This window comes from Lagenorhynchus albirostris, chromosome 2 (assembly GCF_949774975.1).
Source record: "Lagenorhynchus albirostris chromosome 2, mLagAlb1.1, whole genome shotgun sequence".
In the NCBI taxonomy this organism is placed as follows: domain Eukaryota; kingdom Metazoa; phylum Chordata; class Mammalia; order Artiodactyla; family Delphinidae; genus Lagenorhynchus; species Lagenorhynchus albirostris.
The window spans coordinates 115,241,790-115,313,878 of NC_083096.1; positions in this window are offsets into that span (position 1 = coordinate 115,241,790).

Below are 72,089 nucleotides of genomic sequence, written 5' to 3' on the forward strand. Positions count from 1 at the left end.
GAAGAAATGGACAAATTCTTAGAAAAGTACAACCTTCCAAGACTGAACGAGGAAGAAATAGAAAATATGAATAGACCAATCACAAGCACTGAAGTTGAAACTGTGATTAAAAATCTTCCAAAAAATGAAAGCCCAGGACCAGATGGCTTCACAGGTGAATTCCATCAAACATTTAGAGAAGAGCTAACACCTATCTTTCTCAAACTCTTTCAAAGTATAGCAGAGGGAGGAACACTCTCAAACTCATTCTACAAGGCCACCATCACCCTGATACCAAAACCAGACAAAGACGTCACAAAAAAAGAAAACTATAGGCCAATATCACTGATGAACATAGATGCAAAAATCCTCAACAAAATAATAGCAAACAGAATCTAGCGGCATATTAAAAGGATCATACACCATGATCAAGCAGGGTTTATCCCAAGTGGAGAAAAGGCAGTCTCTTCAATAAGTGGTGCTGGGAAAACTGGACAGCTACATGTAAAAGATTGAAATTAGAACACTCCCTAACACCATACACAAAAATAAACTCAAAATGGATTAGAGACCTAAATGTAAGACTGGACACTATAAAACTCTTAGAGGAAAACATAGGAAGAACACTCTTTGACATAAATCACAGCAAGGTCTTTATTGACCCACCTCCTAGAATAATGGAAATAAAAACAAAAATAAACAAATGGGATGAATGAATGAAACTTAAAAGCTTTTGCACAGCAAAGGAAACCATAAACAAGCCAAAAAGACAACCCTCAGAATGGGAGAAAATATTTGCAAACGAATCAATGGACAAAGGATTAATCTCCAAAATATATAAACAGCTCATGTAGCTCAATATTAAAAAAACAAACCATCCAATCCAAAAATGGGCAGAAGATCTAAATAGACATTTCTCCAAAGAAGATATACAGATGGCCAACAAACACAAGAAAGGATGCTCAACATCACTAATCATTAGAGAAATGCAAATCAAAACCGCAATGAGGTACCACCACACACTGGTCAGAATGACCATCATCAAAAAATCTACAAACAGGGCTTCCCTGGTGGCGCAGTGGTTAGGAATCCGCCTGTCAATACAGGGGACACAGGTTCGAGCCCTGTTCGGGGAAGATCCCACATGCTGCGGAGCAACTAAGCCCGTGTGCCACAACTACTGAGCCTGCGCTCTAGAGCCCGTGAGCCACAACTATTGAGCCCGTGCGCCTAGAGCCCGTGCTCCACAACAAGAGAAGTCACTGCAATGAGAAGCCTGCACACCACAACAAAGAGTAGCCCCTGCTCGCCACAACTAGAGAAAGCCTGCACGCAGCAACAAAGACCCAATTCAGCCAAAAATAAATAAATAAATAATTTAAAAAAATCTACAAACAATAAATGCTGGAGAGGGTGTGGAGAAAAGGGGACCCTCTTGCACTGTTGGTGTGGATGCAAATTGATACAGCCACTATGGAGAACAGTATGGAGGTTCCTTAAAAAACTAAAAACAGAACTACCATATGCCCCAGCAATCCCACTACTGGGCATATACCCTGAGAAAACCATAATTCAAAAAGAGTCATGTACCAAAATGTTCATTGCAGCACTATTTACAATAGCCAGGACATGGAAGCAACCTAAGTGTCCATCGACAGATGAATGGATAAAGAAGATGTGGCACATATATACAATGGAATATTAGCCACAAAAAGAAATGAAACTGAAGTATTTGTAGTGAGGTGGATGGACCTAGAGTCTGTCATACAGAGTGAAGTAAGTCAGAAAGAGAAAAGCAAATACCGTATGCTAACACACATATATGGAATCTAAAAAAAAAAAAAAAAAAAAAAATGGTTCTGAAGAACCTAGGGGCAGGACAGGAATAAAGACCCAGACGTAGAGAATGGATTTCAGGACATGGGGAGGGGGAAGGGTAAGCTGGGACAAAGTGAGAGAGTAGCACTGACATATATACACTACCAAACGTAAAATAGATGGCTAGTGGGAAGCAGCTGCATAGCACAGGGAGATCAGCTCCGTGCTTTGTGACCACCTAGAAGGGTGGGATGGGGAGGGTGGGAGGGAGACGCAAGAGGGAGGGGATATGGGGATATATGTGTACGTACAGCTGATTCACTTTGTTATAAAGCAGAAACTAACACACCATTGTAAAGCAATTATATATACTCCAATAAAGATGTTAAAAAGAAAATACACGAAGGACATAAAAATAAAAGAAATAGTGTTACTGTGAGTTCCAATTAATATATGTATTAAGGCACAGATATATGTATTCAAGGGAGATACTCCACAAATTTAAAAACAGTAATTTGAAAACAGAATAAAAACAGTGCAAGAGATTTGATATTTTTTGTGTTTAACAAGTATTTTTCAAAAATAAAGGAGTTCTTTGTATTTAAAATGCACAGCGATCTTTTTATGGATAATTATCCTTAATTCATACAGTATTAGCCTGCTGGGAAGTTTATGTTTTCACAGAATGACAGTTTCATAAGTATGTTTTGATTTAAGGACCAAATATATTTATGCAGTGCCTAGCTCAGTGTCTGGCATACAGTAGGCTCTCACTAAACGTTTGGCTATAATGGTGAATGATTATATTCCTGAACGGTGTACGATTGTATTGGCTCCCGTTTTATCAGTATATTGTGTTTATAGACCAGACCAATTAAAATATTCTAATGAAAGAACTCAAATAATTTTATCTATAAGTCTGATTGTGTCCATTATAAAAACAAAGCAACAACCACAAGAAACAAAGGAAGAACTGAAAAAAACTGGGATCACGGTAATCAAGTGAGTTTCTAAGAGTCAGAGAAAATTCTGCAGATAAAGATGAGAATAGAAGTTAAGGCTGATGATTCCCCATTTCAATGCTTTGTTTTACCTGACCACACTTCCTCCCTCCTTAGAGAAAATCGATGCACAATGAAATTATCTGTACTCATCTCTGGTAAATAAATAGCAGAAATCTTTCTTGTTTCAAGACATCAATGTGAAACAATTGTTCATATGAAGAATTTGGTTTGTTTTTCTCCACGGCTCTTCAATTTTTCGTTTTGCCAATTAAAAAAAAAGTAAAATGTTTTCATAATGTGAGCAAACAGCAACTACAGAGAGGATACACAAAATTTAAAAATTATTTAGAGGAAATTTCACTCAAATATATATTTGACACACATTATTCAGAAACAAAAAATGTTTGTACGTTTAGTCAAACTTGTAATTTCAAAAGGAATTGGAAGGAATTTAAAATGTAAAGGAGATGAGCAGAAAAGATAGCAATTTTCAGGTGGATACCTGTATTTAGCAGCTAAATGTATCACCCTTAAATTGCATGTCTGAGATCCACATTTTTACATCTGTGCACATATCAAATTTAGGTAAATATATGTGCAGTTCAGAAATTTTACAAATTATATCTGAAAGTACACTTAGAATACGCACGATGACATTTTTACATGTGTAGAATGTTAGGCTTTTTCAGGGTGTTTTATACCCTGCCTCTCTAATTTGTATTTAGATTTCAAACCTGCTTTGCAGGAACCGTATCTAATTCAGTGTTCTCTGCACCATCGGGCATACTACTTGTACTAAATAACTGTTTATCATCGAGTGCCTGAAAGTAAACACAACACAATTTCATCTGCCAAAATTCTGCTATGCATTTATATGTTGCTTTTAAAATCACATAACCCCAAGTAAATCACTTAAACATGGTCTACTGTACAATTTTGGTCTCCTGTCTGTTTCTTCTCTCATTATTCTTCCAATGTTACTTTTATTTCTATATCCCCTTCATCTTTATTTTTAGATCAAACCATTTTTACTATAAATTCAATTCTTTGAAAAGATAAGAAGTTTTTGGTCTCTGATAAACCTTTACCATTCAGAGAAAATGCTGAAAGAAAGAGAAAAAGCTGAAAGAAAGAGAAAAGAAAAAAGAAAGGAACTCACACACACACTCAACATACACACAATAAAGAAGGGTCATATCATTCCAGAGCGAAATTCCAAAGATAGAGGCTTTCAATTATGGAATGGTTAACAACAGAACTGTAATCTGAAAAAGATTGGAAAACAAAAGAGATATTTAAAATATTTTAAAATCACTCTCACATATTCCTGTGTTGATTTCTTTCACTTCTTTCAAAGAAACTTGACAGCTCTTGGAAAACAAAACCCTTCAAATCTTCTTGAAGCTTACTGTCTCAGTCCTCAGAAAAGAACCCTTTCTATGTTGTACACACTTAGAGCAGACATGGACTAAAGTGCTAAACAACAGTTCAGTAGCAGCCATCTCAAATCACTGAGATTCATCCAGAAATGCCAAAAAGCACAGAACCAGCAAGCCCACAATCAATGGGATAAAGAAAGAAGGGTGAGATGAAAAGGAAAGCTTCATAAATGTATGCTTTTGTCATCAAAATTAAAAAATCACAATTTTCAGCCAGTATCTGAATTAATAAAGACTTTTTAAAAATAACTTGCATTTATTTCTGTAACCTTTGAAAAAACTTTAAAGAATAGCTGCATTTTTCTGCTCTTACCAGACACTGAAGATTCTCAGGCATAAGCCATGTAAAGTGTCTCCAAGATGGGAGGGACATGATTCTTAGAATCTCAGATTTACAGAAGTGGGGCCAGTGGGGTATAGTCAGAAACTCACTAAGTCAAGAATTAAAAGACTTTGCTAAGCATCTGCCTCAAACACTAACTAAGTTTAATTTGGATAAAGTATTTCGTCTCTAAGCCTCAGTTCCCTTATCTGAAAAATGGGAATAGTATTATTTGTCTTAGCTCAAAGTTGCTGTGTAGATCAAATGAGATAATGTATGTGAAAGAGCTTTGATGATGGTAAAGCGTGCTGCAGCTAAAAAGTATTATCTTCTAATACAGTTCTAATGGGCAGATAAGGTAAATGAAGCCCATTGTAATGGCCAGCAGGACCAGAAGTAGAACTTTGGTTTACCATAGTCTGTAAAAGGAGATTCTCTTCAGATTTTCGTGGTGAGGTTTTGCATGAAACACGCCTAATCTGAAAGTGGCCCCATGTGTACCCCCTCTTTTCTGAATTCACGTGATGATTTTCTCTTATGCTAGGAAGGAGTCAAGACTCGAATAAGCAGTAATATTCTGCCTACTGACTGTGAAATTCCTGAAACAATAATTCCCAGCTGGTGTTCCTTAGACTCCGAGGATGAAATTAGGGTGGGAGGAGGGATTGGACATGGAGTTGTTCCCAGAAGAATGTACACCAACCTCTGTACTAAAATATTCTATACACATTTGTATTGCTTTGCTTCCAATGTATGTAGCTGCTATTAAGATTATTCAGATAAAATCCATCTGAAAGCATTATGGAATTCAGAGTTGCTTTTGGTATTTTGTAATTTTTAAAATGAAAAGATATTTAAGTATACATACAACTACTAGAAAAAGGACTTCTCAGACTTTAAAAATTTGGGAAATTTTGCCTAATCCATTTCTTCCAATTCTGAAGTGATATAATGAGTAGGTAAGGTGGGAAACAAATTCAGTATAACATATTTAAGGGCAAAAATATGTAAGAGCCCCTTTCCCCTCAAAAATATGTAAGAGTTAACTTTTCTTTAAAAGATAATTATGGGGCTTCCCTGCTGGCGCAGTGGTTGAGAGTCCGCCTGCTGATGCAGAGGACGCAGGCTCGTGCCCGGTCTGGGAAGATCCCACATGCCGCGGAGGGGCTGGGCCCGTGAGCCATGGCCGCTGAGCCTGTGCGTCCGGAGCCTGTGCTCCGCAACGGGAGAGGCCACAACAGTGAGAGGCCCACATACCGCAAAAAAAAAAAAAAAAAAAAAAAAAAAAAAAAAAAGATAATTATGAAAATAATAAAATTCTAATCACACTTTACTTGGTGATTGTTACAATACAAATTATGCTTTTATTTATTGATTTTCATTGCTTTTTGGGGGTTTCCAGATAATAAGGATGACCACTAAATTATTTTCTGAATTTGGTTTTTTGTTCAGCCAGAAAAAATTCCTTGGAATAATTTGGTGAGAAGGTAATCTCTTCAGGAAAAATCGTTATTCATAAAACTTTAGTACTCAGTTTTACACTTATACTCAATGGATGCTGAGATTGTAGAAATTTTTAAAAAGAAAAGGTATGTTCTGAATTTGGTATGTAACTCTTGCAAATCAGCATCTCCAGGAATTCTAACATGATAACTTGAAAAGTAAAGGAAAAGTTATGATAGCCTTATTTAATGGGCTTCTGAATACTTATAACAAAATATCAGTTATATATAATATTTTAAATATAAAAAGGGAAAAATGAGTACCAGAATCACTGGACTAATTAGTGATAATAATGCACATTTAAGCTTTTAATAATCCTGAAGTGTAGTTATTATTATTTCCATTCATAGATGAGGAAATTGAAAATAGTGGACTAAAGCCATGGAGCTTGTAAGCGTCGTAACTGGAATTCAGTTCTCACTCAACTCGAAGTCTAGGATACAAACTTCAGTTATCTGGCATGATGAAATGGCAACAGGAAAATTCAAATATTTTTTTTGTTCCAGCTGGAGCTAATGTACGGCTAGTGGTTCAGAGGTGTGTCCAGGTTTTGTGGGGTCTGAAACATAAAAATTTAAGAAATTAAAAAAAAAATTGATAATAAGGCCCATGCAGGTGAGGGGTCCATTGACCTTCTGGGTAAATAAATCCATCTTGGATGTGGTTTCAGGAATCCAGCCAATACCTATCCCAGGTCCTCCATTGTAAACATGATTCTAGCCCTAACCTTAAATCAAGAATACCACTAGGCATTTGTGCTAGTACGTGCGTGTTTCCTGCTCTAACTTATTAAAAGATATTACAAAATCCCTTCCATAAAAATTGTTCATTAAGACATGGATTCCTAGCGGTAAATGTCATTGCTCTGAGCTGAGACCCATAGCTTCAGGATATGAGAGTTTGATTTTCTTCTTAAAATGAACATATTAGTTATTCAACGCTCTAATTATTTATTGCCTGCCTACTATTTGTTTAGTATGCTGCTAGTTTCTGGAGTACAGCAGAGAACCAGAGAAGTAATTCCTAGCGTAACAAAGCTTCTAATTCTTGGAATTTCTATCAGTTACGTCACCTCTGTCAAATGCACAGCTTCAAAAACTTGGTGTAGGCCATGACTTTTTTCTCTCCTTCTCCACATATCCAATCTATTATGTTGATATTTTCCTGTGACATATCTTTTGATTCATTTATAATTCCCCTTTTCTATTAACATGAGTCCTTTCTGCCTCAAACTTGAATTATTAGGATACCTTCTTTGAAGTTTCTTTCTTCTTTCAACAAATATTTATTGCATAACAGGTATACATCAGATAGAGCGCTAGGTACTTATCTTTCTAAACTCTGTTCTTTTTCCTCTCCAGTCTATCACGTGTACTAAAAATATTACTTTCCTCATGTCACACAGAGCCTCTAGGGGTTTTGTGCCACAGTAATAAGATGGAACACGATGAAACTGAGTGTGATGAAGAAGATCACAGATACGTTTTGAGTCGGTGCCCTCCTGAGAAAAGAGCAGTTTGAATTGCTCTGGAATAAGGTGCTTCAGGGAACTCTACTCAATACTCTGCATTGGCCTCTATGGGAAAAGAATCTAAAAAAGAGTGACTATATGTATAACTGATTCACTTTGCTGTACAACTGAAACTAACACAACATTGTAAATCGACTATACTGCAATAAAAATTAAAAAAAAAAATGAGGTGCTTGCCTGGATAGACTGCATTCTAGGTCTGTACTGGTATGAGGACTGAGCTGACACCTGGTAAATGGGAGAGGAGGGTTCATTCATCCTGAATTCCAGGGCTTGCCACTACTGGAAAATGATTGGTGATCAATAAATTTATTAACGGATTGATTCCAGTATGTATTGAGTCACAACTCTGTTTCAGGCGTTCAGCCCAGTAGCCATCATCAGGCCCAGATTACACCTTCAATGCTTTCCCCTTCATCACTCACTCTCATGCAATAGTCAGGCTGACCTCTCCGATGTCCTGGGCACATTATATCATTCCTTTCTGTGTAGTTGCTTATACAACTTCTCTTGTAAGCCCTATCTCTCTTCTTCCTGCTCTAAAACAAAATTCATGATACCACAGGTGTTGTTCCTCAATAACATTTAGTCTTATGTCATCCATTAATAACTTACATATATGTAAGTCATGTATGGTCTAGTGGTGAAACTGCAGGCTTGGGGATCAGACTGGTGGGATTTTATTCCTGAATCTATTCACTGGCCTTGTTACACTGGGTCAGTTAGTTAACCAACATAACACCAAAGTTTCTGTGTAAGTAAACTGGACACAAACTGTAGTACTGGCCTCATAAATTTGTTGTGAGGATTAAATAAGACAGTCTGTTTAATGTACCTGGGACATTCTGTGTGCTCAATACACATTGCTCTTAATATTCTTAATATTCATCTTAATCAGTATCTTGAGGGTATCTATGGTATTGACTTACTTCCTCTCTATTTCCCATAGCACTTAGCACAGACTGGACAAAGATAAGGATTCAATGCATACTTAATTGTGCCCAATATATATTGGACAGTTCATTGTAACAAACAATGCAATTATTCTCAGAAGAACGCCACAAGGCCCATCTGAAACATGCTGTTTATTCTTGTGACAATCCATTATTAGCACAAACTTTATCCCATTCTCCTGACCCCTCATCTTCATTCTTCATATTAAAAGTCACTAAATGCTCTGGATTCTTAATTTAGCATCTCTCCCAAATCTGTTCCTCCCTTGTTTCCACTGCCTTTCACCTCTACACCAGCTGCTTTGCTGCATATTGACCTCCCCTTGTGGGGCTGCAGCTCAAACTTCCTTCCTTGGAATGTATCCCCCCACTGCACTGCCAGGTTAACTACCTGATACAGCATTTTTCATCATGCCTTTCCTCCACTGCTCATTTACTTACCTAATAAAGTCCACACTCCTCCACTTGGTTTTTAAGGCTCATCATAAATCTCTTTTCACCTTTCCTGGTAACATTTAGATTTTACTTTTGGCTTTATGTGCTCTTAGTTTTGGTCTGGAAACCTTATTCATTGTCCTCTTAAAACACTCTTCTCATTTCCTCTCCAGAGTTGGGCTTCTGCTATTTTTTCCACTTACTATATCTTTTCCTATTCTACTTATCAATAAAAATCCTGCCCATTCTTCAAGATGTTGTTAAAATTCTATTTTATTCATAAGGTTTTCCTTCTATATCAGCTAACAATAAACTACTGAGCCTCTAATTCTGCAACAGACATTGACTGAGTGCTCACTTTATACCAGGCACTATACTAGGTGTTTAGATTACCAGTATGAATAAGGGTTGTTTTCTATTCCAAAGAATTTAATTTGTCCCCTTTCTAATTCCTATAGCATTCATCGGATCACTTATTGTGGCACCCAACACATATTGCTTATCATATCCAACGGACACCACTTTGAGATGAGGAAACTGAGATTTAGGGAAGCTAATATGACTTACTCAAGTTCATACAGCTGATAAATGATCTGCACTGTTTCTGAAGTTGCTAAATGGAGATAGATTCACGTAGGCACTTTTTATTTATTTATTTATTTTTTGGTGATGTCAACAGTACCCAACAGATTAAATGCTCAATCTGAATTTACTGAATAAAGATATTCTGATTTTCATATATTGATTTTATGTTTTCCTTTTGCAATTTTTATAGCTAGAGGTAATTTAAAAAGGTCATTGGCTTTTGATTTTTTTTTTTTTTTCTGGTATGCGGGCCTCTCACTGTTGTGGCCTCTCCCGTTGCGGAGCACAGGCTCCGGACGCGCAGGCTCAGCGGCCATGGCTCACTGGCCCAGCCCCTCCACAGCATGTGGGATGTTCCTGGACCGGGGCATGAACCCGTGTTCCCTGCATCGGCAGGCGGACTCTCAACCACTGTGCCACCAGGGAAGCCCGGCCTTTGATTTTTAATACCACCAAAATATATCCATTAACCTGATAGCCAGAGAAATGTCGAAGCCAGAGGTGTCTCAAAATGGTCAATACAACACTTTCAAATAAAGTAAATATGTGCATTACAGTGATACAAGTAGGTGTGCCTGTGTTAGCTCTGTCCTTGGGCAAACTTAAGCTAGCATTTTAATAATAAATAGACAAAAATATCTGATTTAATTTTTATTTCCCAAATATGGAGAGTTTGTATATCTGAAATAGACTTCCCTTTGGGCAATACTGACACAGGTAATGTCAAGCAGAGTGTATTTACATAAGCAGGAGCTGTTTTTGAAGGAGGGAAAATACAAACACTCCTGAAAAAAAAAATCTTGAACATATACTCACTTTAGAGAAAATCCTCTATAGAAGGGAGCCTAACTGGGGCTTATAAAAGTTTAACGCAGAATGATGTTAAAAATTACATTTTTTTGCGCATTCAAAGTAATTTTCCTTTGAAGATGCATATAACATTCTGTGTTTTCTTTCATCATATTTATTAATAAAAGGTTAAATTTATATAATGGCCATACATGTATATATAAGCAGTTTGCTACTTATAAAGCTATTATACCTAGATGAACTTGTTGTGCAACTTCCATGTGAAGGGGGGTACACCTATAAGGAAACAATCTACAGAACATAGTTAAAGTGCAAAATAACTGACCAGGGTTTTTATTATCATAACTTGACCACTGTCACTAGACATTAATTCCCATAGGGTCAAAAGTTATTCTGCATTCCTGTGTGTTGCAAAGTTGTTCTCAATTATTAATAAAACAAGCAAATATTAAATGAGATGCACTAAATGATACAAAGAAACAAAATAAGCTTGCAAATCTGCTTAATTCTATTTATCCAGCTTTTCCGTAACTGTCTAAAAATGAGACAGAAAATTCTCTGTACTTTTAAACTGGGAAGATAACAGTGAGTGGCATCTCCATGTTCTCCTTCCTTTCAATAGGTGCCACTGATTGTGCATCAAGATGAGGATATATTTTTAATTGTTAGCACTCCACATGCATTATGCTTATCCTCCTTTACCGTGCACCTCTCATCAACTTCACTGTCATTTAATGTCAACCCATGTTTTAGGAAAAAAATGTCAAGTAATTTGAAAGTCTCAAAGAAAATCATGGTAAGAGAATATTTGAGCCAGTGCTGTGCTGCGGAATGTCTAACCACTGGCTCTCCTCCTCCCCAACTCTAATTAAACCCTGATTTGTAGTATTTGCAAATTTCCTTGGGGTAAATACTCCCACCAGTATTTCAAGCTACCAATGCAATGTCACTGAATGTCGAGTTGGGAAGATATTTTACAAACTATCAGAAAGTACATTCAGGTTGTCCATTTTGACATTTTTACATGTGCAGAATGTTAGGCTCTTCTTGGGTGGTTTTTTTCACCCTGCCTCTCTGATTTGTATTTAGATTTCAAGCCTGCTTGTTTAAAGGGAGCTGGTTTCAACATGCCACTGAGCCACTCTCCCTTTAATTAGAAAATAGGTGTCTGAAACTAATCATGCTTATAGGATACCACTGTTATTTACAAACTAAGATGCTTAAAGTTTGTTGTATTTCAATTTATTCTTTGAATATTAATACACTCAAAATATTCTAATTTAAAAGATACAAAAGGTGTGAGAAGTTTCTATCACCCCTGTATCCTAGCCACCAAGTTTTCTTCCCTGGAGATAAACAACTTTGTCAGTTTCCTGTGTATACATACAAAAATATTCTATGCAAATGTGTATATCCCATCCCCTCCTTTTAAAAACATAAATGGTAGCATACTTTACGAACTGTTTTATGTCTTTTTTGTTTGTCTTAAAATATATTGACAAATGTTTTATAGTGTTGATGTGGATCTATTTAGGTTACTTTCTGTCTTTTGCTTTTACATACACAGACACACACAAAGCTCCTATTATGGCATTACATGTAGGTGTGGTTTTGCACATGTATATGTATAGTCCTAGAAGTGTAATTTCTTTTTCAAAAGTTTTTTATGTTTGTATGCTTTCTTTTCTTTTCTTTGCTTTGCTTTTGCTTTTGCCAAATTGCCTTCCATCGAAGTGGAGAGATTCAGTTTCTTCACACTTTCATCAATGCAGTGTATTATCACCTTTCAGATCTTTGTCAATCATACACATGAAAACAAAAATCTCTAGATGATACTGATTTATATTTCCCAGATTATGAGTGAGACTGACCACCTTTTGTTTATTTAAAAGTATTTGCTTTTCTTTGAGATTTTTGTAGATTTCCTTCACCCGTGTTTTATTGGATAATTTTTTATCTTGATATATGTTGTGGATAGTTTATGGATCCAAATTTTTTTTTTCCACATGATCATCTTACTTTTTCAATGTTTTTTATTAACTAATTAATGTCTTTTCTACATATTTGCTATGTCGTCTTCACATACTAAATTCTCCTATGCTTTTGGAATTTCTGGACTTTTAAAACTATTCTATTTATGTTTGTGCATGTTTGTGTGTATGTACGTACATGCATGCATGCCGATATTATATGGTTTTAAATACTGAAGCTTTATAAGACGTTTTAATAACTGGAAGGTCTAGTTTACCCCTCATGACTTTTCTCACTAAGATTTTCATGGCTCTATTTGATTGTTTATTTTTTCGTATGAATTTTAGCATCAGCTTATCTGTTTCCAAATATACTTGGATTGATATTTTACATAGGATCACACAATTTTTATAGGTGAACTTAGGATAACGGACAACTTTATGACGTGTGTCTTCTTGTTCATGAACATTGTTTCTATCTATTCAAGTTATTTCTGTTCTATAGTAGCTTTTCAGATTTCTTCATATAGTGTTTGTTCACTTTTTTGGTTAAATTTATTTCCAGATTTTTTTTTCTGTTGGTATTAGAAAGCCAAACTTTTATTGTACTTCAATTTCTACTGAACCTTTGAATGTAAATAAATTACTAGAAATAAGCCATAGACTTCTTGTTGAATAAGAATAAGGTTTGTATATTGGACTGGAAAATGGATACAAACCAAACCAGAGTTAGCTTTATCATTCTTTTATATGATAAAGATAGCTCTCTATCAATTAAGAGGTAAAATATAGATTTTATCTATTTTAACATAATTACATATTAGTTCATTGGCTTAAATCATTTCAAATGTTAAGTTTTTGTTCTTTTTTCCCTTAAAAAGTCAGCAAACAAGTAAATATAAAAACTGGCAATAAGTACAGCTTAAACTACATACACCTATAATTTTTGAAGATATACATCACAGGACAATCCTAGGATTCTATTCCTCTTTGACATGTGCTACTGGCCACTCATTCTACCACTTAAGCAACCTCTGCACATGCCCTTACTGAACGGTGATGAAGCTCTCTTGAACTGACATCTTATATTCATAATGTTCCTCCAATAACATTTCTTCCTACCTCCTATCTCAACATACAACTTAATCACAATGAACCAGCAACTCTTTTCCCAGATTTCTTGGTCCTTACCATTTCACCAGTTCTTAGCATTGATTTTATTAAATCAGTACATAATTTATTTTAAACAAAGTATGTATCTCGTTTGAATGACGGTGATAATGTCTTCTCAACACTGCCCACAGCAGACAGAGGTTAATACACACAGGGGAAGGACTACTAAATCATGCTGTGTGTTTTGTACACGCAGCCAAAAGAAAAGCAGAATTTAATTCCTCCACATCATTTTTTCCCGTGTCTCAGTAGAATGACACCTTCCTCAATCACCTAACTAATGTGCGGAAAGAATGAAAACTCTTTGAGAAATCAGTGACTCAGAAAGTTACAAACCAAAAATTATGAAGCATCAAATGACATGCTATTTATCATTTTTCTTCTTCATAAAATCCACCACTTATAGACTCTGCTAGTGGCTATATATATAAAGCTTCTCTGACTGCGTGGTTTAAAAACAGTAGATATATATGTGTAAGATATTTTTATCATAAAATTATTATTTGCTTATTCAAAAAGTCTTTAAAAATAGAGAAATGTAGGAACAAATCCTTGATTCATTCATGTTCCTAAATTCAATTACATCCTCTCGTTCAAATCTTTTGAAAGCATAATTTTACCCATGCCTATCTATATACAATTTTATCCTGTATAACATAGTAAAAGCATTTTACTTTTTACAGTATATTTAAATTGTGAAAGAGTTTAAAGATAAAGTATAGAAAATAACACAACAGATTTCTCCCATCATTATATAATTTAATTAACTACTAGAGACAGTGGAATACAGCAGGAAGTACATGGCTTTGGAGTCAGATAGATGTGGGTTCATCTACTCTCTGTGTCTTCCTCTATATGTTCTTCACTTTTTCCCTACCAACTGAATTGCTGATTTTCAGCTCAGTGGCTGACCTCCCAGAACGAAAGTAACATTTCCTTGCCTTCTTGCAGCTAGCAGTTCTATCCAATGTGATGTGGGTGAAATGGTGTATGAAACCTCCTAGCCTGAACTTAAAAGTGGAGGAATATTCTCTTCCTCACCCCTTTCTCCTTTCTGCTAGCTGGAATGCATGTATGAAGGCTGGAGTTCAAGCAACCGTCTTGATCTCAGCAACAAGAGCACATTTCTGGAGCAATGGAAACCTGAAAAAGTTTTGGTCTCTGAGGACTTTGTGGAATGCCGTATTTGCCCCAGACTACCTATCATGGGCTTTTACGAGACAGACTTTTATCCGTGTTTAAGTCTTAGTTATGTTGGAGAAATTCTAAATCGCTCACAGCTTTATCTAATTCCAATTAATACAATTGCTTTCAGTACCAAATAATAGATGAACAGTGGTTTACACCAAAAGGATGTGTATTGTTTCCATAAAAAAACAAACAAATAGGACTTCCCTGGTGGCGCAGTGGTTGGGAGTCCGCCTGCCAATGCAGGGGACACGGGTTCGTGCCCCGGTCTGGGAAGAGCCCACATGCCGTGGAGCGGCTGGGCCCGTGAGCCATGGCCGCTGGGCCTGCGCATCCGGAGCCTGTGCTCCGCGGCGGGAGAGGCCACAACGGTGAGAGGCCCGTGTGCCGCATAAACAAAACAAAACAAAACAAACAAACAAACAAAAACCTTCAAAGGCTGGCAATCCCAGGGTGGCTTGGCAGTTTGCTGCAATTTTCATGTACCTAGATTATTTTTCTTGTTTACTTCATCATTCTCATTATTTTACTCTTATCCCTTCATGATCCCCAAATGGCTGCTTCAGCCTCCAGCATCATCTACTTACATAAAAATGTTCAAAGGCAAGAAGAAAGGTTGCAGAAAAAGAAAGGAAAAGGAAAAAAAAGGTTGGAGGAAGCTATTTAAAGAAGCCCCCAGCAAGTTATTCTTAAGTCTTGTTGACCAGAATTATACTGCATGCCCATCCATGGATTTAACTACTTACAAAGGAGATTGGGACTACTCTAATCAGCTTAGACTATTCTCAGTTCATCTCGTGGGGCTATTTACTTTTCTTCTCAAGCAAAATCAGGGCTCCATTAGCAATAAAGATTCAAGAATGGCCAAAGGATGAATCATGTGGTTACACCAGCCATATGACCTTGGTTTTGTGTCATTACCTATGTAATGGGGTGAAAATGGTGCCCAACTCTTAGGAAATCAAAAGAGATGTTATTTGAAAGGAGCTAATAAATGTAGTGTTTATACCGAATGCTCAATATATGGTAGTTATTATGACTATCATTATTTCTTTGAATTGATGTATCTTAGTTTACATAACTGATCCCATCTCAAAGATATTAGGTTATTTTTTGCTTTTTTTTGGCTATTGTATATAACTCTAAAGTTAATATCCTTCTCTATACAACTTTTTTTTTCCCCTCTCTCTGTTTAGGATTCTTTTCTTGGGTATACTCCTAAAAGTATAATTACTGGGTCATTCAATATTATTGGAATAGATTGTGGCCCTTCTGGGATAGTATGAAATTACATAGAAATCAGGAAGTCAAACACTCCTTATACCTTCCTAGGAAAGTATACTGGGCTGCACATAAAGGAAGACTCAACTTTGGGGGATCATGAATATAAACAAACAGAATTAAACCTGAGATATGTTCATTTTGCCATGGTTCCAAACGTTTCTCTTCTGAATAGAAATCAGTGTGGCCTAATAGAAAGTTCATTAAACTTGTCTTGAGATTTCTGGGTTGAAATTTCTGCCTTGTCACTCTCTGTGTGACCTTGGGTATGACTCTCTGACTCCATTCCCTCATCTGTAAAATGGGGATTATAAACATGGCCTACCTACCTGAAACAAGTAAATAGATAGGGGAACACTTTGGAAATTGTAAAAGACTGTAGAGATATAGATGATTATTAGTATCTAATGAAAAGATCTGAGATAGAAAAAAAGGGAATGCTTTCAGTTCAATATAACAAATATTTCTGTGTTCCAGGCATAGTTCTTAAATTATATTACCTCATTTAATCTTCCCAGTAAACTGAGGAGATAAATACCATTAGTATGGCCATTTTACAGATGAATAAACTGAGGCACAGAGAAGTTAAATACCTTGCCCACAGTCATTGTGGATTTGAACCCAGGAAGTTTGGTTCCAAAATGCTGAGGCTGAACCACAATGCTATATAGTCTGTGTTGTGTTAAAAATGTTCAGATGAATGCCCCTTTCCTAACACTTTAATAAAGCAGAAGACTTCCACCTGAGTGGCAGCCTGTGTAGCCAACATTCCCTATTCCTCTGGATAGTGGGTCCTCAGTGTAGCCACACTGGGCTTCACACAGTGTGAAACTTGAAGCAGGATCTAACAGACATAGGTTGGGCTTTTTTTGTGGTTTCATGTGTTGAGATGTGTATCAATAGAAAGGTCTATGTGTGATCAGACATTTTCGCTAGTATTGAGCTCTAAAGAGAACATAGCAAGCAAGCTATTCCTAGGACAAATTGTGAAGAAGGTGACATCGTTTCCGATCTGCTTACCTACTGCTTTACAACAGCTCCTACCCCCTCTCAGTGTCTTCATGTTGCCCTTCTGCTCTTCATTTCCTCTCAGCCATTTCTATCCCTGCCTGGTTAGTACCTGTTGCTCAGGATTAAGCTCTCTATCCTCCCTAGCTAAAAACCTACTTTCAATTAACTTCCCCTTTAAAGGGACCTAATCAACGAACTTATTATTTAATAAGTTAATAACAGAAATGAAGCAATGTGCTAGCTTTCTTTCCAAAGATAAATGCATTTTAACACAAAGGGGGTGGTGGCTTAGTTTGCTGATAAAATTTTAGGCATTAACAGAAACTGGTGGTGAGGAAGAATTTTGGGGTGGGATTTGCAGCACTCTTCAACTCATGCCAACTGAGTCTAGTCTGTCTCAGACAGGAAGCAAGTAGGAGAAAGAGGTATGGTAAGAGAAGGGAAAAGGCATCTTTGGCAGGTAGACAATTATTCTGGTTTTCTTTAGGAAAGCAAGTGCCAGCTCTCCCAACCTCCCTTGCAGTGAGAAGTGGCAATGACCAATGAGATAGTCACTGTCTATGCTGAATTCCTCACGTGGGTGCTTTACCTCTCTTCTGGTCACTTTCTCCTTCTTCTTTTCTGAAATGAAGACAAAGACTGAGGCAGCAACAGCAGCTGTATGTTGATGGATGGAGGGGAAAGGCTAGGTTAATCCCAAGCAGCTTGATTCTGACATCTTTATGCCACTAATCAACACCAAAAGGGCACACCTCTGGGTGTGGCATTATGTAGGGATAAAAAATGTCCCTTATTTGTTTAAATTACTCTTTTTTGGTTACTTGTAGCAGAACACAATTCTTAATCAATATGACCTCTGGCTGAAATGGGCTAAAGGCATTTAAAATGGCCTTCAATGAGTACCTTGAAACTTTCTTATCTAAATATCTCTGAAGTATTTACTATTTATTAAGCACCCACTGCACCACTGGCTATTTATACAATCGCATGAAGATGATTATTATCAGTGTCTGACAGAGGACACTGAAGCTCAGACAGTCTGAGCCATTTGCTTAAAGTCGCACAGTGAATGAATGAAGGATTTGGTATAAACACTGGGTCTTTTGCTGAAGGGTATATATACATATATATTTCCACTCAGTTCTCCTGTCTTGTCTCCTAAGCAAGAACAGAGATTATGCTCCACATGGAAGTTGGTCAATGCTGAATTTATAAGAATTTTCATTTACTGAAAATATTTCTTAAATATTATTTTATCAAGCTATTAGGGTTTATTATAAAAATGATCTGTATACATGGAAAATACATGGGGCTCATGGGTAGTCTTAAAATAGACCTTAAAATTCAGGTAATACTTTAGAGGGGTGATAAGGGTCTTGAATAAGATGCAGAAAAATAACAATGCAGGAAGAAAATAGAGGAATCTAAATATCAAAAAGAAGTGTTGGAATAACACGTGGGCTTAACCCCTTTGGACACTTCAGCCTACTTTTCTTTCATGGTCACTACCACATATATATCCCTAACCTTTCAGCCCTTTTGCAAAGGTGGGTGATTGGTCCTGACAAGGATCAGATAAGTCATGGAGACAGAGCCATACGTCCATTGTCATTTTGAAAGGAAAAAAAAAATGTAAAGTGCACGCTATTTTTGTAAATATGATTCAAAAGCCTAACGTTTTGACTAATCATTTCAGTTCTGGACACTTACCCTAAGGAAATAATTATTGACATGGGCAAAGAATTAAAGGAAAGATATTTGCAGTATTGTTTATGTAGACAATATACTGGGAACAACCTGAAAATTAAAAGTTCGAATTTATAAATTTGAATGGTTATATTGGAGCATTTGGATGATTAAATACTTCATTCCAACAGTAGAACGCCATGCAGCCATTTAAAATATAGCATAATCTTCTGTTGCTCTGTACTGCCAGTGAATAAGGTAGTATGTGCTGCATGATATCATTTTTTTGTAAAAAGTATAATGCATGCTTTTTTTTTTTTTTTTTTTTTTTTTTTGCGGTACGCGGGCCTCTCACTGTTGTGGCCTCTCCCGTTGCGGAGCACAGGCTCCGGACACGCAGGCTCAGCGGCCATGGCTCACGGGCCCAGCCGCTCCGCTCCACGTGGGATCTTCCCGGACCGGGGCACGAACCCGTGTCCCCTGCATGGGCAGGCGGACTCTCAACCACTGCGCCACCAGGGAAGCCCTGCATGCATTTTTATGTATAGAACATACAATGGAGGGACATAGATATGACAAATGTAAATGACAGTTATGTTTGGGAAGAGGGGTTTCGGGAATTTTTAATTTTCTCCTGGTTACATACATTTTCTTATTTTACTACATTGAAATATTATTTTTCTACATATCATTTTTGCTCTAAAGAAGAAACATTGAAAATAAAAATAGTGAAAACTATAAAAGAGGCTACATGTGCAAATCATACAACAAAGTAAATGGCCCACTCCTACACTGTCTGTAGACATTGCCATAAACAAATGCCAGAAGACTGTTAGTTATTTTGTGCTAACAGAAAACATTTTTTTTTCTTGAGGTGCTTGGCTCCTTAGAAATACAATGCCTCTGTCTGAACAGATTCTGGTTGGAAGGCACCATTGTTGTGTTCTAAGCAGAGGCAGAACCATATTATTAGCCATGAATAAAGGGAAGTATTCATTTTATAGCCCCTTAAAACAGCATTAACAGTAACAAATGAAGATTCTCTTATACTACCTTCCCTAAGACACTAATGCTGCAGTTTAAATTATTTATTTTCACTCTTTCCTGTCCTTCTCTTGGTGTTATCTGTTTGCACACGGGCAGGAGATGAAGAGCTCAAGTGCCAATCAGAGACTGAACTGAGATTGTTGAAGGATGGAAAAAAAATTAGATATAGGCTGTCACTGAACATATCTTTTGCATTAAATTATAAACAATATACTGTTAACATTTATATCAGGAAGGAGTACCAGAATTAAAAAAAAAAATGACCCTGCTTCTTTTCACTGTCCCATTTTCTCTTCACCATGTAAATGTCAAAAGTACATATCTAAGTATTCCATATTGCCAGGAATACGCATATATGCATGTACACAACATTGAAGAGATGGCAAGACAAATGCTTTATTAAATTTTATGCCTGATGCAGAATTTTAAGTTTGTTGTTTTCAACCCAAATTTAATATCTTGGGGTTTTGGTACATATAAGCTTGACAAATCAACTTTCTGTTCTTGAGTTAAAGGAAAATAAAAAGCATTCAGAAAATTTCATGAACTTCAAATGTCAGTTGCAACACAAGATTCTCATACAACTCTAAGTAAATCTGAAACATGTGGATTGAATTTTCCTAGCAATATTCTAGTGTTTGGAAGGAAAATCTGTGCAAAAATGTGTTGCCGGTTTTCTGAAACCCCAAAGTTGAAAAAACATTTTGATTTATTTAGATTTAGAAATGGGATAACCATTTTGCACCCCGGGAAACCTAATTAAGTACCAAATTAAGTTCAGCACTGCATACACAGGGACCTGAATGAGTGAATCCCCCTTTTTAGTTGTATTAAAATGTTTGAATACATTGTAAGTGTGGAATCTAATCAGTTAAGGAGCCAAGAGGTTTCTAACTACCCTATATAATCTCCATCAGCTTCCCCTCAAGTCACCTCCGATAAACATGCAATAAATAAACAGTAAGCAAACACAATATGTAAACCCAAACAACCATACAACCTAAGTAAAAATTGTGAGGTTGCTATACAAACTAACCTCCAGACAAGTTTTCCCATCCTCCAGAAATTCTTGTGTTTCTACTAGTTAAGTATATGTAGAAACACTGATGGACCTCCCTGATCTTGTTTTGTTATTTTTGGCTCTTATTGCACACCTTTGTCCTTTAGTTTGATTTGACTGGACTACTTCCCAACCCTCATTCAAGTTCCATTCAGGAACCCCTGTTCCAGCAGTTCACACCTGTCTTTTACTCTGCTGGATTGGAGATTTACAGAAGATGACAGGAAGGAGGAGAAAATGGGCTAAAATACCTTTAGAGGAAGATTTCATTGCTATGGGCTACTATACCCTTATCAGACTATGGTTGCTAACTATTGGGTTGTCCCTCAAAAACACTGATTTGCAACTGCATTTTAGGAACATTTCCTCTTCCAGGTTAGGAGTTTCTTCCAAATTAGAGATTAAATAAATGGAATTGGTTTAGTACTTCCTCTTCTTGCCTTTCTAAAAATGTAAAATCATTATACAGAAACACAGAAATAAAAAAGTGTAAGCTTTCTATTCAGGCAGTCTTTGAATTACTTTTTGGTTACTGGTTATAAAAACTGGAGTAAGTACTTTAAATTCTGGAACTCATTTTCCTCTTTTGTAAATGTGGAGATACTAGTACCTCCCTCATTGTGCCATGTCAAGAATTAGTGAAATAGAATAAACAGTTTAACTGGCAAAGTGTTTTGTACATACTAAAAATTCAATTAATGCTACTTTCTCCTCCTCATTTCTTCTAACATCCTAATAACTACACTGCTTGGTATTTTGGTTCAAATCATCAAAGTATCAAAAACAAATAAAATAAAAATAAATTTTCAAAACCAGAACCCATTGTCTGTTATAAAATTCTCTAATTTTTGATGTCCAGGAATACAGAGATATTACGAAGCATCCCCTTCAAAACCATGACCAATTGTTTACGTTCATCCTCAACAAATTAAGAAAGTGTCAGGGAATATTTAGAAAATGAACAATCTCTCTCTTTCCCTTTCTAAAATCAATAAGTATTAAAAAGAGAAAAAATCATATAAATACAATTAGAAAACATTAAGGAACACAGATATCTTAATTTTTCACTCACTATATATAAAAAGTACATTTTTTCCAAGACCACAAAGACATTACAAAATTTAAAGATTCGTGCTTTTTTCTCTATCAGGTATTAAACACTGATTTGAAAGATATATGCTATTAGCAGGCATTGGAGACTAGGTAAAAAAAAAAAAAAAAAAATTAGCCAAGAGAAAGCAATGATTCTGATTAAGTAAATTCCATTGAACTCTTTCTAGTAAGCATTATTCAGGTCGTGAATGCTAATTTGTCCTGCAGGGGGCTGTGGGTAATTACCCAGAAAAACTATCAGCTTTATTGAGTTGCTACGAAACAGATTTACTGAATGGTACACTGTAAAGGAAGACAACCTTGATATGTACTCACAGAAGAGTGTATTTTTTTCCCTACTGGGAAGATTTTAGAGCCTAGATAGAAATGATAATAAATGGCATTTTGCTTAGAAAAATAAAGCCACATTGGTGTCATTTCCTACTTAAGAGTCAAATAAAATTCCTGACATGCAAAGACATGTATCTGAGTAGTGCCACCAAAATACTCGAACAATTTTAGCTTTCTGCATATTTAAAGTTGTGTAGAATCAGAACCATCTCAAAAAATGAAGCGAATGTGGCACATTGGCTGCATTCCAGCAACTACACAGAACTGCTGATGTTACTAAAATCTAGACAATTTAGTCCCATATGGGAATCCATACCACAATTATATTGTCCCTGCTCTGACACAGCCCTGATTTTGCCCTTCTTTAAGCCTGGCTTTTTATAATTTCAATTCCCTTCACCAATAAAGCAATTTGCATTCACATAGTCTGCCTGGCTAAGAAAGAAAGAAGAAGAAATCTGTTACATGACCTTGGTCTCTTTACAGTTGATTACAAGGAAACAAACTCTTCAACTCACCCATTCTCTCATCTTTTTTTAATTGATGTGGAAACATCACACTATAAACCATTGAAGACTACACACAGCAGGCTGGAGGCTCACAAATTATAATGTAGATGTTTTTTAAATCACTTGGTTCCCTCATTTAGCATGATGAGGTAAAACCCATACTAAGTTCACACAGACATACATCATGAACAAACACCTACATATTAAAGAGATAGCATTCTCCTTTTAAAAAATGGAAAAAGCTATTACAAAACGTTGAGATCTAAAAAGTGGTTTTTACAACTCCCCTTCCTTTCCTGAACTAAGCTGAAAAATGTGCCTGCTTGGTTCATTAAGGCCTATCCTGACACTTCATAAGTTTAACAAAAAGTAATCATTTCCAGGACATAGTTTTCTCTATAATTTGGCCCAAATAGTGTCAAATATTCACATGAAATATATTTTCTTTTTGACTTACCTTGCCTGTCTGAGAACACAAAGTAGTACAGAAGAAACATGTAGAAAATATAATCATATCATACAATTAAACTTGATGGAAAAAGTGAGATTATTAATTTTTTAAAAATCCTATGTCATCTCCTTTTCCCTAAAAGAAAATAAAGGTGCAAGTTACCTGTAATTATTAACAGCAATACTTTTAGAGAACTGAAATATTAAAGAAGCAATCCTGAAGCTCCTTAATCATCTGTGTATTGAAAAGTCTGTGGTCTTCTTTAGTTGTGGTCTTATTTGAAAAGGGAGACAACATCCCCCATGTTACCAGTAGCATTTTGATTGCCTATGATTGCTTATTTCAGAAGGGTTTTATTCCATGTTCAAAATGGTCTGGTGACAGTATCTGGCTGTAGCTGAGATATTTCATATTGTTTTAGATACAATATAAATTTTACCTTGAGGGGTAGGGAAGATTTTATTTATTAAACAATTTTGTCCAAGATCAAGAAATATCTCCAGATAGTCTTTGTATACCATTCACATTTAGCACTAAGATACAGTTAAAATTTGAAGCTCTGATTGTATTCAGAGTTAATATGATTAAGCTTGCAGGGCATGCTCTTCATTTCCTTTCTTCTGAAAACTTGTGCGAACTTGTATATACTCACATATCAAACCAAGAAAGCTATTTTTTCCTTGTCAAATAGTTTTTTTAAAGGAGCCTGAAAAAGGCACTGACTATGAAAAAAGACAATCCAATAATGGAGAGTTCAAACTGTTCATGTGTACTAATAACGAAATACACAAAAGTATTTTTCATTCTTTCTACACCTTGACAATGACAAAAAGGAGCCGACATAAATTTCCCCCGCCAGCGGGTTAAAAGCAGCTCTCAGGTTCACTGTAACTGTAACCTATGTCTAATAACAGCCTTTCAGTAGAATTTTTTAAAAAAATCAATATTATTACCAATGCATATCTTCTCTTGTTCTAGCCTTGAGAATATAAAATTGTGTTATATCATGGCTCATTTTAAGGGAAAATGAGTACCATATGTATTTCATACATAGTATTAAAGAGTTTGGATGTGTTTGTCAGGTTAACACTTCTGGTTCTAGTAGGGAATTTTGTTTTTCAGCCCTCTTTTCATTACTCACCTAGGACCTAATTTACCATCCTTACTCTGAAAAAATTCCCTCCAGTATTCAAAATTGGGCTGCTGGGGTACTTGCACGTTTCTGTCGAATCTGCTTTAAATGGGAGTATATGCACCTGAGAAATATTATTATATTCAGCTCTCACATGATCATTATCACTCCTAACACAACTAACATGAATGTTAGTTCAGTCTAATTTAGTTCATTAGCAGGATAACTCCTTTGATTTCTAAAGAGGCATCATGACACTTTAATCAGTGGGTAGTAACAGCCTGTTTATTACCATCATTCATTTAACTTTTTCTCCTAACAGTGGTGTTTGCTGGGTGAGAAGAAACGGAATATAGAACAAAGCTCCACAAACTTTTTTTTTCTGGACTTGACTGTGTGCAGTGAAAGACTCGAGGCTTCCTTCATCTGTTGCCCTGGAATTTCCTCTGTTGGGCAGAATTGCAAGGATTAAGAAAGCTGTCCTGAGCATGTATTTCACTAAATCCTCACATGCCATTCAGAGTGGCTGCTGCCTGAACAAGTTCCTCCTGTTTGCACACAAGAAATGGCTGGTGCCGACAATTCAATAGAGAGCTTGCTTGGCACAGCGATTCAGGGTGTTCGTTCAGCTTCGTGCCAGTTGTTAATCCATTTGCTTTACATAAAAGATGGAAAATAGGGCTTTGTTACTTGAACTAGTTCTTTAGGCTCTGTGTAAAGGTTTTTTTTTTATCATTCACTTTTTTTTTTTTTTAACAATTTCTAGCATCCTAATGCTTCTTGTTAGGAATTTGGTAATATGATTTCTACTACAAGGCAGGCAGGCACCAGGTTTACAGTACATTTATATGAACTGTCTGCATGCATATTCAAATGCTGCATATTCCACCTGCATATTCCACCTCAGTTACAAAGCACGTCTCTGAATAGGGCAGGTCAATACAATAGGTAGAGTAGTAAAAGGAATGTGCCAGAAGCAGTTTTTATGTCTGTACTACTATAGGCAGCATCATTTTTGCCATGTCACTTACATATTTTTTTTCTAAGTGATTTTGCACGAAAGGAAGACAATACACCTTGAGCAAAACGAGGATTATATTGTCCCCAAGAGAATATGTGAAGGCAACCAGACCCTAAGATATGGTTAACGGGGTGTCAGAATTACTAGCAGACTTGTTGGCTTTGTGTGTTTTGTGCATTAATTTCCAATTCATTTTGGCAGTCAGGGTACTCCGTTACTCTAGATTTTAATCTTTCTGAAAGACAGGGATTTGACTCACAAAGAATGTGGCAGTGGTTGAAAGAAAGAAGGAAGCAAAGGGTGACCTGAAATGTGATTTCAGCATGAGAAGGGGGAAGAGGAGCTATGATACTGCATACATTAAAAGATGGATGGACTGCTCCATTAGTGGATCAGAAGTTTCTAGAATTGAGCCTAAAGAAAAAGGGCACAAGGACTGGGAGCATTTTTAGCTTAGTTGTTCAAACTAAGTCCTGAAAAATATTTAATATATATTCTTGGTGCGTATTTCACCTGCTAAAGGTTATGTCAGAGGTACATCTGGAAAATAAATGAAAGAACAGCATCTGTAACACTCTTTGTGAGATGGCAATACCCTCATTTGTGTTTTCCACTTTGCCTCTTGGTGTGCTCTGTATAAAGCTGTCGTGGGTGTACAACTCATGCACAGAGCCTCAGAGCAGTAGGGCCTGGCACTTGCTTTAATGCTCTACTGTCACAGGATTGAAATCCCTTTTTTTCCTCATAGGGCATGCTTTTCGTGTATAGTGTAATCAGATTGATAGAATATGGCATCAGCCAGTGAATGTCTTGATCTTAAACAACTTGCAAAAATAGATTTTTATTCCTTTTTTTAATCCTAATTTGATGCTATTAATCAATTCCATGATTTAAGTTGACTATTAATATCGGAATCGCTGATTTATCAGAATGTATTTCCTAATAATAAGATTTTCTTTTTAGCCTCTTTTAAACTTCATTTTTTTCCCAGTTTTTTTTTGAGATATAATTGACACAGAACACCGTATAAATTTAAGATGTACAATGTGGTCATTTGATACACACATATATTGGAAAATGATTACCACAATAAGGTTAGTTAACACAACCATCGCCTCATAATTACACTTTTTTTGTGGTGAGAAAATTTAAGACCTACTCTCTTAGCAACTTTCAAGTATATAAAACAGTATTGTTAACTGTAGTCATCATGCTGAATATTAGATACCTACTGGGTTGGCCAAAAGGTTCGTTTGGTTTTTTTGGTAAGATGGCTCTAGTAGCACTTAGTTGTCTTTAACTTCATTCGAAACAATTTGTTAGGTTGTATGTGACGGCTGTCATATCAACGTGCATTTCAAAAAAGACATCAAAATTGGTGAATTTTTGTGTAGCCATTTTAATATTGAAGATGAAAGAAAAGAAGCAACATTTTCGGCCTACTATGCTTTATTATTTCAAGAAAGGTATAAACGCAACTGAAACGCAAAAAAAAAAAAAAAGATTTGTGCAGTATATGGAGAAGGTGCTGTGACTGATTAAACACGTCAAAAGTGGTTTGTGAAGTTTGGTGCTGGAGATTTCTTGCTAGACAGTGCTCCACGGTCGGGTAGACCAGTTGAAGTTGATAGCGATAAGATCGAGACATTAATTGAGAACAGTCAACGCGTTATACCACACGGAAGACAGCCGACATACTCAACATATCCAAATCAAGTGCTGAAAATCATTTGCACCAGCTTGGTTATGTTAATCGCCTTGATGTTTGGGTTCCATGTAAATTATGCGAAAAAAACCTTCTTGACCATATTTCCGCACGCAATTCTCTACTTAAATGTAATGAAAACGTTCCATTTTTAAAACAAATTGTGGCGGGCCATGAATAGTGGATACTGTACAATAACATGGAACATGGAGAAGAGAAAGTGGGGCAAGCGAAATGAACCACCACCAACCACACCAAAGGCTGGTCTTCATCCAAAGAAGATGATGTTGTGTATATGGTGGGATTGGAAGGGAATCCTCTATTATGAGCTCCTTCTGGAAAACCAAATTATTAATTCCAGGAAGTACTGCTCCCAACTAGACCAACTGAAAGCAGTACTCGATGAAAAGCATCCACAATGAGTCAACAGAAAACACATGATCTTCCACCAGGATAACACAAGACCGCATGTTTATTTGACCAGGCAAAAACTGTGACAGCTTGGCAGGGAAGTTCTGATTCATCCACCGCATTCACCAGACATTGCACCTTCGGATTTCCATTTATTTAGGTCTTTACAAAATTCTCTTAATGGAAAAAATTCAATTCTGGAAGACTGTAAAAGGCACCTGGAACAGTTCTTTGCTCAAAAAGATAAAAACAAGTTTTGGGAAGATGGAATTATGAAGTTGTCTGAAAAATGGCAGAAGGTAGTGGAACAAAAGGGTGAATATGTTGTTCAATAAAGTTCTTGGTGAAAATGAAAAATGTGTCTTTTATTTTTACTTCAAAACCGAAGGCAATTTTTGGCCAACACAATAGAACTTATTCATCTTATAAGTGGAAGTTTATACCCTTTGACAATCATTTCCCCATTTCCTCCACCTCCAGGCTCTGACAACAACCATTCTACTCTCTGTTACTATGAGTTTGGCTTTTGTTTTTAGATTCCACATATAAGTGAGATCATATAGTATATGCCTTTCTTTGCCTGACTTATTTCACTTAGCAAAACACCCTCAAGGTCCATCTATGTTGTCACAAATGACAGGGTTTCCTTTCTTTTTTTTAATGGCTGAGTAATATTCTATTATTCTTTATCCATGGACACTTAGGTCATTTCCATGTCTTGGCTGTTATGAGTAACACTGCAATGAATACAGGGGTGCAGAAATCACCTTGAGATAGTGATTTCCTTTTCTTTGGATATATACCCAGACGTAGAATTGCTGAGTCATATGGTAGCTGTATTTTTAATTTTTTGAGGAACCTCTTTACTGTTTTCCATAATGGCTGTGCCAACTTACATTTCCGCCAACAGTACACAAGGGTTTCCTTTTTCCACATCCTTGTTAGCACTTGTTATCCCTTGTCTTGTTGATGATAGCCATTCTAACAAATGTGAGATAATATCTCATTGTGGTTTTACTTTGTATTTCCCTGATCATTAGTGATGTTGAACATCTTTTCATGTACCTGTTGGCCATTTGTATATCTGCTTTGGAAGAATGTCTAGTCAGGTCCTCTGCCCATTCTTTAAATCAGATGATGATGATGATGATGACGATGACGATGATGATTTGCTATTGAGTTATATGAGCTCCTTATATATTTTGGGTATTAACCCCTTCTCTGATATATGGTTTGCAAATATTTTCTCCCATTCTGCAAGTTGCCTCCTCATTCTGTGAATTGTTTCTTTTGCTGTGCAGAAGGTTTTTAGTTTGATGTATGAAATTCTTAATAATTTTATCTTTGAACTTGTATAAATAAGTCTGTGGGGACAATGGAATATGCACATACATGCAATGTATGTGTCTATTGTTTCTTGTGTCCTCGTTCACATAGAACTTTGGTGATGCCTCATGAGCACAAAATTTTGATGGACCCATAATGTGTGGGAGTTCAGTGAGTCTCAAAGTGAGTACAAGGTAAGAATGTTATGTCTGTTATGAGGTGGTGGCGATGATTAAGACATAGAAGGAAATTAAAATATAGGGCAACACATAGCCTTTTTTCCTTTCATTCCTTCCTTACTCTTTAGTGAGGTAGAGAGTGATGATAGAATGTGCATGTATCAAGAAGTGAAATGAGGGCTTCCCTGGTAGTGCAGAGGTAGGGAGTCTGCCTGCTGATGCAGGGGACACGGGTTCGTGCCCCGGTCCGGGAAGATCCCACATGCCGCGGAGCATCTGGGCCTGTGAGCCATGGCCGCTGAGCCTGCACGTCCGGAGCCTGTGCTCCGCAACGGGAGAGGCCACAACAGTGAGAGGCCCGCGCACCGCAAAAAAAAGTGAAATGAAAATAGTTGAGTTAGTTTCGTGTAGCATTTCCACTGTTCTGGTAAGAATAAAATGCAAATACATATCCAAGTTATGGAATATGAACTGTGTAATTTCAGCGACTCTATGTGACTTAAATGTTCTTATATTTGCATTTCAAATGGGCATTGTGCAATATAAAATAGAATAAAATTCATGCTGATAATTAAAAATTTTACTCTACTTAGGAATGACATTAAGTAGCAAATAAACACCAACACAAGTCAAGAGAAAGAGACCTTGGAGGAAAGGAAAAGAAAGCTATATATTTTAGTACCATTATTTTGAACAACAGTCTCCATATTTTAATTTTGTACTGAACCCCACGAATATGTAGCTGGCTCTAAATGTAGGAAATATTTCTACCAGGGAAATAGAAAATGTGCTGTGTCCCCAGGTAGCATAAGGTAAACTTTCATGTTTCTAAATTATTTTATCTTTGAAGGAGTGTTATTCAATCTTGATTACAATAGTAAATGGAGCCCTTTCTTGTGGTATCAAGAATCAACTCAGGCAAACATGTCAGTCCCCTGTCATTGTTCTACTCAGCACAGCTCAGCAACATGATGGCTACCTCTCTGGTTATGAAAAATGATGTATTACCAGTTGCTTCCACGTGCTGCCTGCCTCCTGAGGAACAAGATGAATGGCTGCCATATAATGTGCAATGGAGGACTTGAGAGTAACACACTTTCATAATATGTGGTCAACAAGGAGAGTGTCATTTTATATTCTCACCAGCAATGTGCCAAGGGTTCTAATTTCTCCACATCCTCAACACCAATTTTTTTTTTTGATAATAGCTATCCTAGTGGGAAAACTTACTTTATCTTTTATGTTTCATTAATATTTTTTCCTCTTTGCTCTGTGTAAAACTCTGGTGATATGATTACTAAGTGACATACTGAGTTGAGATTATTTTCAGTCCAAGAATATATTATTCTTTCTTTCTCACCAGATCTATTAGGTTTTTCAAGAGAGCATAGTAATACTCTGTGTTTGTAATTGCAGATTATGTGTATATGAATGTATATGCATGTTACTATCATTCTATTTGTTTTTGGTATATTATCGATACGTACTGCCATAAGAATACTGAAAAAGGCTAAGTATTCCTTTTGACATCTTATTTTTTACCGAAGTGACAGGCTTTTGTTTTGGGATTTGCTAGTGATGGAATCAATATATCTCTTTTTAACTTTCTGCACCGAGGTTCACATCATGTTGCACCGGCAATATGCTCCTATTAAATAAGACAAACAGGTGGCTCTATGATTTGTGGTAATTTTAACAATTGGGTTCAAGTCCCATTCCTTCTTCTAAATTAAGTGCAAGGAGATCCATCACCCCGGCCAATAACTTCCATGGCAGGTTGTGTGGACCTCACCATATAGGCTCCAGTGATCATGTGCGTGAATCATAGCATTTACGCTGCCTCAGGCACTGGCATATGAAAGCACAGCCTAGACCCAGATGATTAAGCTGTAGCATAAAACAACACTTCAGTAGTCAGGAACATGACAGCCCACAATGGTTTATTGGACCGAAGAGTATAACATTGTAATTTACTTCTCTAATACATGTCATATTTTCTCTTATTGTTTCCCCTTATGGAGTGAAATATGTAGGTAAGAGATTGCTGTACAAGCTTCATGTGTTATATCCCTCCAAAATTACAGGGTAACAAACTGTCTTTATTATCCGGTGCCTTTGGTTAGCTACCACAAATCACAGAAACCACTGCAGGTGAGCATCTAGTGGTTTAAAAAGTCAAGGCAAACTAAAAGACTTCATGTCTCTGCCTGAAGCTATTTTTGAACTACAGTACAGCTAGACACAATTATTATACTTCCTGGCCCTTCCTTCTTATTGTACTTTCCTAACCATTTTTTCTTTCTTATTGACAGGAAACCAGGATTTATAAAGTCTGGCTCAATGCAAATATTTAAAGACTTAATTTCTTCCCTCCCCCAAAACATAATAATATAAGTTGAATCGTGTTTTGGTGAGTTTATTTTTCTTTTTAAACTGGAATTCATGGCTGTTCTCCAACTGAAAACAGCACTAGTCACAGATAATTTAAAGAGAATAGCTTGCTTGTTTGTCAAGCAAACGCGTAATCTGATGAAATTATTAATGTCACAGTGTTAACTCTCTTCTCATAAATACAGTTAACATTGCTGACACTGCAATTATGCTCAAATGTTCCGGCTCTTTGCTTATTCGCTCAATCTGTCAGTCCAGTACGGGGGAGACAAATTGCGGTGGGCACTTGACAATGCACAAAAGAGGTATAAACCTCTTCTGATTAAACCTTGATGAAAGATTAAATGGTTCTGAATGCTTGCCAGATTCTTATGATATGACATTTTTAACCAGTGGTAATAAAAAGTTCTATTCAATAGAGGTTTTTTTAGAAAAGCTGATAAAGATGACATATATACACATATACAAGATGTGCATAGGCATGTGCTAGAGTAAGAAAGAGCACAGTCACCTCTTACCTTGGATTTAAACTTTGTAAACAATATCAATCATACTACTGGCTAGATTTTTTTTAACATCTTTATTGGAGTATAATTGATTTACTACATTGTGTTAGTGTCTGCTGTATAATAAAGTGAATCAGCTATACACATACATATATCCTTCCTCTTGCGTCTCCCTCCCACCCTCCCTATTCCACCCTTCTAGGTGGTCACAAAGCACCAAGCTGATCTCCCTGTGCTATGCAGCTGCTTCCCACTAGCTATTTTACATTTGGTAGTATTTATAAGTTCATGCCACTGTCTCACTTCGTCCCAGTCCCAGCTTACCCTTCCCCCTCCCCGTGTCCTCAAGTCCATTCTCTACATCTGCGTCTTTATTCCTGTCCTGTCCCTAGTTTCTTCAGAACTAATTTTTTTTGTTTTTAGATTCCATATATATGTGTTAGTATACAGTATTTGTTTTTCTCTTTCTGACTTACTTCACTCTGTATGACAGACTCTAGGTCATCCACCTCACTACAAATAGTTCAGTTTCATTTCTTTTTATGGCTGAGTAATATTCCATTGTATATATGTGCCACATCTTCTTTATCCATTCATCTGTCAATGGACACTTAGGTTGCTTCCATGTCCTGGCTATTGTAAATAGCGCTGCAATGAACATTGTGGTACATGACTTTTTTTGAATTATGGTTTTCTCAGGGTATATGCCCAGTAGTGGGATTGCTGGGTCGTATGCTAGTTCTAGTTTTAGTTTCTGGCTAGATTTCTGTAGTTGTTTTTTCTGAGAGGAAACAACACGTATTGAACATTACCAATATTATTGTCTTCTCTTGCCTTCAATCTCCTAGTGGAAAAGCTGCTCACAGTATCCCATTCATAATGAGTGGTCCCTACTTTCATTTTGTAGAATTCTTACTAGAATTTTTGCCGTATCTATTCTGTCAGCAGTCAAGGAGGAGTAAAGATTTAGTGTATGCGTTAATCTTTTGATTGTTAAGCTTATTTCGCAGCTTTTCATTTTTGGCTTTAGAGCAAATAAAAATAGACCAGTTTATAATAATGGTTAACAATTACTTTAGTACTTACTATGCTCCAGTAGTGTTTCAGGCATTTTTAAATATACTTTAAATCGCTTAATTCTTATATGAAGTAACTCCTAGTATTTTTCTCCTTTTGTAGATGAGGAAACTGAGGCACAGAAAGGTTAAACGACCTTCTTAGAGTCACACAGCTAATAACAAGTGGAGTTAAAATTTGAATCTCGATATACTACAACATAAACTCATAATAAACTTGTAGATTAAGAGCTTATAACTATTCTTAACTTCTTAGATTTACAGATTATCATAGAGTTGTTTTGTTCCTTAAGATTAGACCTATTCCTTCTCCTCAAATTTCCCACCTTGCATAGATAAAGAAATCCTTGACTAAACTTCATGAAATAATTAGAACATATATTTAAAAGTCTATAGCATGATGGACTGGTAATTATTTGTGTTCATATTAAGAAGACACTAAATTGAAAAGTTTCTTTAAATAAAAAACAAAGAATGCTCTTGCATTGCAGCACTCGAGTGCCTGGAACAAATGGATCCATTAAATGTGAGAAATGGGGAACGCAGATGAGGGGACCCTGGCTACCCAGACCATTTTGTTGACTTAGTTGGAGCAGATAAATAGAAATAATAAAGAAAACTGCAGCGTTCTACACAGTGTTATTGCCAAAACCTTGCTGAAAATTCAGAAGGAATCTATACAATCGCTCCTGGCCCCAGCCCTTTTGTTCTCTTTACATTTGGTGAAAAAAATTGTGTAGTTGTGCTTTTCCTTTTCTACTACGTACAACACACTGAAAAACTTGTGTGAGGAAAGATCATGCTAAGAGAATGCAGAGGGTTTTAAAAATAGTTAATAGAAGAAAAAAAAACAATTACCAGGTAGAAAGGTGAGGACAAACAAAGCAAATTTGCCAAAGGAGAAAAAAATGTTTTCTTTTTTAATTGTGTTAAACAGTTGTTTCCTACTCTGAAAGTTCATTATATTTATTTGTCATCAGGGTAATTGATCTACACTTGTTGCTAAGTCTGTTGCTTGCCTTCTGATGAACGGATTCATTAAATTCATTTCTAATCTCTGTCTTCTAAATTCAATAAGCACTATAAAATTTCTTTCCTTGTATGGGAATTCTAAGGTCTTTTTTTTTTCCTCAACAGCTTGAATTCCTGTATTCTGATTAAGATAGATGAAGTATTTGCATTCTATCCATATTCATAATCCTCTTTCAAAGTCAACCTAAAATAACACATTTGTTGCCCAGGCAGTCACAGGCAATGTGTTCGTATTGCTCTGAAGCTTTTTGTTTAGATGGATAAGGACCTATCCCTTTTCAAATTCAACAGAAGAGGTGGTCACTAGGTGAATTCAGGCTGTTAAGAAACCAGAGCAATCATTGTGTCTTTTGTCTGTGACAGAAACTGTAGTTAATGACCCCCCCCTTTTTTGCTAAAGAAAAAAGAGATGTGCAGTTGACAGACATTTTATTAATAGTTTCTACCAACTTGCCACGCATAAAAGGCTTTATTGGTTGCAATGCCAGTGTAAGGAAAAAAGTTCTTTTTGATGAAATGTTCAAGATGGTTGTTTTATGGATGAAAAATGAAGGCAATCTGTCTACTGCCACTGAAAGTTTGGGTTTCAACAATAAAACTATTGTGACATTTCCCATTGTGTTATTTAACCATCTGCCTCCTACTGGTCCAATCAATGATAACTTTACCTAGGTCTTCTCTACTTAACAAGGAAACCGCCAATATTGTGTCTCATGGTTAATTTACCAGAGAGATTTATTATTATTTTTCTTGAGAGATTTATTATTGATAAAGGTGTTTGCATATTTGGTGACTGCTGTTCTTTCTATAAAAGGGAAATTCTTTATTCTCATATTTGAGGGTTAAATACGCAGCTTGACAAACAACAGTGGATGCTTGTATCCCCTCAATAACTAGAAATCTAGAAACTGTTCAAGCAAGCAATGAGAAATGTATGCAATGACAAAGTCTCATCAAAAGTGTAACATATGACTTTAAGTAAGCATCTGTTATATTCCTGCTTAGCATTTAATGAAAAGCACATTTTCCAAAATGTTTTCTCAAAATGGGCATATTAAATCCATAGTTATCTGAATTAGAATTTTTCCCCTATTAAATGCAATTTTTTCTTTAAAGTAGATGTGTTGTTTCAATGATCTCTGCTCATCAGTTAAGAAGGGAAAAACACATTTTACCACACGGATTCACGATAAAGCAATGAAGGTGCTTTCTCATAGCTTACTTAATCCTCCATTACAAAGGGGTGAGAAGAAAAGGGATAGTCAATATTTTAATAAGTCTTCAGACTTTCTTGCAGCCCAAATGGAGTTTAAGAAATGCGAAACATGAGATACTAAAGCATTCTAATCATTGACAAACTGCAAATATACCTGCTTTATTTTGCTTAGAGTAATCATCATTATTAATTTAAACAGCCCTCAGTATTTGCCTATATCTTTCACAAAGTTCAATCTTTAGAAGTCTCAAATAGCTCACATTTTGGAAGAAGGCAGGCAGCTGGAAATGTGCTCTTTGCACATTGATCTTCAAGCAGTCATTCATTTTCTCTGGGAATTTTTATGTAAGCTCCCTTATTGGGAATATGCTAATGACATCCGCCATGATTACTGATTTTCTTTGAATCATTATTCCTCTGTGGGCAAAGCAATCAGAAAGGGAGAACAGGAGATTTCCTTCTTGCTTGTGTGCCTTCTTCAACCATCTGCTCTCTCCTGATTTATTTGAATAAGATCTGTAGTTTTTACATTCTTTACTACGACACTCTAAGGCATTTGATAGCTTAAAAGTAGTTAATCGTTATCTATGTCACAAATGTGGTTCTTGGTACATTCTAGCTGTAAACTTACCTACCCAGGGTTTACATGGGCAAATTAATTTTTTAAGTAAAAAATGGTAATGTGGGTTAGCTGCTTCATTATATGGAATGTGTCAGTTCTGAACACTTTTGCTATTAATGGCCTTGGGCACAGACGTTGCCAAAAAAAAAGAGTAACCAATGTATTAAAACAAAGTATTCCAAGAAAAGAACTGTGGATTCTCAATCTCCCAAGGTGAAGAAAAAAGTAAAACTGCAGAATGAGAGAGACAGAGAGAGAGACAGAGAGAGGCTATGTGTAAAAGGAAGTGTTGACATACCCTTTTTAGAGTAACATTTGTAGGCATTTTGACAAGCATCTTGGACTAAGAATCAAGACTTCTGAGTGCCAGCCCATACCCTGCCACCAAAATACGGTGTACTCTTAGAAAAGTTACTTAATTTCTCCCAGCTCCTGTTTCCTCTGTGGTGACAGGATATGAATGTCATAGGTGACATTTAAGGTTTTCTCCACCAGCAAGATTGTGTGACTGTATTATTTATTCCACAAAACACATTGTAGATGATGGGAAAGTTACTTTATGGTTTGGTTTTAGCATGTGCATTTGATCTTGCCCAGGGAAAAGCCGTTTCAAAATAACTATCTACCTTCAGAAAAGGGACTCAGAGCCTTCTGATTACACTTTTAAAAATGATGAGTACAGTCGAAATTTTAAAAATGGGACACCACATCTTGCTTCAGTTTACATGGAACAGATAAATTGCTAAGAATGTTGCTGATTGATAGAAGCAAGTCTTCCACATCAGTGAGTGAGAATCAGCAAGATTCTGACACTCCTAGCAAGGCAGAGCTAACTTAATATGCAGAATTGGCATTTAGGCAAGAGAGTTTGCAAAACTTGGGGCTATTAGGTCAGTGAACATTGTCAAAACATGAAGGAGATGTGAGTTTGGGAATGTTGACACTCTTTTGGTATTCAGCTCATTTAAAAGTGAATAAACCTGTTAATGTAAAATTGTTTCAGAAGGTGCCTGGATCTTGTCCTGGTCACCCAACAACTTCTCTTATTTCCTCCACGTTAAGAATCAGACTGAGAACAACCCAGCTGCCCCCATGTTTTAAAGAGTTATGGGATTTTTGAATAAGTATATAGCATCCACTGACCCAAACTTCTGATGATGAAACTGCTGGCTTGTGCTGTGAATGACCAGTGACCACTCCCTTCACCTTATAAATGTAATTCTTCTGATTCTGTGCATTTTCTCTGGCAACCATTACTGATTTGTGTCCTGGTTCCTGTTTGATAGTTCTGGCTTATTACAAACTGAGTGGCAAAGCCAAGACTTAAATAGAAATTACTTCACTGATGTGTTTCAGCTGACCAGAGACAAACTCGCACCCAAAATAACCTCCACTCCCTTCCTTCCACATATCCCAACAAAGGGAAGAAACATACAGGCACTCTGTCTTCCTTTCTGATGTACTATACAAACAGAACACTTTTGAGAAAAAGGACTAAAAATAGGAGAGCACAAGTATATCTTAATATTTCATGAGCTAAATTTCAAGGGCCTGAAATTGAAGATAGGCAGGTAGCCAATGATATAGGAGAGAAATATTTATTGCAATCATTGGCCTATATTTGAAGAACAACAAATATTCTTTCACTAGGAGTTCAGCTTTTGTCTATTGTAATACACTGTCTTGTAATTGTGATGTGCTGGGCAACCTGATATTGCATCTGCTCAGCTATCACGCTATTGCATTTAGTTTTTTAGGATTTTGTTTGTTTGCTCCATATATATATATTTCACAGATCTCCTTAAGATTGAATGACTCTGCCTCTTGTGATAGTTAGAGGTGTACAGCATTTAGATGAGGGTATTTCTCAATAGTACTAGGATTCTATATTTTTTTAAAAAAGGATTTTTTAGTTCCTTTTTTTCAGGTTTTATCTATTACTTACATATACTTTTTTTTTTCTAGATTAAAAAATATACATTATATACTTGGTGTCAGAAGAGGTCATAATTCAAGTCATTTTATATTGCTCACATACTCTTCTATTCCCCAAACATATGACTTTCCCGTTCTGTTTCTGGATGAGGAAAAAATCCAGAATGGAAGTATATTCATTATTCCCTACATCAGCACATTTCCAATCGACGTCAGTAGTACACCCTGCATCAGCACATCAGAACAGTATCTGGACGGCAATATTAAATGCCTTACTGTTTAAAATGTCTTTCTGAACTGAGAATATTGAACAGTATATCCAATTTTGAGGATGATTTTATTCATATGAAATCAGTTTTTCAAAGTTTAGAAATGAAGTATTTTTAGTTTAGGTTTAAATATTGCACAGTGATGATTTTCAACGATTAGAAACACGTTTGTACTATAGCACATCTAGGCCCAAGTATTTCTCATTTACAATCCATTTTTTTCCTAGCAATAATCTAAGTATTTCTAGGTTTTATTATATTTCCTATTCCCATGTGATATTGGTCAATAGACTGTCATTATCACAGTAAAGTTCTCTACATTTAACTGAATTTTGAACTTATGAAATATATACAAATCTACTTAAAAATTGGTATTAAAAAAGTTAATAGAATTTAAAGTGTTCTTCACTTCTTTGGTCATTTTACAAAAATAGTTATGTAAAAACAACTTCTCGTTTGTATGTTTAACATTTACCATTTGCTTTTCTTCTTTTATTTATTCAAACTATATATGCAAAGTCACAAGAGTTTTAAATATATTAGGTAAAGATAATCAAAATATTAGATTGGAAAAAGGATGAAAGAAATATCACTGAAGATTGGCAGTTTTATTTTCTATTAGAAACAGACAAAACAGTTATAATTAATGCACACTCTTTACTAAAATATTTCACTGAATTGAATGCATTTTGTAAGTATTTGTAAGGCAAATGTACTTTAGACTGACATATATGTATATTTTTCTACATCTCCTCTTCAGCCTGCCCATTTTTCAAGTAAGTAAGAGGTTATCTGAATACTCGGATAACCTCTGCTTCAAACTTTAGAGTATAACCTTGAAATGGTTATGTGAGTTGACAGTATTATTGAATATACAACTTGAGCTCCTTTATACTTCATCAATATTGCCCATTTTCTAATATATCTTTAAATGTGTTTATATTGCTTGATATTCAGGCATGACTAGGCCCCTTTTATATTTCTTTGTTTTCAGTTCATGCAATTAGCCTGTCCGGTACTTGTGTCTGGTCATCTCAACACTTCCTACTACATTTCTAAAGTCTTAGACACTTTCAAACAGGTACACATTTTGTTGAAGTTACTTTTTCCCTGTTAAATCAACAGTCACAAAATAGAACTAGAAATTAAAGTATTCAGACATTTAGAAATCTGCCAAACATGAGACAGATTTTCTAACTCGTATATCCAAAGCATGAGAAATGCATCTCCATGTACAGTCCGAATGAAAAAAGGACAAGGGGGAAGACTTCTATAACTCCGGAAGCAAAAGATAAATTCAGAATCTGTGAGTTTTCTGGGAGAAAAAAAGACATAATGATTATAACTTGATATTCATTTTAAATAATTCACTTCTATTCATTAGCAGTATACATTTTATTGAAATTTTATCCCTTTGTAGTAAATGTTCCTCATAAAACTATCAATAATTGGATTTGGCTTTTAAAATCTCAGAATGTGTATTTTTTTTTTTTTTGCGATACACGGGCCTCTCACTGCTGTGGCCTCTCCCGTTGCGGAGCACAGGCTCCGGACGCGCAGGTTCAGCGGCCATGGCTCACGGGCCCAGCTGCTCACTCCGCGGCATGTGGGATCCTCCCGGACCAGGGCACGAACCCATGTCCCCTGCATTGGCAGGCAGAGTCCCAACCACTGCGCCACCAGGGAAGCCCCCAGAATGTGTATATTTTTCTCTCGAATAGTTAATACTTATGACAAAAATGTTGATTTTTTACGATTCCTTTTTGGACTGCCTTCAAAGACAACTTTTGAATCACACAAAAACATCAGATCTTTTCAACCAATGGGCAGTGTGTCAGGGGTTGAAATAGAAAGATGACAATAACTTGGGTCCTGATCTTGAAAATCAGCCTTATAAACAGATGATGTAGATAAAGTTCAGGAGGGTCAATGAGAAGGATGCACACACATGGGCTTCTGACCACGTGTACACTGCCTGACTTATTAATCCAACTCACTAGACATGGCTACAACTACCTTTTGCCTCGTTTCAAAACCAAACTCCTCTCAGAAATTACAATCTCCTCGTGCTGAGGATGTTCAAAGGAAAGATTTAGGCATGTTTTCACAAGAAAGTTAGCACTGTGGCTTGTATATGGAAGGCATCAAAAAAATTGCTGAAGCCGTACATGCACACAAAGCATGAGGAAAGCGTTGTACATAGGGCGGAGGTGTTGGCTCCGTTGATGTCTAATCTCTTGTGGAGGTTAACTCTTGAGTCTTTACTTTTACGTGCTGATTGTCTTTGATCTTCAGTCCTTCACTTGATTCATCATTTATACATGATTCATTGAAAGGTGAATCAGGCTGGACTGCTAATCAATGTTTACTTGAGTGGATCTGGTTCTCTCTTTCCCAAATGCTTGTTTAGTCTTCGTGGAGTCAGGGGCAGTGTTCATCAGCAAACTTCCTAATGCAGAAAGGTTACACCACTCTTTGGTACCTGTTGATACTTTTGTGTACTCTGCAGCAGTGCTAAGAGATTATTATTTCCCTAGGATACTTGTGCTCATTGCTCTTGAGGCATCTTAGAAACACCTCTTTAAAAATAAAATATTGCATTTAAACCAAGCCACACAAGTACCATTTAAACATATAAAGGAACATTTTGATGTTTATATTCTGCTTCAATAACAAATATACTTCAAAGTATACCATTTTAATATGTGACAGAAAACTTTTGTCACATATTCCTAAAATCATTTGAAATCTTAAAACAGGAGAGACATGGAAACTCTAGGCTTTTAATTTGAGTTAATTTTGCCTTTTCAGACAACCTCTCTTATAGACGTTTACATTTTTCCCTCTGAATTCTTCTGATCTTGAAAATCCCCTTAAGATTTTGATTTCTTTTCTCAGTTTCTAATTATTGTACTCCACTGTAAACTTATTTTCATTCTTCAAGCACTTTAAAAAAAAAAATTCCTTGCTTTTCATCTTTAGACTCAATTTCCCAGTCTAGCTGAACTAACAATGTTCTATCTAGGGGCATTTGAATATCATAGCTTGTCAGAGCACTCAAGGCATACGGTATATTTATCATCCTATAAAGTTTTTAGTTTTTCTTCTGAATTGCCCTCTGAATCTGGTTTCTGGCTTAACTAATAAAATAAGACAAAAAAGGAGTGAAATGAAGACAAAACTAGATTTTCCAGATATTTTATGCACAGAATCCTTCATTTGCTTATACTAGCTTCACTCAGATTTCACTTACGGGAAGGGTATGTGAGATATGCAAACCTCCTAGTTTTGAAGGGGAACAAATAAATGATATTTGGGCATTTCACAATTGTTTTTTTAGTACAGTGCATGGAAAGATGAAAAATTATTGTAACAATACATTTTCCTTTATAAAATGGCGCTTTTTTTCCTTTTAAGAGGCTGTGCTTTATGCCAAGTCGTCCTGTTCATGAAGCAAAAACCTAAAATCCTACTTCCGTTGTGTACAAGATAACCTGCTATACACTACTTGTAACTGAATCAAAACGGAAGCGAATCATAGTTTAGAGAAGAAAACTAAAAGTGGCTCTTCCTGCTACTGGTTTTACTCAGCAGTAAAGAGAAATCCTTGCAAGTGTTGTTTACACAGTACGAAATCCTTGTAAAGTCGTAGTGGAACAAGTCTGGTATCTGACCCAGCCTTTAGGGCTCCTTAAACACCTGTGGATTTATGGAGTTCAGATGTCTGCAAGGGTCTGTGTGGAAGTTCATTCAGAAACCTGGAGCCCAAATAAAATGATCTGTTGACATGGGCAAGCTGTTTTGTTTCTCTGTAGTCCAATCAGCCTTTTGAACTTTTAGGAAAGAAATTAAGATTTAAGAATGTACTCTTTAAATAATTAGATTTAACAACAAAAAATGTGGAAGTATTTTTTATTTCATTGTGTGATTTTGATCAATTAATCTTTGAATTTTATTCTTAAATTTAAATTTATAAAAGCCAGATCAATAGGGGATTTATTCCCCTACATTATGTGTGTATAAGTAGCCCCCAGCAGGTATACACACACATCTGGTGAGGGGAGCTGGCCCTTTTATACTGAAGACTTACACAATTTAAAACATGAAAATCTATACTCTTTGGAAACCTATACCCTTTAAAAATGATCAAATATAGCCACAAAGTTGTCTTAATTAACTCCATTACAATTGCTTTCATTTGGGGATTTGACTTAACCTTTTGAAAATCAAGACACCATGATTTAGAGAACATTTTTCAGTCTTATTTCAGAGAGCTTGAAATGAGCTTATTTTATAATTGTTAAACATGTGTCTTCCATTTCCATATGTCTATTAAAAGCTTTATGAAAGGAAATATGGTTGAAAACACCTTGTTTAAACTCAAACATCAAGTCACATCCAATGTAAAAAATACTCTTGTCAACATATCTCCTATTTTTATTCTCTAATCATTCTGGGACTGACAATATGTGTGGAGATGTGGGTAAGACTTCACAGTGTCTGGCTTCTTGATTCTGTTTACACATTGTTTTTTTTTTTTTCCTTTTGCTTCTGAAAAAGAATATATATTCCCATGCAGTTTTGGGCTTATGTAGTGTTATCACTGAAAGAATAAATTACCCTGAAGTACAAATAGCTGTTTATCAGATAATAATTTGGCTCATTTATGTACTGTTCTGCTCCCTTTTAAAAATTTACCCCAGGAATATTCTGTAATTTGTCAGTACACTTCTATGCTTCTAAAGGCACCAAGGTGCTTGAGCATTCATCTTGGCTTTTCATATTCTTGACTGATTCGTCTATCTTGTTAGGATACAACAACCACGGATCTTTTTTTAAATGGGTTAAAAAAGATTCAATATGAAAGGCACTTATCACTCCTAACTTGAACTTAAAGGTCTAAAGAGTGTCTCATAGGAGGCTACATAAGACAGACATAGTTTTAGAAATGATCCTGTGATGTTCACGTTAGGTTTGGGTTTAGGTTTCCTAAAACAGCTCATGGAGAATTATTTTAGTAGTGAGTCCATGTTCTGAGGATTATAGTTTTTTACCCCTTGTGATGTCACATGGTGGTCAACTTTGTAGAGTAAGTGTGAAGACAAACCAAATAAGAAAAATAACCCCCAAGGCTTGGGTATATTCATACATAAACATATTGGAGAAAGCAAGAGGAGTCAAGGAGGAACTCGTGACCAATTTAAATAAAAGTAGAGTGGTGTATAATAGGTCTCTGTGTGCTTAATGTAAAATGTAAGGATGTATATCATGCAGGTGTAAGGCTTAAAATGATAATGTATAAGAAGGAATTATCTATATCACATCTATAAACAGAATCCTACCTAAGGTCTGCTCTGTTCATAAATACGAAGTAATGATATATTCCTGCTGTGATATATTTGGTCAATTTTATACTTATTATTATCCTACTAGCATAAAGCACTGATAGTGATAGAAACACAAGTGAAAAGCAAAGGGAAAAAACTCAGTGAATTCTTTCAATGTAAAGTGGACACAAGGCAATTAGTATATGTGGCTAATTCAGATATTTTGGCTTCGGCTTCAGAACCATACAGACAAAACAAGGTACAAATGGCTATTTGCCTAATTTCTGTATAATAAATTATATGTGTGAGTTCAGGTAAAAAAGATAGTAATTATATATTTTTGAATTAAAACATTTTCTCTAATGCACATGTTTTACTTGGGTAGCAAAAAAATAATACACATTTTTAAAGTGGATACTGAAATGAAGCCTCCACTAGCACTTTTCCAAGGGAAAACAATGCAGAAAGATACAATGCTTTTTTAAAACTTTTTTGAGGCCACAAACTACATTCTATGTCAGAAATAACCAGTATGTTTCTACTAAAGACAAAATAATTGCTTAGTGCAGTCATAGCAGTGCTAAAATATCAAACACTTTGATATTTTAAAATAATATAAGCAGTTGGTATGTTGGATTCTTATTTTTCAAGGGAATATTTAACCTTGTATAGATAGAGACTTTTCAGGCTGAAACAGGGATTAGTGAGGTCTGTTAGGAGAAAAAGAGCTGTAGAAAACAGAATTTGTGGACACAGTGTGTCTGGAAACATCAATGGAACACATAGATATGGGTGGAAAGATCCTAAAGATTTGCTGGTAATTGGCTTGAAAAGATGGGAAGTGAATCTGGGTGAGATGGAGGGGAAGAAACAGGGAAGGACTAAATATTTAGGGAGGGTGGAAATAAGGAGTAGGAAAACAAGGAATCTACATAGGTGTAGCTACAAAGTAGTTGGATGTACTCTGCCATTTTCAAAGTGTTTTCTGACCCTCTTTGAAAATAAGCCCATACTATAAACGGGGCCAAAAGTGGGTTAGGGAACATTGTAATCTCATTTCACCTTATTTTGCTATGTGCCAGAGATCTCAGCAGGTAGGTCAATTAACTCCCATTAGTTAAATGAGAAGAAAATGAGGTTACCCAGATTAACGAAACACAACTCTTGGTTCTCCTCCAAAACAAGGGGAGGAAGGCTTCTGGCTGCCCATAGCTGGTCCAGCCCCAGGCAACTATCCACTTGCCCAGGAGCTTCTGAGCTAAGGACCATAGCTCCTCCCTGCAACCTCACCAGAGACAGTGGAAACAACCTCAGAAGGATGACTAAAGCATTAAAAGTGAAGTTGAATATTGCATTCTTCTAATTTCTTTCTCTCTTTTTATGGAATTAATGCATAAGCTTCATGGGGAAAAAATTTCCCATGTGATTTTACATCTGAGATAATTTGAAAAGGAGTGTTTTTTTTCCTAAAGCTTGAATTCTGTGGAATTATTTCCCTGTTGACAGTTTACTGGGTTTCCTATTTCAAAAACTGCAATTAGCTCCTCTATTATTTTCACAAATAATTTCCCAATATCTACAGTTTTTTTTTTTTTGGTACGCGGGCCTCTCACTGTCGTGGCTGCTCCCGTTGCAGAGCACAGGCTCTGGACATGCAGGCTCAGTGGCCATGGCTCACGGGCCCAGCCGCTCCACGGCATGTGGGGTCTTCCCGGACCGGGGCACGAACCCGTGTCCCCTGCATCGGCAGGTGGACTCTCAACCACTGCACCACCAGGGAAGCCCTACAGTTATTTTTAATATGTTTAAAATGATTGTCAGTAGACACTGATAGAAATAACTGGGAAACATTTAATGAACAAATATTTTTAGTGTTACCCAAAGTTCGAATTAAATTTCTTTAGTTTGTATCTATTGTCAACATTATTGAGTAGTTTTACTGACAATGACTGATTTTTTTTTTTTTTTTTTTTTTTTTTTTTACAATGACTGATTTTAACAGAAAGTAACATAGGGCTTCCCTGGTGGCACAGTGGTTGAGAGTCCGCCTGCCCATGCTAGGCACACGGGTTCGTGCCCCGGTCCGGGAAGATCCCACATGCCATGGAGCGGCTAGGCCTGTGAGCCATGGCCGCTGAGCCTGCACGTCCAGAGCCCGTGCTCCGCAACGGTAGAGGCCGCGACAGTGAGAGGTCCGCGTACCGCAAAAAAAAACAAAAAAAAACAAAAAAAGAAATAACATAAATGCTGAAATCACATATGTTATAATCTGGGCATACAAAAGTTTAGGGCATCTCTTCATTACTATAATCAATATATTGGCAAAATTACTCTTACAAGTAGTAGTCAACTTATTTTAAGACAGTATATTGTGATGGTTGAATGTGGGCACTATTATCAGACTGACTAGCATAAATTCCTGAACTGCGTGACCTTGCCTCTTTGCACCTCAGTTTCCTTATCTGTAAATGGCTTTAATAAAAATCATACAACAGATAATCTTGTTGTGAGAATAAAATAAATTTATAAAAAGTAATTAAATAATGAATGCTAGCTATTACTGTTGATCTATGATTATGATGAACAAGGAGAAGCAGCAAGTAATGTTGAAAAAAATGTGTACTTCCTTTGCCCAATATGTTTATCTATACCTTCTGCTATTTATAAAATATTTCCCAAATGTTTTATATAGAGGTAGGGTAGGTTTACACCATATGTTCTGAAATAAAACTTATATTTGAAATATTACTCTATTTCACGGCGAATTGTCAAGATAAACACCATATAGCTCCTAACTGACCAACTGAGAATATTTCAGTTTCATCTGGTAATGTTAGATTAGGCATCTACATTTTTGATATAAAAGAGAAATGAAGGTAACTAACATATGCTGTGCCAAATATCTGATCTTTTACCTTATCTAGTCTTCATAATAATCATATGAGTGTGATACGATTTTGTCTATTTTATAAATGATAAAACTAGGTTCTGGGAAGTATAGCTGCAAGACCAAAGTAACATGGTTAATAAATGTCTGATCCCATTATTAATACCTAAGGCTGCATCACTGCCCTTGTTGGTTGTTTACTAGGTGAGAGAGTATGGTGGAAGGTAGGTAGGTCAGTCTAGAGCCAGTTAGCATGTTTCCACCCTTTTGTTGTATACCAGGGACTGAGCTTGGGATCTGCCAACTCTGTCATCAGCTGGGTGACCCCAGCCCACAACTTAGCTTGTCTGAATTTCAGTTTCCTTATCTATAAAATTCAGAATTGTCATGAGAACCAAATTTGATAAGGTCCAGAAAATACTTTGCATACAATTTAAGGTATAATTATGACACGTAATGATAACTTTAAAAGGATGATCTTGAAGTTGAGAGAACAAATGAAGACATCTGGTAGGTTGCTTAGAGTATGATGTAAAAATGAAGTAATTTTAATTTGCACTATTTCATTCCCTATCTCCAAATCTTAGGTACCTGATGCTTGGAGAGTATATAAAGGAGCTTAAGAAGAAACCAAAGAAAAGGCAAATATTTTAATCAACAACTCTAATCTTGGGGACAAAAGCCAAGAGACATACAAATTGATTATAAAATAGATTAAAATGCTATTTATGTAATAACTTTCAAGCACAACACACATCAAGATAATTTATAAAGAAATAGGTTAAATACTGATGGTGACATAACTGTACAGAAAAACAGAATACATTAAGCACTTACATGTAACTCATCGTGCAGTTTTAGGTATTAACACTCATGTTATTGAGGAAGAGATGCAATGAAATGGAATGCATCTAAAAAGCATCCCATTTTTGGCCCCACTGAAACAAGGAAAAAACCCTCAGATAAACGCATGCAGATGCCGGTATTTTTCTCATAATTGCAATGATCAACAAGCACCACCCAAAATGCTAAAAGCAATCAGCACAAACTTTGAACCACAGAGAAACACTGATGCCCGTGTAGAGACTTGCTTGGGGTGCATATTATAAAGGAGAATCTGAACACTGCTGCTATTAATAAGACTACAAATTGTAGCCCATCAAACTAGAAGGAGCCTTGAACGTATTTTCTGGGAATTGCTTAAGGCTTAAACACCAGGGACTTGAAACAAACTGTTCTTATCACCTTTTTCCAAACAGAGATTAAGATTTACAATGAAAGTGCCAGCACCAGCTGCACTTAAAGAAAGCACCACAGGTCTCCACAAACTCCAAGAAAATGGAATGGAGCCCAGTTCAAGCTGGAGGTGTCATCTTGCTCAAGCCAGCTGGGTGACACCATGCTGAAAGTGATGAGGTGCTCACTAAAGTGGATGAACAGAGTCTCATCGTAGGAAACTTCCAGTGGCCTCCACAGAACCAGCTAGAACCCTGCACATATTGCCCAGCCTGCCTGGACACAGGAACCAAGCATGAATTCCAGCATCTCTTATCTGGTACTTCACCTTTCAGATTTTCCCCACAATGGTTTTAGTTGGAGATGATGACTCCTCTTGTCCATTGCACCTATTTACCACTTCTCCTGAGGAATAATTATCACATGATGCAAAGTGTTGAACACAGACCCCTTCTGAAAGCAGAGATTAAAACAACAACCACTGGGCTTCCCTGGTGGCTCAGTGGTTGAGAGTCCGCCTGCCGATGCAGGGGACACGAGTTCGTGCCCCGGTCCGGGAAGATCCCACATGCCGCGGAGCGGCTGGGCCCGTGAGCCATGGCCGCTGAGCCTGCGCGTCTGGAGCCTATGCTCCGCAACGGGAGAGGCCACAACAGTGAGAGGCCCGCGTACCACCAAAAACAAACAAACAAACAAACAAAAACAACCACCACTAGATTAAGGTCTACCTTAAAAAATAAAAACAAATGGAAACCCAAGCTGCATATAACACAGATGTACTACACCTATGGGAAACAAGCAAAAATCACACCCAAACATACAAGAAATGTTCTCTTCAATTCTGCAACACAGCATCAGATTTGTTCCATCATATTTTTCATACCTCTTCCTATTGAAACCACACAAGACAATGTTATAGCCAGAACTACATTATAGTGACAGATCATTTAGAAATGTTTGCAGCAGCCCTGGTAACTGCTTTTCAAAACAGAACACGTGACATGACCTAAAGCAGCTGAACCACTAAAATAAAGAAAACACACTTTTTTTTCCTATATCTAAAATGATAACTTTACCAAAGTTTTCCTGATGTTAGACTGTTTAATACACAGCACACTGATTATCCAATCTGCGTATACTTATTCAATGTTCCTGTGCATCTCTTCAGTTTTTCACATGATTAGTAAGTAAACTACTGAATCTATCATCCAAATGAGGCAGTGCCAGGGAATATTATCCTGTCGCGAACTTTAGTAGTTTGTGTAGTCTAAATTTCTTTTCTACCCAAAGACTTCTACAACAGTCGTGAGTCTGAAGCCATTACTTTGCCAGGAAGCTTGTTTCTTTGCTGTATAACGCCACCTTTAAAGAAGTTCTTTAATAGACTGACTGAAATCTTATATTCACATAATCTCAATGCATTGTTCCAGTTCTACCCTCTGTAGAAACAGAATAAATCCACCTCTTCTTATACATCTTTCCTTCAGGTTGACATGAAAATGTTATTTTCTCTCAAAACAGTCAGATATCAGTAGTAATCCTCGCTCCATGACTTATTAGCCTAGTGTCCTTTTGGTCAAGTTACTTAACTTCTTAGTGCCTCCGTTCCTCATTTGTAAAATGGGCATAATAATCCATCGTGGAGGGTTGTTGTGCTCATTATATGATATGACACATATAAACTGTAGTGAAGTGCATGGTGGGTAGAGAGTATTGGTTCAAAAGTAGGTTGCCAGGAACTGTCAACCGATCTGGAGAACAGAAGGGAAAGTGGGTCTATAAACAGAGTAGATAAATTTTATTTTAGACAAGTTGAACTAAGGTATGTGTAGGACAACCATGGGTATTTCTACTGGGCAGCTTGAACACAAGGCCAACATTTAGGTAGTCTAGGCTAGGCAGGTAGATTTGGGCATCAGTCATATAAAAATAGTTTGATCCATGGTTGTCATGAACATTTCTGAGGTCAAACATTTCGAATGAGAAAGCTGAGGACAGAATCTAAGAAAATATTGTCAGAGTAGGAGGGGCCAGATGAGGGGCTGGAGAAAGATGTAATATGACTACCAAAAATCCACAGGGTCTCTTACGTTAAAATAACATAATGTTACCTGAAAGATGTAATGAAAGATGTGTAATGATGCACTCACTGCAAACTGGACATTTAGCAAATCTTTAAGTAGGAACTTAGTGAGATTCCAATGGAATGGAATGGCATCCATTGTAAGGAGTTGAGAGGTCAATGGAAGGTTACTGGGCATGCTATTCTTTCAATAAATTTGTCACACAAGAGAAGGAGGAAGGATCTTGGCATGAGGGGAGGGAGCATAGGTGGAGGCTTTCACTTTGGAAAGAAGGAAGCCTGTTGTTTCCATAGTAAATCCAATCCATCTTTTTCTCCTCTTTTTGAGCACTGGAAGAATATTTGCCTCATACCTAGATTTCTAGAATTTTGGGCACTCTCTACAGTTCTTTTTTTTTTTTTTTTTACTTAGAGTAGCCCATCAATCATGTATTCAAGTTCTCTCAGTGGTTTAAGGAATAATAATGAAGACCTCAAAGATGTGAAGTAGTCTGAAAGAGTCAAATGATCTTATTCTCCTCCTTTTCTTTTTCTTTTTTGGGTATATGTTCTTTCCAAACCATGAATTTGTTTTAAATTTAAATATCTAGTGGGAAGAATATTCTACTCAGTGGAAAAAATAAAATCAGAACTAGTTCCTCAATGTTGGCATAACTAGGATTCTCTGACATTGATGGTGACTCTTCGTCCTCTGAACACTCACTGGTTTTCTTGTTGTGGCAGAGAACTTTACCTTCTAGAATAGAAATGGAAATACATGGCTTCTGTGACCCTACTACCCCATTCCTGCACTATGATCATGACACTCTTTCCTACACAGATTGTAGTAGCCTTAAAACTTTTTTAAAGAACCTGCCACTATTAATCGAAGTTGACACTTGAATTGACGACAGTTTGATATTCCTACACTTTGTTCCTTTTCTATCTATTTGATCTACTTGTCCCAATGTTTACCCTACTGCTTCCTTGTCTTTCGTACTTCTCTGCCCATCTCCCATAGATTGCTGTTTTTCTCCTTAAGGAAGATGAAATCATTTACAAAATTATTAACGGTTGCAGCATTCTTTTTTCACCATCCATGAAATGATGGAAATTAGATTAAAATTGGCCCCATTTTTATTTCAAGAAACAGAAAAACAGAGATTCCTAGTTCCCTTTCATAAAATATTCTAAAATATGCATAAATGTTTAAAAACTTTTTGAGAAAGATCTCATCTATTTAGCTTAAAGGCGAGTTGATACCTTTGAACAAAGATGTCAGGCAGAGAAGAAAGAGAAAGAGCTACTGGGACTTGGACCAAAGTAATGGAAACTGTAATGGTCAACCTGGGCTCAGGGGAGGGGCTGATTATCCACACTTCTTTTCAGCTAAGTTCACATGCCCAGATAAAAGAACCATTGCCATCTTATACTTTGAAATACAATAATCATGAATATGCTATGGGTATATTTTTATGCCTATGAGTATATTTTTCAAAAATGTTCAGGCATGAACTTTTTTTAACTAGAAGTTTAACATTTTATTACATTTGTTGACTTTGAAGTACAAAAACTGGTACCAGTGACTTCTAGAACAGAAATAGAACACTGAAGTCTTATAAACCTAAAGAACTAATCATGTTGACTTTTAGGCCCTGAGTCCTCAGTGCAGGGATCACAAACCACCTAACAAGGTGTTTTGCTAGAGAAGGTTAGACTCCAAACAGGTGGCAACATATATCTCTGTCAAAGTTACAATCTTTCTCACTTTTACTCGAATCTACATAAAATAATGAAAAGTGTTCATCATACTCAAAACTCAATCTCCAACAAAATGACCAGTAATTGAAAAAACAAAGGTAATTGGCCATGAATGATGGAAGAAATTTTACTAAGGATCTTACTAACTGAATGATTTTCAATAACTCTAAAACACTGGAAATATTTGAAGCACCACAAGCTTTAATATGAGACTACTGGTAGGGAAAATTTAAAAGAGTTCTGGATAGTATAGAATCATGCAGTGATTTGACTATACGCTATAATTTCTAAAATGGACTGCATTTGCTGAACTGACCAGCAATCCCTCCCCTTGTCTACCAGCCACTTCATGCTTGTTAAATGACATAGGCATTGCTTTTCCTAACAGAAGAATCAAGTTTATTGAACATGCTAGACTCCATAGGTAGGAAGCACTTTCTCTTCCAATTACTGCTGCCTTCAATCTTACAGTGTCAGATTCATTTATTCATCCATTCAACCAATATTTATTGTATACCTACTATGTGCCAAGTACTGTTTTAGGCCCATTGGAGTATGCAAGTGGAATAAAACCAAAAACAGACAAAATGACTCTGGCTTCCTGGAGCTTAAATTCTAATGGAGGAGGGCTTCCCTAGTGGCGCAGTGGTTGAGAGTCCGCCTGCCGATGCAGGGGACACGGGTTTGTGCCCCGGACCGGGAAGATCCCACATGCCGCGGAGCGGCTGGGCCTGTGAGCCATGGCCACTGAGTCTGTGTGTCCGGAGCCTGTGCTCCGCAGTGGGAGAGGCCACAACAGTGAGAAGCCAGTGTACCGCAAAAAAAAAAAAAAAAAAAAAAAAAATCTAATGGAAGAGACAGACAATAAATGTAATAGATCTTTCAACGCCTCTGAACTTGGAAATATTCCATATATTTTCTGGTCTTTTTCATGTATTAGAAGTATCACTTTCAGCTATTAAAAAGTCCAGTTCTAGCCAAACCAGAATGTTCATTTTGCATACTATTCAAATCTTCTTTCTTTTCTCCAGCTCAAGCCTGCTCACATTAGGAAACCTCCAATAGGGAGAGGGGAAGTGGTCTCTTCCTTCTGCCTCCTTGCTGTCCCTTCTCTTCTCCTCTAACTATAGCCTCTGACTTTCTCCATTTGCAAGAAACCCAGGTTAAGTTTTTCTAAGAGCTTTCTTCCAACTTCAGCTCCATGTACCAGGGGAGAAAGTTGCCTAAGGGTTTCTGCAACCCTACAAACATCTATATAGTGTGAGGTGTCAGTCTCTCCTTTGGATCTACACCTCAATCTGAACAAAGGGTACTTTTTTGAAGTTCTTTGCTTGGCTTGAGGTGGGGAGAAAGCACCATCCCTTGTTCAATGGAAGGAAGATGCCACAGTGCTACACTTGGCAGGCCTATAGTTTTCCTTTACAAAGCATTCTTCACTCTCCAATTAGTTTGACAATATTAAGCTAGAAGTGGGTGATGGGATGAGGGTCATAGAACCATTTCTACTATCTGTTAGCAAGGGTCTCCTGGATAGTACAGTACTGTGCTGTCCAACAGAAATATAAAGCAAGCTGCATACATAATTTAAAAGCTTCTTTTAGTCACATTTAAAAAGTCAAAAGAAAGAAGTAATATTTCATTCATCCAAATTAATCCAAAATTTTATTATTTCAATGCATAGTCAACACAAAATATTAATAAGATATTTTATATTCTTTTTTCATACCATGTCTTTGAAAACTGGTACACACTTACTGCACATCTCAGTTCAACTAGACACATTCCAAGTGCTCAATAGACTCATGTATCTGGTATCTACTCTAGAATGCACAGGGCTAGTCCCTCTCTTGAAAGTAAGGTAATGGTCACTTTTTAGTCTCACTTTTTGGATCTTTACTGAAACTAGGGCAATTGGATAACTCAATTCAACATTCTAAACCTACACAAATCTTTCTTGCATATCTCACCATTCCCTCTGTCACTTCTATCACCATTATCCCCTACCCTCCATGTCTGATTTGCTTACATTGATCCATCTAGGTCACACAACAGGCTCTGGAGTCCTAATCGTGAAGAGAATTTCCATAAAATAGCTGGGAAATTAATAAATGGGTCTTCAAATAGACCTTCCTGCTCTCAGTTTCCTTCCTACTCCCGCCAACTGTTTTTACTTTCTCTTTCTTCCTAAAGTATTTAATATGTTAAATCATAATCTTACGTAAAATATTGCCAACTTGAAGTGTGGATAGAGAATCAGGCAAAGAAAAACAGAATCTTCCTTATATTGTCCTAAAACTTCATTTTCTTTCCTAAAATTTCATTACAGTGCCATTTTGTTTAGAGTTGGGGGTTAGCAATGTAGGGTACTACCAGGGCACATAATGAGAGATATTTAGACTAAAGATTTCTTTTAGGCTAGTGGATTTTCCAAGTTCTCTTGTTAACGTTTTTGGCTAAAATGCACATATAGGCTATCTGACACGTATTCAGAGAAAAAACATGTAGGGTTGGGATTGGGAAAAAATATATCCAATAACTCCCTCAGATATAGATAACGTTTTTTTTTTTAATTTGATTTTTATTTGTTTTCTTTGAACTTCTTTTCTCTCTATTTTACATGTAGGTCATGATATGTCAAAGGAAGGGAGATTTAAATTACATTTCTTCATATCAGTATGGAGCTTCAAAAAGGAAGTTATTTGGTATTTCAGGGAAAAGTAATTTGAGGGTAAAATATTGAAGAATGAATTCTCAAGCCTTCTAACGCTAAGTTTTGACAAAAATTTACATTATCTTTAGCCAATAGCCAATATCCTGAAGTAAATGATTCCAGAAATATCTTAGATTATTTATTCTCTCAGAATTCCTATTCTAACAATGGGTAAGATGCTTAAAATTTAAATATGGTTTTATCCAGTTATGAATAATAAAGATCTCACTTATTAAATGAAATTTAAAATTTAGATTTTGTCCAGTTATGGATAATAAAGATCTCATTGTGCTTCTGCAAGTAAAATATGTGGAAAAATCCAATTAGGGCATTATATTAGGCCTATATAAACTTTTCTTAGCAATTTTAATTTGATTCTGGCTTAAAACTCTGTTTCTATTCAACAGCTGTTTCCTGTTAACATGAGGTGAATCATTTCAGTTTCTAGTGGCATGAATTCCATAAATACTACAGTAAAACGCTCTGAAACCCTTCAATATTAAGCTACCTTGCAAAGGGTATACATTACTTAATCATTAAATAGGATACTAATGAGTCTTTATTAAACCTTCCAGATAAACATTGTATTGACATCTAGTGGCTATAGAGGCTGATAACAGATATACTATTTTGAAAGCATATGGAGCATTTTAATATGTTTTCCATTTAAAATTCACTTGAATGAAAAATGGGCAAAGTATACATAATACTGAATAATGCTAATTATTGATAAGAAAGTATAAAATCTCTTTGTATTGGTATGTTAAATGCTAGGGATGGATTTGGGGTGGTCTGAAAACAGAATCGTATCAGAATGCATGTAGCAGAATGCCCAAGGATTATAGGGAAAATACCTAGATACTTGGTAAACGGTTTACTAAGACATGTCGATAGCAATAGTATCAACTGCCATTTACACAGTTCCTCCTACGTCCCAGCCTTGCAATGTGCTTAACAGGTCTTATCTCATTTAGACCTCAAAATTTTCCTCCAGATGAGTTATGATTTACACCTGTATGTTACCAATGACGAAAGAGACGATGAGAGAGTTAGTTACTTGCTGAGGGTTACACAACTAGCAAAAGTGAAGTCAGGATATGAAACAGGTCTGTCCTGTTCTTAAGTCCAAAGGCAGAGAAACCACTCTTCTCTCTATAATATACAAGTAACTCTATATGTTAATGACTTCATCTAAAATTAACAAATTAAAAATAATATGTCAGTTCAATTCATTTTTCCAAAACTCACTTTGTGACATTTTTAACTTTCCCTGTGATAACTGAATCTTGCTTTTTGATTCTTGAGCAATTATTCTTCTTGTATGCTATTATGAGCTTGTTTCTACATCCAAAACTTGACGTACGTAATCATGTGATACATGTGTATTAAATACTTTAGAAATATAATGCAGAAAGAAGTTGGGGTTCTTTCACTGGTATATATATATATATATATATATATATATATATATATATATATATATTCCCCCCCCCACTGGTATATATTTGACTTTAAAAATGTGGGGTTATTTTTTTGTTTGTTTCTTTTCCTTTGAAAAGAAAAAAGACTTTGAAAGAAGTCTTACTTGAAAAATTACCATAGACAAGTGTCATGGCAAGAAGTAAATTTACAAGGTAGAGTTGAGAAAATACAAGGTGGTGACTTGGTAAATGAGAATGCAGACCTTGAAAGCAGGTGATGGAGACAAAAAAAAGAATAGGGAAGACAAGAAGTAGTTGAGTGTAGAATCTGATGAGAAGGGAAATAGTGAGTGGGAACACCAGTGGGCAGAAACAGGGATAATGATGGATTTTACAAAGCTCAGTTTATGTAGGAAACAGGCCTTTGAGGTGGAAGGCAAAAGGACATTCATTTCTTTTATAAAAATTTTCAAATAAGTCTGCAATTTGCATCATCTTAAAAAGAATAGAACACATACATAGATGTTTATAACTCTCCGTTCTGTGTCTTCCTTCCTGGCTCTATGGATGATCCTGACTCAGTGTTAGCTGCGTGAATCTGAATAAAATGAGTTGAGGAAAGGAGAAAGAAATAAGGGTAAGGAACAAATGTGTTTCTAAGGCTTACAGTAATTCCTTGACATCTAGAGAGGCTCTTGGTCATCCATGTTGTGGAACAGCTCTACAAATAGCATCCCTTTGGTGCAAAAGCATTACGTATTGCTATCAATCCCAAGGCAGACTCTCATCCAGACCTATAATTCTGGGGTTGTTTTGGGACTGAAGGAGCCCCTGGGAAAAGAGAATAGGGAGACAAATTGGATGGGATGTGTTTAAGAAACACACTGTTGAGATGTTCATAATGAGCAAGGGAAATGACAAGAAGTCTGACAGTAGCATTTTGCACAGGAAAGCGATGAGCCTATTGGGAGGATAGAAAACTAGAGTCTGAAACAGAAAAGTCCACTATAATGAGATAAAAAATTGCTAAGAGTCTTAACTTAGCTCTAGGATGAAGATTGAAGAAAGGAATAGAGCCTGCCTGTGGGTTTTTGGATAAAGGGAAAGAAGTAGCTAACACTGAAAAGGAACCTTTTTCATGCTTAAACTGGAAATAAGATACCAAAGATAGCTAAAGACAGGAAAGTGAATAAGAGCTGAAAACTCAGAGGGATAACAGTTCATCTGTAGTAATTTAGGGGATGAAAGAGTATAAAAGGAAAAATAAGAGAGAAGCTGAGAGTGGATGAGAGGCTGTAAGTGAGTCTGGCAGAGGCACTGAGTATGGCGATGTGATCCTTCTCAGAAAAGATAGCAGATCAAGGAGCCTTGTGCCTGATATCAACTGTAAGATGGAGAAGCATTTCTTTTTTTCTTTTTTTTTTGCGGTACGCGGGCCTCTCACTGTTGTGGCCTCTCCTGTTGCGGAGCACAGGCTCCGGACGTGCAGGCTCAGTGGCCATGGCTCACGGGCCTAGCCGGTCCGCGGCATGTGGGATCTTCCTGGACCGGGGCGCTAACTCACGTGCCCTGCATCCTGCATCGGCAGGCGGACTCTCAACCACTGTGCCACCAGGGAAGCCCCCGGAGAAGTATTTCTTGTAACTATGTACAGGAGAGGACACTGGTGTTTTTTCAGACAAAGTTAGAGAAAACTGAGGGGGAAAGCATATACAGCCCTGTTTCCCAAATTTTGCTACACATTAGAATCTCTTGGAGAGCTTAGAAGAATCTCTTGATGCCTGAGTTACACCCCGCACCAAGAAATCAGAATGTGTATGGTGGGAGCCAAGCCTGGGACTTTTTAAAAGATCCTCAGGTGATTCCAATTTGCTGTAAAGTGTGAGAACCGCTTACAGAGCATGCCTTGAAAATTTGAAGGGAAATTGAAGAGCAGATGGTGGGTCAAATGGTCAAAAAAGTAGGACAGAAATTGTCTCATGATATGGAAGCGTGGATTATTAATGACCCACATAAATCCTAACACTAGCCACTCACTGGATTGTACTTGTTTTCTTGACCTCTGACTTCCATGGAGGCTCCCTGACAGTCTATTTTTGTTATTGTGATACATTGGATTTTCTCTTACTATCTCAGTATATTAACATACTGAGCACACAAATTACAGAACTTTGTACGTCAATTGAAAAATGAAAAATGCTCGGTTGATGAAAACTTGGCATAAATTAGTCACAACATATTCAAAAAATGCAGCTTGAAAGCTGAGCTACACACAGGATATGCATGAAAATCTGATGTGGTGATTATTTCGTGCACAGGGTATTGGATTTATGCTGTCATCCTTTAAATATTAACAACTTACGAGTTATCGAAAATGCTTCTATTCAAGTTTGGGAGGTGGTTTCAGTCACACATTTTGCTCTGCTTTGGGTTTTTTTTTTTTAAAAACACAGTTTGTGTGCATTGTTGTCACAGAAAACTTCTTTTCCCACAAGAAACCAACTCTTATCAAAGTACCCTGACAAATGATGGCATGCATCTTATTTTTATTCTTTGATTAGGCTTGTTTAATTCTGTATTATCTGCCTTAACTTTAATGCCAAACAAGAGTAAATTTTCAAGTATAATATGCTAAATTTATAATGGTGAATTTAAAACAAAATCACTTATAAGAAACCAACCTCAGCACCTAGGGACAAGGATGAACTATTAGCATAATTTATACCAGTAAAGATATTCTACCTTAATTATTTGTGGCCAATTATCAATTACTGGTCAATGCTAGAATCACTCACCATAATTATTTCCCTAAGGAATCTTCTCTGGATATAATGGAGAGCTTCATCATATTTCTTTTCTTACAAAAATAACACATCTTTTTTTCTTCAAGATTTTTAATCTAAGAGAAAAACAAATCTAAGCTTTTACTACTGAGGATTTCTCTAAGACTTTAAATCTTCGGGTCTTAAATATCTAAAGCAAAGAGCTGAATGTATGTATCCATGACCAGCTTGAGAAATTTCTAGAAAAGACACCTAAAATATTGCTATTTCGTCCTCTTATTATTTTTGATTAATTTCAGTTCTGAAAAAACATTTTGAAATTGGAAAGATTAATTTATACTTCATAAGTTAACATTTTAAACATTAATTCCTTTCCTTACATATATAGTTCCTTTCTATTAAAATCGGTCTCAAAGCCTGCGAACACTATCCTTACATTTGAATTCCTAATGACTCCTCCTATTGTCTCACTTCTGTTTGAACCTGTCAATCAATGGTGAAAAGTGTTAATCACTCCCAGAAACCCCAATCTTGCTCACAAAAGTACCAGTCACTGAAAAAATAATACCGATTGGTCATGGATGGGCAGGAAATCTCACTAGGGATCTGAGTGCACAATGGAGTTTATTAAGTCCATTTTGCTCAAGTCCAGCTCTCCCTGCATGCAGGGTTTGGAACTTTAATTTCAAAGTCAGCTAAAACCAGCTAAGGTAACTTATATTCATTAGCCCAGCTCTGACTGAAGTGCTGTGAAATCTCTTGGCTAGTGCTTTTGGCTCTTGATAATAGCAGCAGCATTTATTTTTACTATTTTTCTCCCCTTCTTTCTAAAGAGCAGAAAGAGACTTAGTTGGATGCTAGTTGTTTTAAATTTTTAATTGGTCCATGTTCTTTTTCATCTGCTTGTTATTTTCAAACTTCATTCTTTTAAATGACTAAACAGCCACACGAAAGATATTTCCCATTAATTCTCCCTATGCAGCAGTGCCCCCTCTCAAAGCCATGGCTGCATTTATTACGGAAAAGCAGTTATGATGTGTATATACAGCATGGGTCATAAAGTATTATAGCCTCAGGTCACAGAAAGGGATGAAGTTCAGCAGTCTGATTGTCCACATATGCAGAACACCAACAACTTTCTTCCAGTCTTGTTTTTTTAACTGCAGCTTATTTGCTTTCTGAGAGGTGGCAGCTGCAAAGGGCTGGTGTGAAGGAAAAAGAGGAAGACGGTACTATCATTAAAGAATAAACAGTACTTACCTTGTAGAAATCTCTAGAGTGATTGATTACCTCTGCAGCTTATAAGAACAGGCCTGGGAATATACAATAATTGATTTCTATTAGTCATGTGTGTTTTCCCTTTAACTTTCTGAAGAAGCAATGTAGTTTAATTGACTTTAATTTCAGATTATGTACTTTTATGACTTTTTCTAGAGTTGGCTGGGAATTAGAATGAACAGAGTTGCTGGCACCATGAGCCATATTATCAATAGAAAGTAGGAAGATAAGGTGTGTTTGTGAGATATATATTATATGTACCTATTATTGGGTTGCTTTTATCTTTTAATATAAGTAGTTGTTAGATTTAGATGGGTTTAGAGGAATTCCAGGGTTTATCAAATTTGAGAGTGAGCAGTGTAGTTTTAGCAAGGTCTGGCAAAGACACAGTGGGGATGAAACCTCTTCAAGGCAAGCCTGACAGATAAGTGTGGGACAGTCCCTTGAACAGGGTCAAGCTGGGCACCATCAGACATCAAATTGTGCTGGCCCTGCTGTGATGCCATGGGTTCAGTCACATTCCTATGAAATTGCAGGGAACTGAATTTATTTAACCGACACCTTCAACTTACATTGATACTTTGGCATCGTGAAAATCAGACATATTTTGGAATAACAGTATGCCTTTTGCTGCCTGGGAAATTGAGGCATGGATTGTCACATAGTGCATCCAAGAGAAAAAGAATCAAATTATATATAACCAGACCCTTGCCCTTGACAACACTGACAGTGGCTTGGGCTAGATAATATTTTGCCATTACGTGAAGCAGAGAAGATGGTATTCTCTGAAGCATCGTGTCTCTTGGCTTCCCGCAAATTACTTCTGGAATGCTTCTCTGACATTTTACACATTTTTGTACACTGTACTTTCATATATATAGGTATATGTCTATACCTATATATAGTACCTTTTCACATCAAGCCATAAATATTGGTTAATGGACCATTTTACTTCTTTTTGAAAATGATTGCTGCCTTTTCAAATTCTTACTTCCATTGCTTAGCCCAGTCTGTGGCACAGTTTACGTGACTGAAAATATGTGTTAGGAGTCTATAATGACTGATCTCTGAGATACTGATTATATCATTCATGCAGATGCTATGTCCATTCTGCTTTGTTTGGACAAAAGTGATTAGGATGCTATTTATTCTTTGGTACTATAAACAAAGCAATGTTACAAAATAACAAAAGACAGCAGAGCTAAAGGATACCTACAACATTTCTCTAATTTCAATATACTAAGGAAATGAAGATGGCTATAAAGAAATCTAAAACTCCCTAGGAACTGGTGTACCCATATTTGGGGGACCTAGAAAAGATTTTTTAGTTCTTAATATTACTGTGAACTATGATTCCGTGAAAAAATCTACTAGATTAGCAAAAATCATGTTATTAGTATCTGCAGCTTAAAAGATTTAGGAGTTTTCCAAATGGAGAACTTTTTTTCCTCCTTCTAAACATGGAGCACGATTAATTATTTTAATGTAACAGGTATAAAAAAAGTGAGTTAATTTCTGTTATTTATATATTACCTTATACAAATAAAATCATGTGCCAAATATTCAAATTATTAATTTCTGATATCTAATTTATACATTTCTCTAAAAGTAATAGAGAGACTTTTTCAAAATTCAAACCTAAAGATCTTAGCTCAGTAAATTCTCAACAAGTTGACATTGCCGAATAGCTTTCTGTTGAAAGAATTATTGCTTTTATGTTGTGTAAAATATTTGTAACTCTAGGAAATCAGATTGTAGTATTTGAAGCTGTCACTTTAATAGTGAAGGATTTCACAAACAATACAGTGGATCTAAACAATGTAGCTGAAATATGTGACCACAGACATCAGGGTATCACTTGGACAATGCCACCAATAGCATGAGTGACACTTGACGGTGAAACAGTGGGCGACTGGTACTTAGTGGTCTTGCGCTTTGTCAAGTATTCCTTTTTCTTTTCTTTTCTTTTCTCTCCCCAGTGGCTACTTGTCATTCTCGGAAGACTACAGACTTCCCTTCCCCTGGACCTTTTTGAACTCTGCTGTCTTTGAACATCATGGATATTGCAAAAGAAACTATTTACTAGGCAGTAATTATATGCCACCCCTCATGTAAAGGTAAATGATAATGAGGTATGTGCGAAGAATAGGCAGCTCTGTCAAAGGGGAAAAGAGCGGCTTTTAAAACTTAGAGCCATGCAAAATGCCTTATAGACTTGTTCTGGAGTAACTGTATCAATTAACCCTGCTAAAAGCTCTAACTCAGATGGGCACTGCACACAGCATGTCTACTAGTGTTTTATTATCAAGTCCATTATGATGAGTTCTTGTCCTAGACAAAGGGAGAACAGAAAAAGAATTCAGGCTGACAAATTAGACTTGAAATCAGTTTCATTTACATAACGACTGGAAGTTCATTAATAACAGAGTTTTAATTATTCATGCTCTTGTTTCACTAGATACAGCAGTTTTCCCCCGCTGTGCGGGATGTCTGGATTAGCTAAAATGAACCTTAGCAAACTGATAGGCTGCCCAGATACTCAAATGCTTTTCTATTTTCACACCACTAGAGATGGGGGTGGGGTAGGGGAGGATGGAGTGTGTGTACAGATTGGGGCTGGGTAAAGAGGAGAGGTAGGAAGGCGAAGAGGAAGGCATTAGAGAAAAAGAAAGGTAGCTGGCAGGATTCTTTTGGATTTACATTTTGCCTTTGCGGAAAAGAAAGAGAAGGAAAAAAGTCAGCTGTTGTAAATTTATACATCATGGGAGCTTCCACTTGAGATGATAATACTTTAAGTATCAATCATTTCAAGATTTCCTGATGGGGCGTACTACTAATATGATTGTGTGCATGAGCAATTCTTTTCTTTCAGATATAGGAGCACTAATAGGGTTTATTTTGGTTTGCATTTTGGAAAAAAAAAAAGGAAGGGAGGAGAGAAGAAAAGAAACTTTTTTCCCTCTTTTACATTATGTGGACAAGTCTGAGAGACAGGTTTAAAGCCGGCTTCCTTACAACTTTCTTTAATAAGAGCAGTGGTGATATTTTCATTCTAACTAGTAATAAATAATGGCACTAAGAATACTTTGTTGCAAAGAATTTGAACTGTTTTCACACACATCAGTCTTCTCACTCAGCCTCAGCACTACCTCATGAAGTAAGTAGTTCAGGGCCAATTGGACAGGGGATTATTGCATTTCTGGTTCATTTATTGTCTATATATTTTCCTAACTAATTTAGGTGACTGTCTCAAAAAAAAGAGAATCCATGACAAATAAAAACAAGACTCAATTGTTCCCAACACCTTTAGAGTTCAGCCAGAGAGGGAACGAGGCCAGAGGAGAACCTCTCTTCATTTTGAAATCAGACAACAGCTGCAAGTTTGGGTTTCCAGGGCTGTCTTTGGAACAGCTTTGCAACAAAAATTCTTAGTTTGGGGAACCATCACTTACAACAAATAGTAGAAATATTTTAAAGAAAAAAAAACTTAGTACAGAGAAATTATATTTAACAAAATCTGACCGAGTACCATTTTGTCTAAGTTCTCCTGCTTGATTTAAATGACACAAAAATTATTATATCCATTTTACTGAGGAAGAAATTGAGCCTCAGAGAGACCAAGAGTTTAGCTAGTAAAGAAGGGGGTAAGATTCAAAATCTTGTCTGTCTGACACCAACTATGCCCCTGCTATATACACATTTGAAGACAATGGTTATTTATATTTTTTAGATAAAGTTTGTACAACTTGTTTTATTTTTCTATGTCAATTTTCTTTACCCTCCCACCGATAAATGATTTTCTACAAAATAAATACAACAGCCTGTTTTTTCAGAATATGGATAGCTTTCTTAGATCTGGACTAACCAGAAAGTCATAAAAGTCAAATATTTAAACAGGTAATAATACAGGAGCAAGGTGCTAATATGAGCAAGTCCTATTTCGTGTAACAGATAATTGAGTGAAAATTAGACAGACTACCTGATAACTTTAAGTCAAATGCCACATTTGTAGCTCACATACGAAAAAAATTAATCACCAGAAGCTGCCATCTCTCATTACTTTAAGTTTGCTTCTAAGTGGGCATTTTGTCAATGTACTGTGAAGAGCAATCCCCGACTAATTAAGCTAACTTTTCTTCCCTTCCTTCATTCCTTCCTTTCTCCCTCCCTCCCTCCCTCCTTTCTCTCTCTCTCGCTCCTTCCTCCCTCTCTCCCATTTTTCTTCCTTCTTTCCTCTTTATTTTCTTTTTTTGTAGGGCTACCAGCTATTCATTTCTGCTTTGAGGAATTCATGTTTACTTGCTACTTTTAATTTTTACTTCATTCCTTCACTCGTGGGCAGATCCCTCCCCCAACCCTGTTTTGGCTTGTTTTATAAAGCTATCTTCATATGGGAAATTTGAATAATTAATTACTGCTTCATTGTGATCAGAAGCTCTCAACATATTTACAATATTTTATCTTTTTATCTCTTTGAAGTATATATATAGAATTCAAGTACAAAGAGGTTACATGACAAGCCTAAAAAAAAAGTGTTTTGAAAAGATAAAACAAGATACTTTACTAGAGAGCTACTCCAAGCAACACACTGGATTTCATAGTAAAATGCAATAAATGGAAATAAATGGACAGTTAGAACTATGTACTGATGAAAATCAGAATCAGTGCAGGTGGCTGGGACATTATTGATACTCAGACATCTGAGATAGTACTTTCTCAAAAATTGTCTTAGCCAATCTAAAAATTAAGCCAAGAAGGACACTCTTCTAAATCTCTGACCAAGGATTACTACAAAAATCTGCTATGTTTTTGAAAAAGATAATGAAAACCAAACTTTTTAAAAGACTGAAACAAACTAATTTTTCAAAAAAGCTTTAACTGATCAATGGGTGATGTGTTTGTTCTGCTTTAAAAACATATTTTGTTCTATTTTCTGGGCTCCTTTAAAAACTTAGAAATATTGCCAAAGGACAAAGAAAACAATGGAAGGTTGTATGGGGAAAAGGAGGAGACAGAGGAGACATCTGGATTGCGTTTGATCTGGCAGCTCTCTCCCTGTCTGGTTAGGTGGATGCTGCCCTGGGCAAGCAGGAGGGGTCTGCCTGGGCTGATATTTGATTTCCAGGTGCAAGTATTCACTCATCTAAATCCTGACCATATGCTGTCATACATCTGCATAAGTACTGCTGTTTCCTTTTGAACTGGATATGAAACTGAGACATACAAGATAGATGGTCCTGAAGCGGTGAAAACTCCAGCAATTTTGCAGGGAAGATTTAGGCCATGGAAATGTTTCTTATAGCTTGAGTTCTGACATGTCTTTTGCCTAGTTAGAAGTGGCATTCAGAGGCAAATTGAGAGGAGTAAGGAGATCAAAATTTTCTAGTCTTGTTTCTGACCATTTTGCTTGTCACGTATAAAGTAAAAGGGGTAATTCTTCAAATCCCTAGAGGCATATCCAATCTGTGGGGGGAGACATGTTAAATGCACAAATTCTGCTAAGTTTCAGCTGTACAAGATAAAGAAGTTCTAGAAATCTACTGCGCAACACAGTGCCTACAATTGACCATATTGTATTGTACACTTGCAAACATATTTTAAGGCTAGATCTCATGTAAATGTTCTTAGTACAATAAATAAAAACAAAATGAAACAAAAACATTTACTAACCATTGGTAAACTGCTATTTCGCAGGATGTTGCTATTTGCCAAACAGAACAGAAAGTCTATGTAGAATAATTATTGATTTAGTGCATTTGAGTATCATTGGTTTACTCATCTGATCTTGTTATTTTCTTATATTGGGTCTTTGTAAGAATTCAAGATAATACAAGTAAAAGCATCATAGCTGCTTAAAGCATGGGAGTAATCGTTATTATCTGACTGAAAGTTAGGATGCCAGTTTTATCTATTGGGCTTTCAATGTGTAATTTGAAGTTACATAAATTCTGTAGTGGCAAATTAAAAGGCATGTGTGATTTACTCTCAAGAGTGGGACCAATGATTGCAAAGGTGACTCCAGCTGTGGAATGATGCGGGGCCTCCATCTGGGGAATGCAGCAGGTGTTCGAAGAGAATACTTTGAAAATATCAAAACTTTCATATTTCATCTCTGGGCCATTTTATATATAAACTCATTACTTAAAAAAAATTATTTGGCTGGAAATTTCTGTTAACTCTCACTTTTGTAGATTTTTGGTAGTTTTTATAATTATTAAAGAGAAATTTAAGGGGAAAAAATGAAAATATATTTTTGTTAGTGGCATTTTACTATATTCCAATCCTTTGATTGTTAGTTATCACATATATTATGTTAATAAGTTAAAACTTAATTCCCTGACAGTGGTAAAGGATAGATAATACTATTAAAAAAAAAGGAAAGAAAGAAAAAAAATTAAAAATAAATAAAAATAAAAAAAGGAAAGAAACATTTTCAGAAATAATAGCTAGTTAGTATTGAATGTCTAACTTTTCTTCTAGTGCATGAAGAGATCTATTTTTTTTAGCATTATTTTAACATTTTAAAAATAGAAAATGGAATTAACGTTCTTGTTCCATACTAACTGACTATTGAGGAAAAGTATTTTTTCTATATTGAGGACTACAGAGACCTTTAATAGTTTCTGTTAGCAGGGAAAAAAAAAAAAGTAAAGGTTAAGAAAAAAAATGTCTCAGCACTTGGAAAATTATCCTTACTACAATTTGTGGCATCTGAATTTGGTAGAATTTTTGTTCTCTTTCATGCCATAAGTTTTTCTTTTAACAGTTGGAAAATGAATTTAGCACTACATTGGGTGACTCCTTTGGTTGTTATTTAAAATATCCAAAGGGTAAATAAAATCTGAATCAGACTTACAATTCTGTGTGCTGCGTTTCAGTTTAGGTAATAACATAATTAGGGAAAGAGGAAGAAAGGAAGGGAGAAGAGACAGGGGAGTGAAGTGGAGAAAAAGCTGTAGAAACTTAGAAAAAAAGCCAAAGACAGCAAAGAGGGAAAGATGAGGAAGAAAACAAGGGAGAACGAAAATAAAAGGCAAAAGGAAGAGGCCTGGAAGTGGCATGGTGGATCCTTTGAGAAAATGTAAAATCACATACTTAGTGGGAGGGCAACTCGAAAGGCAGATACACAGCAATGGAGTAAAAACATCTGTGATGAAGCCACTTGAAAATGTTTTGCTCTCCTAGTTTTAAAGCTGTAACCTGTTTAGGAAAGAGGATGCAATAACACTACAAACTGAATTTAATCAATAAATGGGTAATTATGGGCCAGATACATGACTAAGTTCTGTGAAGCAACTAAATATGCAACAAGAATAATGACGAATAGAAAAAAATAATTTGTATAAGCATTTGCTGTTTCTTTAAATATTATATTCTAGGTAAATTATTTTAAATCCATACATACTGTAAATGTAACACTTTGAAGATAATCTCAGCAATAAATTCTAACAGTGCATTGATACTTAAATTAATTGCATAGGTCCTTACATATTTATTTATTGCTTTGTTTATGAGATTATTACACCTCATTTTTTTAAAATGAGAAACTTTGAAATTTGCATCTATAATTTCTGATAATTTTAAAATTATTTGAATCCAAAGATTCAAGTACCTAAATGCTAAACATCAAAAACTCACCATGACCTTTATAATATCTCACTATGGCCTCCATCCTTGATTCATCCCTTTGTCTTTACATTCTTTCTAAAGTCTTCATTTTAATTCCAAGTGTCTTAAAAATTCCAAATTCCCTTTAGTGTTTGATGCTACATCTAAAATGCTGAACTAGCATGTATGTTTAGGTCTTTGTTAAAAATAATTTGCCAAAAAGCTAGGATACATAAAAATTTTTTAAAAAATTGTTCTCCCTTTTCCACTTTCTCTTAAATGACTTTTTCAAATACTACAGGGAGGGGAAAAAAAACAAAAATACATGGCTTCCTCCTTTATCATCTTCTAATAGGTAACACACCTTTGGGGTACATGGATAATATGCCCAATACTTAGCATTGCATGCACTGCCACATTTTATTCTTATGAGGAAAAAACTTTTAACTGTTGCCATTTTTCAGAGAGGCAGAAATCTACCAAGTGTCACACAGCACAGTGTTGAAGACAGAATAGAATTCAGGTCTGGTCAATTCCAAAGCCCATATGCTGGGACTTCCCTTGGTGGTCCAGTGGTTAAGACTCCATGCTTCCACTGCAGGGGGCATGGGTTTGATCCTTGATCAGGGAACTAGAATCCCGCATGTCACGTGGTGCGGCCAAAAAAGAAAAAAAAGAAAACCAGAAAAACCCCAAAGCAACAACAAAAACAGAGCCCACATCCTTGTACATCCTGCCTTATAGTTAGTTATCTACTTTCCACCTTCCATGCGAAGGCTTCTGAAAGTTAGGTTCTCTAGGGCAAGTACCAGGTTATACCCATCTGTGCTTTGATACAGTGACTGGCCCAGAGTAGGTTCAAAAAAGTTTTGGAAAAGGATAAAGTCCAAGTTTCAACTTTATAATTAAATTACTCTTAAGCTTTGGAGAAAGTGACTGCTTCTCCTTTTTGGTTAGGTTTCTGATTACCTAAAACAGATCTGGATGTTCTGTGAATGGGGTTCTGGAAGGAAGGAAATTACAGTGTGATATACCTGATCATGTACTGGGCCTCCAGACTTGCTGGTCCTACACCAGCAGTCCTCAATTTGTTATTTAATGTTATTTATACAAACAAGATGTTCACTCTGAGTTTCTGCAGAGGAATCCCTTCTATTGTTAAACTGAGAAATCATCAAATCCTAGGGTGGTACATGCTTTAGAATTATGGGGCCTTTTCTTCCCCCCCCAGTTTTGGTTCTAAAACATATTAAGCAAACCTGGCTCGGTGGGACCAAAAGTGATAGAAAAGGAAAGCAAAGAGCATTCCAGAGATGGAGGTCCCAGATGAAAGCTTTGCTCTTACTTTATGAATGTTTGTTAAGCAGCATTTTCAAGTTTGTAGTCCATTTATTGCGATGTTTTTGCATACTCTCACCAGGTGTTTTTCAACGAAGCACTAAACTTCCCCTTGTAGACTCAAAGAGGATACCTTCAGGTAGGTTTAATGTAGAAGATTAAGACTGCATTAAGATCAAGTCTTAAATGTTCTGCTACCAATTAGCCCTCTAGTATTTCTGTAAGCCTTGAATTTTTGATGCGATCAATGACACCAGTGGAGCCATCTTCTGTGGAGTGGTTATTAAAGATATAAAAATCAATACAAAGATGATACTTGGAAATCTATATCACAAGATAATGAATCACCATGAGAGCCAACTAAGAATGTCAGCAAACCAAACAGAAGTTTTGTGCATAACAAAGTGTTTCATGCTGGTAGAATTTAAGCTAAATTTTGCATGAGACAGAAGTCTTCAGTCTACACTTATGATACATTTGCATGACAGCGTTTTAATAAGATGAAGACACAAGTCCAACTATGCAAAGGGTTTCTAGTGCATTTGAAAAAAAAAGTAAAAGAGCAAAAAAGGAGAGTGAAGATAGAGATGTTCACAACTGAGCAAATAATAGCATGATTTAACTTTAATGACAAAATAGCATCAAAACTTTCCCTGTCAGTAATCCTCATTCAATTTCTTTTAAATGAAATATTATTTGCCTGCACCTTAAGTCTGTTAAGTACTGATTGTTATTGGAGCTGTGTATTGGAGCTTCACAGAATAGTCCAAATTTAATTTGAACTGGGGATTGATTTCATTTCCTTCAAAGGAAGATTTTTTTTCCTTCCAAAATTGAGCTGGTGCATGACTTTGCAAGTTCGTTTTGGTTTTCTACTTGACCCAATTGTAAGTGACAGGAGAACATTTATGTGTTTTGTCCTTAAGGGATATCACGATATTGCTAATGATGCCACAAATGACTAGGAGCTATTCTTTGGCTTTAGAGATATGGATTCCCTATGATCCCATATCATTCACTGCCAGAAAAAGCAAAAATAAGCAGGCCTGCTACAGTAGTCAGTCGGCTACACCACTGTATATTTATTAGATATCGAGTTTTATGCCTGAGATTTCCCAACTTACAACTACATAAATAAAGTTTTATAGTCAGGGATTAGATGAGGGTGTGTTTTTGTATATGCTGGGTGGTGCAAAAGTCATAAATGTTTCTATTTCCTACTTTCTCTAGGCACATATATGAGTCTCTCCTTGGAACTCTTAAGTGGAAGCTGTTTTGGAGGGACATGCTCATAATCACTTCACATCAAGTCCTTAATGGCAAAGTGTGGCTCTTCATTAATCAGTAAACTTACTGATTTAGAGGTAGATGTCTTTGCTTTTCTTGGAATTTTTTTCATCTACTTCTCATCCTGGTGCCAACACATTTTTTTTTAGAAAATGAAACAATGATTCGTTTATTTTATTGAATACTAAGTTTGGTTTTCTCGGTGTTTTCATTACATGTTTCAAAGGTTGACTTAATCACCTGTGAGTTGTTATGAAGTCAGTCAGGGTGGAATTCCCAGAGATTTTTTTTCTCCCAACATATCACATAACAATAAGAGAGCTACACACACCTTGTGTAGTTTTAACAAGTCTTTGCAGTTTCGACTTAATTTGTTTCCCTCTACTTTATCCCCCAGGCTCCCAAAGCAAATGAACCATTCAGTAGCATAAAACAAGGGGAATTAGTTTAGACTTCAATAAAACACAGACCTCTAGCTGGCAGTATCTGCCCTGATGCAGTGTCTGCAGTTTAAAATATTGCGGTGTCTTGATTGTCCTGACACCTCACAATTGTCCTCTTGAACCCTCATTGCCTGGGGAACCTCAACACTCACAGCTGTTCAGTTCTCAGGCTCATCCTCAATGGTGCTGATATTTCATCTCCTTTATCTTTATCTGTAAAATCTACACTACAGATGCATGAATATACTTAGCAGTTTTCCAATAGTTCTAGACTCAGGGGTTACCTTGGATAGTCTCTTTTAAGGAGTATGAAAAAAAAATAAATTTGAGAGATGCTATTCTCATAGGCAAGAGGTTCATAGATAGCATTTGAGGAAACATTTTTTTGTGGAAGAAAAGGTTTTTGCATCTCATCCAAGCTATGAAAACCTTTAGTCCTCATAAGTCAGGAGTCCTGTGTGCTTGGGGAATAGGTTTTGATGTCTTAAAAGATATTATTGATTCATTTACAAATAGCTAATGATGGTATGCTATGTGCTCAGTGCTGGGGATACATTTTGTATCAGGGAAACTGTGAGAAGGGTGTTTAGCAAGACTGTGAAGCTGTTCCTCCTGTGAGATCACGTTTTACAGTTTTGGGGGGAACAGTTGGTTAGTGTCTTTAAAAGTTTGGTTAGCAAACAAATTTAAACTGGGTAAGTGTCTAAACCTGTAGGAAATAATCAAACATTATTCTTAATAGGTGAAAGAAATGAGATGTATAGCAATTATCTAAGAGCAAATCCTTCCTAATGGGCTAAATGATAAAAAAGTTGACCCCAGAATTGGGCAGGTAAATCATATGGAGAAAGTTAAGGTTTCGGACAATGTATGTTTACCAGATAAAAACTGGTGGGGATTAAATAAGCTGGGGGGATAAAAAGGGTCGATATCTAAAAAAGGGCAAGCTGAACAAGAAAATTCCACCTTCCATACAGTTAAGATGGGCTCTTACAAAGGGGAGAAAACCCACAGAGGGCATTTATAATACCATGTGAACACAAATAGTTTTTAAAATCTATGATTTAATTTAGAAATCAAGAAGACAGATGTATTATTTTATAATGCCATGTCTTACATAATCTAGTATTAATGTATTTTTCTAGCTTCTATGAAATGAAAGAGTGGTTTTAATTAACAGGAAATTAACACAAGATGGAAGCCAAGAGAACAATTACCCAGGAGTTGCACATCAGACCATTTTGGAGATTTATCTTTGCAAACAAGCCCAGAAATAGGAATACTTCTAAACTTTGATGAGTCAATGCTTCACCAGACCTCTTAATGGTCAACCTTTCTACTGGCTAGTTGACTCCTATGAATCAAGGGAATTGGGTGAATCCAAATCTTAGTGGGTCTGGTTTCAGGAGAAACAAAGCAGGATAAAAATATAGTAAGGCAGGGAGAGTTTAAGTTATACCAAAACTCAATATGTTTAAAAAAAGAATAGAAAGAAATATAACAAAATGTTAACAATGCTTTTCTCAGGGTGTTGGCATAAACAATTACTTTTTTTTCTTCTTTGCATGTTTTGATATTTATAAATTTTCTACAATAGCATTTCTACTTTAACCAGAAAAAAATAGATCAATGAAAAGTATAATCTAACAGTTAAAATTACTATTATTATATACAGAAGAATACATTTTACCACTGGTAATGCCTTTGGCTATAGAGGAATGATGATTCACACAGAAAGATGTTTTATACCTAGTTAACTGGAAAAGCTTTGGGCAAAATCAGAACTACGGATCCTAGAAGCTGAAAACAGTGAAGATTTGATTGACATCAGGAAGAAAAGGTAAGATGAATGGAAGGTCTTCCAGACAGTGAGAACAGTCTCTTAGAGTGTGTAAGAACATGATGAATGTGAAAACAAGGCAAAGTGAG